The 60,948-nt window shown below is 46.1% G+C and overlaps 8 protein-coding genes, 1 long non-coding RNA gene and 2 other non-coding genes across 12 annotated transcripts; 3 read left to right on the top strand and 8 right to left on the bottom strand.

The window, feature by feature from the left end:
* Positions 1-7,164: 7,164 nt before the first annotated feature.
* On the top strand, positions 7,165-7,616 carry LOC101083005 (histone H2A type 1-E). Its single transcript, XM_011282066.4, has one exon. The coding sequence runs from the start codon at positions 7,186-7,188 to the stop codon at positions 7,576-7,578; it is 393 nt and encodes a 130-aa protein (XP_011280368.1). The 5' UTR covers positions 7,165-7,185; the 3' UTR covers positions 7,579-7,616.
* A 238-nt stretch (positions 7,617-7,854) lies between these two features.
* H1-5 (H1.5 linker histone, cluster member) lies at positions 7,855-8,873 on the bottom strand. The gene has a single exon (XM_003985684.3). The coding sequence runs from the start codon at positions 8,812-8,814 to the stop codon at positions 8,134-8,136; it is 681 nt and encodes a 226-aa protein (XP_003985733.1). The 5' UTR covers positions 8,815-8,873; the 3' UTR covers positions 7,855-8,133.
* A 3,150-nt stretch (positions 8,874-12,023) lies between these two features.
* LOC101080886 (histone H3.1) lies at positions 12,024-27,058 on the bottom strand. The gene is made up of 2 exons (XM_006931365.4): positions 27,038-27,058; positions 12,024-12,495 (listed from the first exon to the last, which is right to left on the bottom strand). The coding sequence occupies exon 2, from the start codon at positions 12,490-12,492 to the stop codon at positions 12,082-12,084; it is 411 nt and encodes a 136-aa protein (XP_006931427.1). The 5' UTR covers positions 12,493-12,495; positions 27,038-27,058; the 3' UTR covers positions 12,024-12,081.
* On the bottom strand, positions 13,186-13,567 carry LOC101082491 (histone H4). The gene has a single exon (XM_003985683.3). It carries the CDS (start codon positions 13,550-13,552, stop codon positions 13,241-13,243), a length of 312 nt encoding a protein of 103 aa, XP_003985732.1. The 5' UTR covers positions 13,553-13,567; the 3' UTR covers positions 13,186-13,240.
* Positions 18,522-27,058, bottom strand: LOC101080632 (histone H3.1). Of its 2 annotated transcripts, XM_011282064.4 has the most exons (3): positions 24,250-27,058; positions 21,563-21,734; positions 19,382-20,124 (listed from the first exon to the last, which is right to left on the bottom strand). In XM_011282064.4, the coding sequence occupies exon 1, from the start codon at positions 27,032-27,034 to the stop codon at positions 26,624-26,626; it is 411 nt and encodes a 136-aa protein (XP_011280366.1). In that variant the 5' UTR covers positions 27,035-27,058; the 3' UTR covers positions 19,382-20,124; positions 21,563-21,734; positions 24,250-26,623. The 2 variants fall into 2 exon arrangements, with proteins under 2 accessions (XP_044914393.1, XP_011280366.1); XM_045058458.1 differs by lacking the exons at positions 21,563-21,734; positions 24,250-27,058 and adding an exon at positions 20,725-21,554 and having other exon boundaries at positions 18,522-20,124.
* Positions 27,059-28,058: 1,000 nt separating this feature from the next.
* LOC105260536 (histone H2A type 1-E) lies at positions 28,059-28,540 on the bottom strand. Its single transcript, XM_011282063.3, has one exon. The coding sequence runs from the start codon at positions 28,504-28,506 to the stop codon at positions 28,114-28,116; it is 393 nt and encodes a 130-aa protein (XP_011280365.1). The 5' UTR covers positions 28,507-28,540; the 3' UTR covers positions 28,059-28,113.
* A 260-nt stretch (positions 28,541-28,800) lies between these two features.
* Positions 28,801-29,241, top strand: LOC101082235 (histone H2B type 1-C/E/F/G/I). Its single transcript, XM_003985682.6, has one exon. It carries the CDS (start codon positions 28,832-28,834, stop codon positions 29,210-29,212), a length of 381 nt encoding a protein of 126 aa, XP_003985731.1. The 5' UTR covers positions 28,801-28,831; the 3' UTR covers positions 29,213-29,241.
* A 4,680-nt stretch (positions 29,242-33,921) lies between these two features.
* TRNAM-CAU lies at positions 33,922-33,993 on the bottom strand. Its single transcript has one exon. It is a non-coding gene; the product is annotated as a tRNA-Met (tRNA).
* A 381-nt stretch (positions 33,994-34,374) lies between these two features.
* On the bottom strand, positions 34,375-34,445 carry TRNAG-GCC. Its single transcript has one exon. It is a non-coding gene; the product is annotated as a tRNA-Gly (tRNA).
* Positions 34,446-34,916: 471 nt separating this feature from the next.
* Positions 34,917-38,042, top strand: LOC109500267. Its single transcript, XR_002157943.2, has 4 exons — positions 34,917-35,043; positions 35,186-35,369; positions 37,149-37,513; positions 37,654-38,042. It is a non-coding gene; the product is annotated as an uncharacterized LOC109500267 (long non-coding RNA).
* A 6,444-nt stretch (positions 38,043-44,486) lies between these two features.
* LOC101081981 (olfactory receptor 2B2) lies at positions 44,487-45,428 on the bottom strand. The gene has a single exon (XM_003985681.2). The coding sequence runs from the start codon at positions 45,426-45,428 to the stop codon at positions 44,487-44,489; it is 942 nt and encodes a 313-aa protein (XP_003985730.2).
* Positions 45,429-60,948: the final 15,520 nt, after the last annotated feature.

The following is a 60,948-nucleotide window of genomic DNA, read 5'->3' as shown; positions in this document are numbered from 1 at the left end:
CACTCTTGATTTCAGCTCATGATCTCATGGTTTGTTAGTTTGAGCCCTGAGCTGGACTCTGTGCTGATTGATAGCACAGAGCTTGCTTGGGACTCTCTCTCTCCCTCTCTCTCTGCTCCTCCCCCATTTGTGCTCTCTCTCTCTCTCTCTCTCTCTCTGTCTCAAAATAAATTGCTGGAAGCCAAGCTAACCCGGCCTGAGTGGCAGGGCCCGGGCTGTGGACGGATTGGTGACTGCAGGGCGGCCCCACCGACAGTGAAGCTTCTTGTACTCCTGCTTTTAGGTAATTTGGCCTTAAAACTACCTGGGGTATTGTCTGTCGGGGAATTGCCCTCGGCAGGCCCCCCCCCCCCCCGGGAAAAGAACCATTAGGGAAGAAAATAAGGTTCCGCAAGAAATTGAGGGGCCTTATGTTTAGCCCTCGCCACTCCCTATGGAGACTGCTCTTCGTACAGGAAGGATAGCCTCATACGTTTGCCGGCAAAGAGGGCCTGTAAAGGAGAGACGTATGGATTTGAAAGCCTCACTCCGGCAACTAAGGAGTGTATCTCTGGGCACAGGTGACTTCAACCCCTAGGCCCACCTGGCCCCCCCGGAGGCATTCCAGATGATGACTGAACCTAGTCGGTTCATTGGCTCCTAGGTGCATTGTCTCTCTGAGAAATGTATGAGGCATGGGTTTCTAAGGCTTTTTCGGCCCCTTTCTGGCACCTCGGACCAAGGCAGACACATTGTTCTTCTGGCCTCATGTGGTTAGGAGGTCATGTCCCTGTCACTGTTCCACTTGAGGTGCTGAGAAATGGAGGGCCTTTCACGAGAACAGCAAAGCAAATGCTTTGTAGATTATAGATAAACGCAGATGCATAATGGAATAATGTAAGAAATTAATCTATACTCAAAGGGTATGCGGGAAAGTTAGGGGAAAATCACCATGTTATTTCTTAAAGGCCCTTTATACATAGGAACATTTTGAAAATTAGGTAATGTTAGAAAAACATAGTTGACGTATGCTACAAGGAAATCACTAGCAAACATAATGCCACGCTTGCTACAATAAATCGGCCAGTTCAACACACTGCTGTTGTCTGTGTCCATTTTTATTTTAGTTTTTTATTTTTATTTCTATTTTAGTTTTATTTTCACTTTTTCGCCGACGCCGTTCATCCTTCGGGAACCCCTGGACCTGCCGGAGCTGGACTCCGGCAAAAAAAGAAATAAAAACTTAAAAAGATAAAAGGCAAAGAGAACACCACCACACAGCAATTAGAAAGGTCAAAATCTGGAACGCCGAGAACACCAAATGCTGACAAGGACGTGGAGCAAGGTGAACCGTCGGTCGGTCGCTGCTGGCGGGAGTGCAAAATGGAAAAGGGTCTTCCATCCCGGAAGAGAGTTGGGTCAATTCTTACAAAACCATACAGACGCTTTCCACATAATCCTGCAATCGCCTTCTTTGGTATTTACCCAAAGGAGTCGAAAACACGTCACACAAAACCTGCCCTCAGGCGCATGCAGCAGCTTTCTTCAGAACTGGCAAAACTTGGAAGCCACCGAGACGTCCTTCGGTAAGTGACTGGATGCGCAAACTGGTGCAGCCAGACAACCTATCACTCAGCGCTAAAAGGAATTGAGCTGACGAGCCGGGAAAAGACGTGCAGGGACCTAAAATGCGTATTACGGAGTGAAAGAAGCCAATACGGCGTTACGGAAAAGGTAAAATTATAAAGATAGTAAAACGATCACTGGTTTCCAGGGGCTGAGGGGAGGGAAGGGATGAGTATGTGGAGGGCGCACAGAGGATTTTGAGGGCAGTGAAAACACTGTGTGCCATAATGGTGCATACATACCATTATCCACTGAGCGTGAACCTGATGGAAACTGTGGACTTTGAGGGGCACCTGGCTGACTCAGTCGGTTGAGTGTCCGACTTCGGCTCAGGTCACGATCTTGGGATTCGTGGGTTGCGGCCCCGCGTCGGACTCTGTGCCGACAGCTCAGAGCCCGGAGCCCGCTTGGGATTCTGTGTCGCCCTCTCTCTCTGCCTCTCCCCCGCTCATGCTGTCTCTCTTTGTCTCTCAAACATAAATGTGAAAAGAAAAACCTTTTTTTTAAATAATAAAACAATAAAAACAAAAGTCAAACATAAAGTAACATAGAAGTTGTGGACGTACTTCTTGTATATTTAGAAGCTTGTCACTCAAGGACAGAAAAAAAATACTATTCTGCCGATTGAGCACTTGAGGCAAAATTTCCCATCTGTTCAAATTGCCTATGAAAATATAGAGACAATTTAATATGATTAATTTGGAATATGCCAAGAAATAAATGACTGACCAGCCATGAGAAGTCTCTCAAAGGCGATAGCCTTGAGACGGGTGAAGAGAGAAGCTAGTCTGAATCTTTGCCTGAGACCTCACATTCAAAGTTGAATAGCTTCAGACATCTTTCTGGAAACCATATTATAATACCTTTGCTAGATGACTTATAATTTCAGATTTCTGAATTTTTATACTAGTGGTGACTTTAAAAGAAAAATTTTAATGCACTGGAACAAAACATAAGAGACAAAATAATTCCCAGAGATTTCCTGAGATGCTTAGAATGAAGAAAAATATCCACCAGTAAGTGTTTTTTGAGTGTGTTTTAATTTTTTTCAATGATTTTTGGGGTGCCTGCGTGGCTCAGTTGGTTAAATATCTGACTTGATTTGGGCTCAGATCATGATCTCACAGTTTGTGAGATGGGGCCCTGTGTAGGGCTCTGTGCTCAGCGTGGAACCTGCTTGAGATTCTCTTTCTCTCTCTGCCCCTCCCCGACTCATGCGTGCATGCTCTCTCAGAATAAACGTTAAAAAAAAATAAAACGACTTTATATCACATCTGCTTTAATTGTGAAAATAATACAGAACAAAAAATGGAGAATATAGGCATGGACTTTTCATGCAAATATTCGGGTGTTGCACAAAAATGTTCAATAATGGTAACTTTTGAAAGTTCCTGCACTTGTGTATGAAAAAAACAAATATGAAGTACACCCCAATTAACATTAGAAATATGTGCATATGATGTGAATATGGAGTTGTACCTAAAACATGTTCTAATCCAAACATACTAGTGTTTGTTACTAGTTGGTTCTTGTGAATGTATTTTGAGAACATGGAACTATAAAAAATTCTTGCACTCAAATTTGAGGGGTAGCATTGTATAAATGTAACACTGGATTTTTACAATTAATACTTGGGGCACCTGGGTGGCTCAGTTGGTTAAGAGTCCGACTTGGCTCAGGTCACCATCTCATTGTTCCTGAGTTCAAGACCCGCTTCGGGCTCTGCGCTGACGGCTCAGAGCCTGGAGCTTGCTTTGGATTCTGAGTCTCCCTGTCTCTCTGCCCCTCCCCTGCTCACACTCTGTCTCTCTCTTCATCTCAAAAATAAGTAAACATTAAACAAAATTAAAAAATAATTCTTGATATTAATGTGATTATTCTGTAGCTTTTTAATTTAATTCCACCACCACCATTTTAAACTCACATCTTGAAAATAAAGTAATCGAACGTCAAGGTATCCTGCAAGTGTTAATACATTTGTATTTGGCCAAATACAATTATTTATATTTGTCTCCAAGCAACTGAAACTTAATACTGCGTGCAACTAAAATAATTATACCATGAGTGTATGTATATGTATATATGTATTTGTTCATGTATGTCACATACATAAATGTATTATTTATACACACGCTAAAATAAATTCTATTTTAATTTCTCCAATGCTTTTACTCCAAGGGGATTCCAAAAAATTCAAAAGCATTGGCTATCTGGTTTTTGATTATTTCATGCTCCCAGCGCGGAACAGCAGTGAGATGGAAAATACAGATAGATGCAATCCTGACATCTTAGCTATATATTCTGTAAGCCCAAATACACTACACACATACATATATACGTACACACCCTAAAACAAAATTATACATAACACATTTTTATATTTTTTCATTTATATTGTATCTAATGGAATTAACGGAATAATCAGAAACTGGACAATTGCTGACCCCTTATTTTTTTAGTACTCTCTTGGGGTAAGAATGTTAGAAAAATTAAAACTTCGTATTCTTTTCAAAGAAGTGGCATGCAGCCGATAATGACTGGGAGAACCATTTGGGGCTACGTGTGCAAAGAGAGCACACGGACAGCATCCTCATATTTATTCTGTGAACTATATTAATTCTTTCAGAAGTTCAAGGTGGAATATTAAAATTACCAATTTATTATGAGTATTCTTTACAAAACTTTGTCTATGTTTATTTATTTTTGAGAGCCAGAGAGACAGAGCACGGGCAGGGGAGGGGCAGACAGAGAGGGAGACACGGAATCTGAAGCAGGCTCCAGGTTCTGAGCTGTCAGCACGGTGCTCGAACTCAGACCGTGAGATCATGACCTGAGTGAAAGTCCGATGCTCAACCATCTGAGCACCCGGGCGCCCCATGAGTATTTTAACACATACCTGGATAGGAGTCCATTGTGCCTTTTCTAAAATTTGTAATTATATTGTTTTTTGAAACTCTTTATTTAGATTGAGACCCCAAATATGGTAAATTAACCTTGATAAGGTGATGTCTTATATTGGCAGAGAAGAATGAAGCAATTAGCTCAGGAAGAAAAGTGAGTTAGAGTTAAAAAAAAAAAAAATTATTCTGGACCGAGATAAAGGACTGTCAGAGAAAAGTGTAATATGCACTTGGCCTTTGAAAACAGCATCTGCCACTGAAGTGTTCTTGAGGCTCTGGAGTCAGGCAGGCGCACCAGTGGTCACAGAGAACTAACTACCCAACGTAAGCCCTAGAGTGGAGATTTTGGTCTCTCTTTATTCACCAGAAGCCCTGGAAGAGGTAGTGATTACAAGTTTTGAGTTAATGCGTCCAAGACATTACTGACTGAAAGTAAGGCCGATCTTAGATGTCCGGACTAACAGTAACAGTAAAAAGAGAGGGGAGGCAAGAAAGTATGAAAGAATCATGTTTAAACCGTGCAAATTGGAGAATTAAAATTAAACAACCTGGCACCTGGCTCACTCAGGTGGTACAGCATGTGACTCAATCTCAGGGTCAGGAGTTCAAGCCCCGCATTGGGCGTGGAGCCTAGTTAAGAAAAAAATGAAAACGCTGTAGATCAAGGCTCAAAAAAGAGCTCCCTGCCTTTTTATTCACTGAAATTTCATTGCAGGAGAGCGGATTTCATTTTAATGACAGCCATCATTGGGCATGCAGACTGACTCACAAGGCCTTCTCAAATTATTCTGTGTCTCAGCTCCTGCCAAGGGTATCCCCAATGCTACCTACCGCCAACAGGATGGTTATGAAATAAACAAATGAAATGTCTTCTTGTCCTAAAGGCAGTGATTCTCAAAGTATGATCTGGGGACACATGGGGGTCTCTGAGACCCTTCGGGTGGGTGTGTGAGACTAAATTTATTTGTGTAATACTGAAACTTACTTAACTTTTCCACTCTCATTTTCATTTGCCAATCATATTGCAATAGATTGACTGCAGAAACAAATACTGTACATGAATCTAGCTGTCTTCTATTGAGCCAGAAATTAAAGATATTTCCAAAATGTAAACACAATTCCACTCTTCTTCCTGAATTTTGTTATTCTGGAAAACTAGAACTATTTCTCATAAAATATGTATGTTGCCGTAAAATGGGAGTTGCCTACGTGAAAATCACAACGAACAGATGCGGGTTCCAGAAAAGAGGGCATTACAATGTGAGATAAAGGAGGCAGGCTCAGTATGCACCTTCCTGGAACTTCACTAGGAAAAATGGGGTGGAGTGAGGTGTACCTTGGAAGGTATACCCAGGAAAACATGCAAAAAGTGACCCCTAGAAAAATTCAAGTCTGAAAGTAGTGCCTGGATTGGCAATCCTCATCCTTAAGGGGTGAATGGAGGTGATTTAGGTTCTCATTTGCCTCTCTGTCCCCATCTTTATCCCAACACCATTTAGGTTACTTGGTGGAAACGTAGGCCTACGATGAGAGGTAGCAGAAAGGTCCGTACTCAGCATTGACCGTAAAGAGTGTTAAAGGGGCTGTGACTTGGTAAGTTTCCTTTAAACCAATTTATGTGATTCAGAGCCTTCCAATGGGAAGGGGGAGGGGGGACAGGGGAGATACTGATAAACGGTGGTATTCCGTAAGGGGAGAGAAATAGATGTTCAGCCAGTTAAGATTTTCACTAGAAGCTGAAAGATATTTTCTTCTCGTCGTAATTTAAAATTTTCTCACTAATTAACCGAACGAGTGATTCTTGGTGTGAGAATTTAGATGTTAAGTGAAACACTCACAATAAAATTATTTTGGGGTGTCTGATGTTTGTGAGAATAACAAACAACAACAACAACAACAACAACAACAACTTTAGATCTTATTGGAAACACAAGGCCAACATGTAGCTTTTGCACAAATTAAGAAGCACGGACCAAAGCCTTCAGATTAAAAATTGCATTTGCCTACCTCTAAATCGGGATAAAATGGGCACTAGTGGTTTTGGAAAGCGTAGATGGCTGTGAAAGAAAGCCCGTGGGGGCGTCTGACCCCTACCTTGGAGGCACCTTGTACACGTACACGGGGCGGGGGCGGGGGGCGCGATCTCCCGGCGGCTGCGCTTGCGCCTCTTGCCGTCCTTCGGCGCCTCGGTCACCGCCTCCTTGGAGCCCTCCTTCGGGGCGGGAGCGGACTTGGCTGGCTCAGACAGGGCCGGGAGTAGTTGCTGAAGAGCTTGAGAATAAGAGAGAAAATGAGTAGGGGGCTCTACGTGCCTCTGTTCACAGCTTGTTAGCCTTGACTGGTCTTGTCACGGAGCACAGGAACCGCCCCCGCCCCCCAAGCCGAAAGACTGGAGAAAAACTGAGGGTCTCTAGGTTCTCTTTATGCACAGCTTCTCACGCGAAGAAAATTAAACAAACCGGGTGTCTAATTGGTGGTAAATTCTAGAGGGCATCATGTGGTTGTATCCAATCAAAGTAAGTGTATTTGAAAAGCCAGGATTCCATTGGCTTAAATAAGACTGGAATTTTAGCCAATGGGACAGCTTTATTTTGGCGCCGCGTGAGGACTATAAGTAGTGAAGCTGTGTCCGATCCTACCCACCCACGTTCTAGTCCTTGGTGACTTGCTTCGTGTCGTTATGTCCGGACGCGGGAAGCAGGGTGGCAAGGCTCGCGCCAAGGCCAAGACGCGCTCGTCGCGGGCCGGGCTGCAGTTCCCGGTGGGCCGCGTGCACCGCCTGCTCCGCAAGGGCAACTACGCCGAGCGGGTGGGGGCCGGCGCGCCGGTGTACCTGGCGGCCGTGCTGGAGTACCTGACGGCCGAGATCCTGGAGCTGGCGGGCAACGCGGCCCGCGACAACAAGAAGACGCGCATCATCCCGCGCCACCTGCAGCTGGCCATCCGCAACGACGAGGAGCTCAACAAGCTGCTGGGCCGCGTGACCATCGCGCAGGGCGGCGTCCTGCCCAACATCCAGGCCGTGCTGCTGCCCAAGAAGACCGAGAGCCACCACAAGGCCAAGGGCAAATAAGGTCTCCCTAGCAACTTGCAAACCAAAGGCTCTTTTCAGAGCCACTCACTATTTCTGGGAAAGAGCTGGGACAGTAGTTAGGGGTCTATCTAATGTGCCACTGAACTTTTTAAGCCCAGCCCATCTGCGCTCAGTACGTGTACCAATCAAGATGCTCCTGCCTTGCCTGTAAGGATAACCAGGAAAAGAACCAATTGGGGGGATGTTGCGCGGGCTTTTTAAAAAGGTAAAACTACTTTTCCTATTGTAACCCACATTTTTTAGACGCTGCAGTACACATCCCCCCTATGGGCGATCCATTAAGTCGTAAGTAATACACACAAGGGCTGAATGAAATTCAGTCCCCAACTCGTGTTCTTTGCAAGTGAAATCGAGAGAAAAACTGAAAAGGGGAAAGGGAGCAGCAGATGCAGGGTTTAACTTAACCCGCAGTGTTGGCTGACGCAATTGTTCAAGAATAAGGGTTCGACCTGAGCGTACAGCTGTTTTCAGAAATCTCTGGGTGGCTCTGAAAAGAGCCTTTGGGGTTTTGCTGCCTTCTCAAAGGCCAACTTCCTACTTCTTTTTCGGGGCCGCTTTCTTCGCCTTGGCAGCCTTGGGCTTCGCTGCCTTGGGCTTGGCGGCTTTGGGTTTGGCCGCCTTCGGCTTCACAGCCTTGGGCTTGGCTGGGCTCTTCGCCGCCTTCTTGGGCTTGGCGGCGGCCTTGGCCTTCTTGGGGCTCTTGGCCACCTTCTTGACCCCGGCAGCCGCGGGCTTCTTCGCCTTCTTCGGAGTTTTCTTCACCGCCTTCTTGGCTCCCGCAGCCTTCTTTGGCTTCTTGGGGGTGGCCCCGGAGGGCTTCTTGGCCTTCGCCGCGCCCGCCTTCTTGGCTTTAGGCTTGGCCTCCCCGGAGGCCGCCTTCTTGTTGAGCTTGAACGAGCCCGAGGCGCCGGTGCCCTTGGTCTGCACCAGGGTGCCCTTGCTCACCAGGCTCTTGAGGCCCAGTTTGATGCGGCTGTTGTTCTTCTCCACGTCGTAGCCGGCGGCCGCCAGCGCCTTCTTGAGCGCGGCCAGGGAGAGGCCGTTGCGCTCCTTGGAGGCGGCGACCGCCTTGGTGATCAGCTCTGACACCGGGGGGCCGGTGGCCTTGCGTTTCGCCGCGCCACCGCCCGCAGCTTTCTTGGTCGCCTTCTTCTTGGCAGGTGACTTCTCCACCGGCGCCGGGGCAGCCGTCTCGGCAGGCGCGGTTTCCGACATGGCCAGAGGCAGGAACTGCGAGAGGAAGAGAGACTCAAAATCCAAAGAGCAAGTCGTGCAATGCCGCCCGACTCCGGCCAGGCGCTTATATAAGCCGGTGGCGCTCTGTGATTGGTGGAGCGTCCAATCCACTGCCCTCAGGCAGCCGCCCTTCGCGGTTGGACTCCAGAACTGTGTTTGTTAGCCCCCCAAATTTGATTAAATGCTGAAAATAATTGTACAGAATTTGACGCTTTGAAGCTGTAAAGGAGGAAAGCAGCCTCCAGGTTCACATGCTGGCTTGTGTTTTCATGAGTCGTGCGCAACAGATGAAAGATATTTTTAAAAATCTTTTCAGCTTTTCACGTATATCCACTGGGTTTAAGGCATTGTGCTAGTTTGTTGCAAGTTGCAATAAGTTTCTACGAACTATCAAGTGGAGATTTTTTCAAAAGCTTCGTCCCTAGGTTCGGCCTTTGATTTTTTGCTAGAGGAAGACCCAGGTTTCCTTGGTTTGGACATAAACTTTGTTTCCAACTGTAGCAAGTAACACAGGGGCAGCGCAGACAGTTGCCTGCAGCCCCAAATTCACCACATACACCCCACACACCCCACTTTCAAAACCAGTTCTGCTTGCTAGGATTTTGCAGGTGACAATATCTCTAGAGAATGCCTTTTGCAGCTTGGAGATGTTCAGTAGCCAGAATGATGTCTACCTTGCAGCGGGAGGAAGAGGAATGACTTTGGCTTCAGGATCCAATGACCTGGATTCAAATTCAAACTTAAATTGAGTGTGTTTTTTTTTTAATCGAGATCCTTTCTCTCTTTAGTATTAGGCAAATCCATGATAATAAGTACAAAAATTGCCTTGCCCGGATAATGTGCTTTAGGAAAAACTCAAACCTGCTGAAAATATTCAAGGGGTTCCAGTAGTCCTCAAAAGTACAGACTGTGTAGATGACATGGGACTTTGTCCGGTTTCCAAGGTGCTGTTCTCAGTGCTCTCATTCAAACCCCATATCTCCATCAACATTTAATAAAGTACACTGTCAGGAATACCCTCTTCTGTAAGCAGCCAGGAGACATCAATGTGGGCATTTTTGTGTGTTTGAGCAAAGGCAAACCTGTATTTCAGAGAAATTGTTGACTATCAACTATGAGAAGGGTGGGAATTGAGGGACTGCAAGTTATAGAGGTTCAGAAGAATTCAGGAATACATTAGCATCCAAGAGAACTGAGGCAGTAACCTTGAGGTTGGAACGGAGGGAGGATATGTTTGCTTATTTGTTTGGGAGCAGGGTGAGGTGGGGAATGGATAGGATTTTGTGACTGGCCTGGATGAGAAGGGAGGTCTAATGATTAGAATCTCTACTGCAATCAACACTCACCTAGTTCTTCCCTGTGACAAACTTTAGGGAAGTTTAAAGTTGCCAACGTATTTCTCCCCAAAGAGCTCCTGGAGTTGAACCTGTAGCCAACTTAAGGCCAAATCGGGACAGTGTCATTTTCTGTTGCTCTCAAGTTAAGAGTGCTTTTTACATTTTTTAATTGTGTTAAGAAAAAAAAAAAAAAAAGCCGGAGACAATATTTGGCCTGAAAAGGCCAGAATATTTGCTATCTGGCCATTTTGCTATGCTTTGGACTCATCCACACAGACACAGATTATGGGATATTGCTACAAGCCTGCCTTTTTTCAGAACCATGCACATCAAGAACTAAAGAAGGGATATTAACAAAAATGTTTTAAGCAAGCATTTTCCACCACTTCAACCACAAAACTTTCAGAAGATCTAGGGTGGGGGAAACCCAAACCTCTATGCTTAAGAAAGGCATAATTAACAAGGGCTAACATTCACTGAGCATTCACTAAGTGCCAGGAAGTAATCTAAGATTGCTCTACAGTCTTATTTGCCACAGTTTACAGCTATACAGAGACCCAGGGCAAGGAGGAGTAACCTGCCAGAAGTTATATGGCTAGTTATGGGCAGTTTTAAGGTTTGAACCTGGACCACAAGCTCTGTAAGCAGTATATGTCCTCAGCTGTATTTTGATGGGAAAAATCCTAGAAAGGGTGAGGAGAAATCAATCTTTGAAGCTTGTAAGAGATAACATCAAGTAGTCTCTAAAACTAAGAGCCACTAAAGAATTGCTAAACTCCTCTATAAGAGGACTCTGGCCCGCAGGTCAGAATGGCCTTTTTCTTTTCTTTTCTTTTTTTTTTTTTTTTTTCAGAACGGTCTTTCTTGTCAATTCCCCGACATTCCAAAAAGTTTTAGGAGCCTGTAGCTGGGATGTCAGCCTCTCTGGAAGGGCAAACCCCAAATACGGGAAAGAATATAAGGCCCAGATGGCTGACCAGTCTGAGAACACTCGAGAAAAACTGCAACCTCATGGGAATTAGGATTTGTAATCAAAACAAGCAAATAAACAATTATAGTCCTATGTGAAAAGCACAAGGTTTTTCAAAAAAAAAAAAAGTAATTGGACAAATTTAATAGACACAACAAATTTATTAGGAAACCCATTATTTTTGTGGAAACTAGTAACAGCTTTAAAATCTTAGTTCCGTCTGATTCCTTTTGAAAAAAAAAAAAAAAAAAAAAAAACCAAAAATCCTCACAACCCAACTTCACACTGAGAAGCACAATTTTAAAACAAGGAAATACCTTATGCTTTTTAGAGCTCCTGAGAACTCAGAGGACAGCCTGCAGGTCAGAATATGTAGGTCATTGTCGGCCCATTTTCCACAATCACATACATGGATAAAACCGGAGACTATTCTTGTCAAACATCACGTTGAAACCTTTTTAAGCACGGAGGGTACTACTTGTTCTGTGCCTCCGAGTTAGAGAAGCAAATTGAGGCCCATTCCTTGATGTAAAAGCACTGGGGCCACTTGACAAAAGTAAATAAGCGGTTCTTGCCAACTGCACAATGCACAGAAAGCTGAACTCAACTTTAAAAACTTTCTTTCCTTCAATCACTTCACGTGGCCCAGAACAGCTCATTTTTAGCATGGCTGGTTCGTTTCAACATATTCAAACCGCTCCTTTGTGCTAAGTACCAGGAGGGGTCAGCGAGCGCGAAACCTCCGATTCACAGCACAGCCACCTCCTGCAGTCTTCGGGTGCACACGCCTGGTGTGGCACAGAACTATTGGAAACCGCCCCGTGTTGTTCCCGAGCCTACCGTATATTCCCTACAAGTTTAACAGCTCTTTTCTGGTGAGAATGGAGGGGCTCTGAAAAGAGCCTTTGGGGTAGGGTGTACGGAGAACGCTACAAAGCTTTATGCCCGCTCCCCACGGATGCGGCGCGCCAGCTGGATGTCCTTGGGCATGATGGTGACGCGCTTGGCGTGGATGGCGCACAGGTTGGTGTCCTCGAAGAGCCCCACCAGGTAGGCCTCGCACGCCTCCTGCAGCGCCATCACGGCCGAGCTCTGGAAGCGCAGGTCGGTCTTGAAGTCCTGCGCGATCTCGCGCACCAGCCGCTGGAACGGCAGCTTGCGGATCAGCAGCTCGGTGGACTTCTGGTAGCGGCGGATCTCGCGCAGGGCCACCGTGCCGGGCCGGTAGCGGTGCGGCTTCTTGACGCCGCCGGTGGCCGGCGCGCTCTTGCGGGCCGCCTTGGTGGCCAGCTGCTTGCGCGGGGCCTTGCCGCCCGTCGACTTGCGCGCCGTCTGCTTCGTGCGAGCCATGACCACTAGGGCTAGCTACTCAGCACTGCGGGATCAAGAACACGGGTCCCAGTACTTATAGCGACCCTCGAATCCTGATTGGACAGTAGGCGCCCGCCCCGCCCAGCCTCGCCCCGCCTCCAGAATTCACTTGGTTCAATCCATTGAGGACCGGAAGCGTCTTCCCGCCTCGCCCGCGGATCTCTGTGATGATGCACAAAGAAAATGTCGGACTTTTCAAAAAACTTCTAGGTTGCATGAGCATCCCTTACCATGCTGTATTGAGAATCCCGAAGTGCATTTCACGAATTTAAAAGGCGTCATGATTGCATTCCTGGTAAAAATGCATCCACTTTAAATGAAGTCAATTGGCGGGACTGACGTGGTTTGCACGTCCTGCCACTGCGTTCTAAGCCAGAACTCCCAGACGAAGAGAATCGCTGTTAACCACGATCGTCCAGTTGCCCCTCGGACGATGTATGGTAAATTAGTTCGGCTTTCAGTACAAACCTGCTTTTGACAGTAAAGACTCGGCATGACCGGACGTTTAGCCACTTTGTGATGGACACACCGGGGGCCGAGTGCAGAGACGCGCGGATATTTCAGGCATACTTTAGTTTCGAGTCTGATGGGTCCTGACCCACGCTAAGGGTACTCATGGCACGGCGCTCAGCTAAGTCAACAAAGGGGTCTACAGCTCCTTAACAGATTTCGTGGGTGGCCCTTAGAAGGGCCTTTTGGGCAATAGGTGCGACGATTTAAGGTCATCTTAGCCCCCGAAGCCGTAGAGGGTGCGGCCCTGGCGCTTGAGCGCGTACACCACGTCCATGGCCGTGACCGTCTTGCGCTTGGCGTGCTCCGTGTAGGTGACGGCGTCCCGGATCACGTTCTCCAGGAACACCTTGAGCACCCCGCGGGTCTCCTCGTAGATGAGGCCGGAGATGCGCTTGACGCCGCCGCGCCGGGCCAGCCGCCGGATGGCGGGCTTGGTGATGCCCTGGATGTTGTCGCGCAGCACCTTGCGGTGGCGCTTGGCGCCCCCCTTGCCTAGGCCCTTCCCACCCTTGCCGCGTCCAGACATGTTTCCGGAACAAACACAATTACTCGCCGAGGTAGGAGTTTATATACTCCTCTGTCGGACCTGTTTGGGAACACCGCCGACCCACAGTATCCGCCCGGTGAGGTCTCCGACCGAGCCCAGCCCGAGTTTTCAGCATCAATGCGAGGGGCGGTGCTTACAGTCCTTGGTTAAAAAAAGGCGCCTAATGGAAAGTTCCTGCGGTTCTCTGCGCTTGCCCGGGCCTCGGTGGCCGGGTGAAGTCTTGCTGTTGTTTCTGTCGCTCAGCACTGGTCGAGGTGGCGACTCGTGGCGGGGCAGCTGAGCTCGCGTGGAACTCTCCTGAGCTGCGATTGCAGGCATTTGGGGGCGTTTGTGAAACCTCGTCGGGCGCCGGGTCCTCTCTCCGTGACCCGTCGGGCGGCCCGCGTCAGCGCCTCCTGGCTACAGGTCAAGGTGCGGTTTTTACCTCCCCGTTTCCTTTCTTTACGTATTACTTATTGTCTTCTTTCCCTTCCCCTTCGCTGCCACATATTTTGGGGGAAGTGACTTATTCTCTTCATCTGGGTTGGAAACACTAGGTTTCTTAAGTTGTTGAGGAAGGTGACCTTTTACACATGCCTTGCAGGGCGCAGGAGCAGGCGGCAAAGCTTTTCCAAGCTCCCCCTCCCCCCCAAGTCCTTTGATGAACTGGGAAACCGACTGCACCCAGAAACCGTCTGCCTTTCATTTACAAACAAAAGGCAGAATGAAGAGACTAGGGAAGACTTTATTCCAGGGAAAAAACCTTGGAAAGGCGGCGCTGTGGTGGTTTCCCTGATCGGGCTGTATGGAACGGCCTCTCTCGGGCGCTGGCTTGTCTCCCAGATAATGAATCGTTTCTCCCTGGAAACCTGCTCGTCCACACCCACGCTTCTCTTTCCCCCAGCCTCTGTTAGGTTTACACTTCCTATTTCAAAAGTGTGTGATTATTTACTCCTTGAACAAATACCTAATTTTATTCCAGGAATCAGCCACTGGGTGTATCCTAAACTGTACTTCCCGTAAGTTAAAAACACTACTTGCCTGTGTTGTATTCGTGAACATTTCTTACTGAGCGTAGAGTCCCGCCTCTTCCTCCATCCCTGTTTAAAAATGGAATCTGCGTGCTTAACCTGGAGGAAGTAAAAGGTTATCTGCTGATGAATAAGGGCACTCTTTCCCCTGCACCTATAGAGAAACGGGCAGCATTCTGCTTCAATATATACCAGCTGTTCTTGGAAATATTATTTGGAGACCAGTCTTTTCAAGACAAGTCTTGCAGCACAGAAAAGTTATGAGTGTTCCTTAGGTGAAGGTAACATACCTTGAAAGGTGTGTAATTTGATTTGATTGCATTGCCAGTGCTCTGTCCTGAAACCTTCACGGTCTCTGTTTCCTGAAGGTGTAATTCCCTGTTAAATTCGAGACTCTTCATTCTCTTTTCCCCCTTGCATGCAGGGAGCAAACAGACGGGCCTGCAGATTTTTTAGCTACATCTGTTCCCTGCATGCAAGGGGGAGAAGAGAATTTAAAAAGTCCCCAATATTTTAAGAGCTTAAGGTTCTCATTTCGTTTCAATTAAATACTATTAAAATTCTATTTTGTGTCTCGGCATGTAATTATGCTAATTGACATGAGCTGTCCAATAATTTCTTGGTGAATAATTGGGATACATGCAGGGATTCCCGCCCCCCCCCCCACACACACATTAGGAGAGATAGTATTTTCCAAGAGAAATATTGACAATGTTTTAAGTTCTGTGAAACTTAATTAGGCCCTTGATTAGGTGAAATTAAGGCCCTTAAAAGGCCTAATTAAGGCCCTTGCCCCTTAATTAGGCGAAAGTTGTTTGCTGATCCACACCTCCTTGGTTGACAGTTTTTTAGTAGTATTAGTTACAAGTGTTTGGCTCAATCCTTTTCAATATTGTCATGTTTTCAATTTAATTTGCACATCCTTATTTCCTTGTCACCTGATTTTGTTTTGTTTGTCCTGGTTAAGGCTTTGGAAGTGGCTGGGAGATTGTTTTCCTTATCTTTGACTTTTTTGTTGCTGTTTCCACTCAAAGTTAGCTTCCCTACTAGTCATTACTCCCTCTCCCAAATCTCATTTCTCCTGTCCCCCACATGCTTGCACACTCACTTATACATGCACACAGACGTACCGGTCCAAAACGCCACTAACTTTTTGGAGTCTTTTCCACTCCATGAACTTAGGCTCTCAAGTCCCTTCTCCCACTTTGGTAGTATCTTACTTCCACACAGAGCAGCCTTTCACCAGCTCAGAACCTTAACTGTGAGACCCGGAAGCAAGAAGTTTCCTTTTCTTGCCCTCGCCTCAGAGCAGTCACCGCCGCTGCTGGCATCTGTAAAGCTTCCTTCAGCTTCTAACTCCTTCCATGTGCTGTTAAGACCAATGGAAGGGGGCGCCTAGTCTAGGTGGCTCAGCTGGTTAAACGCCAGACTTTGGTTCAGGTCACGATCTAACAGTTCGTGGGTTCCAGCCCCACGTCGGGCTCTGCTGACCCTGTGGAGCCTGCTTGGGATTCTCTCTCCCTCTCTCTCTGTCCCCCCACCCCCATCAGTAAATAAACCTAAAAAAAAGGGGGGAGGGTAATTGAAGCGGGATGCACTGCTCCCTACTTCGGCCTCTTCCTCTCTTCATCTTCCCCGTCCTCTTTCCTAGGGTCATTGTGTCATTTTCTCATCCATTAATGGCTAGAAAAGTGATTTTCAAAACTCACTAATCAGTGGCAACTCTTGCTTTGTTCTGAAACTCTAAAGACTCAAGTGTATTCTCCAACATAGGAGGCATTTCATGCCTGACATCGCCTCATTTTATCGAATGTCCTACCTTGTTTCTGCAATTTCTTACTATCACGTGATCCATGATGGTCTTAAGATTGTTTTCTAAGCTTCTCTTGATTTAGCTAATTTTCATGCCTGAAATCTATCCGACAACGTTGCCGGGAAATGCTGTTCATCTTACCTTACTAATATCTCCAGGCTTGGCTACTGAGAACATAAAAACCACAGTGAAGCTGAGGGCCCTGGTGTAGAGGCCCCCTTAGCCATCCTGGCTTCCAAAGAAGGGGGAAAGGCCAAGAACGCAGTTCCTAAGCTTCTACTCTTCGAAAATGAACTGGTTGCTGTAGACTGAATGTGTGTGTCCATTCAGAATTCATAACGTTGAAACCCGAACCCTAATGTGATGGGCCTTGGAAGTGGGGATACTGACAGGCGCTGAAGTCCTAAGTGCAGAGGCCTCCCGGATGCTGTTAGTGTCTCTGTAAGAGAGACCCCAGTGATCCACTGTGTCTCCCACGGTGTGAGGACCCAGTGACATGACCGTCTGTGAACCAGGAAGTAACTTCTCAGTACACACTGAATTTGACCAAAGCCTTTGTCTTTGACTTCCCAGCCTCCCGTACTCTGGGAAATAAATTTCTGTTGTTTGTAAGCCACGCAGCGTATGGTGTTCTGTCCTGGCAGCCGGAACAGACCAAGACACTGGTGTCCTGTAAATCAGGTTTAAAACGTCCTCAAGATTCAGATGAATGTAGGGGAAGGGAAGGAAACGTGAGATAAAAATAGAAGGAGGCAAACTGTGAGAGACTCTTAAATACCAAGAACAAGCTGGAGGGGAGGGGAGGGGAGGGGGTAGCTGGGGGATGGGCGTTGAGGAGGGCACTTGTGATGAGCCCTGGGTGTCATTGTAAGAGATGAATCACTGGGTTCTACTCCTGAAGCCGAGACTACACTGTATGTTAACTAACTAGAATTTAAATAAATAAAGAAGAAAGGGAAAAAAAAAAAAGACTCAGAATTGGTGTCTTTGGTTTTGGTGGTTATTCCAGGTCATTTGTGAGTAAACCCAGAAAATTCTGTTGGAGATCATGGCCCAAGAGTCCAGGTATGAACTGAATGAGGATGAGCAGGGATGAGCGTTTGGTTCAGCTTTTTGATATGCCCAAATTCGGGTGACCCCCCGGGAACAAACCACCAGAGTCCAGAGTCAAAGCCAAGTGGCAAGGGTCGTTTATTGCAGGTTCGAACCCGGACCTCCGAGCACTCGTTGCCGGTGAGCGAGGTCGTTGCCGGTAAGAGGCCCGAGCGAGGTTTTTACAGCAGTTTTATAGACAGGCCCAAACAAGTTAAGGGAAGTTAGAGGCTTTCCATGGTTACAGAGCTGTTATTGGTTGACATTTAAATTTGAACACAGAACTTGATTGGTCCCCACCTTTAGGTCAGACCACAACTGGGCATGCCTTGGCTAGTTCCAGGACCGGCGGGGGGGGGGGGGGGGGGGGGAAGGGGAGGTTCTTTTGTTTTGTGGTTATGGGTACACCTGGTATTTTTCTTTAGTCTCTCATTCCCCCATTTCTTTGGTGCCTCAAGAGCCAATCTTGGGTCTTATGTGTCTGATTCAAATGTTTCGGTAACGATAGGTTGGTATTGGGTCCTATGGACCATCAGTTGGACCGTGTTAACCCGGTCTTTGATAATGGCAACTAGTTTAATACTATAAGGCCCGAAGGTGAGGAGAAGGAGGAGTATAAGGGGCCCAGCTAGAGCTGAAAGCAGGGTGGCTAGCCATGGGGACTGATTGAACCAAGACTGAAATCAGCCTTGTTGTTCTCGCCCACGCCTCCGTTTGGCCAGGCCTTCTCTAACTTTAGCCATGGACTCTCGGACTACTCCGGTGTGGTCAGCATAAAAACAACATTCTTCTCTTAAGGCTGCACATAAACCTCCTTGTTGGAGGAAGACTAGATCTAGCCCCCTTCGGTTCTGTAGGACTACTTCAGAAAGGGAGGTCAGAGATTTTTCGAGGTGTGAGATTGAGTCCTCAACTCTGGCTGTATCTTCATCAATGGCTGCCCTTAGGCTGTTGAACCCCCGGTGCTGGATGGCTAGTGATGAGATCCCTGTTCCTGCCCCTATGGTACCGAGGCCAAATAAGGTGGACAAAGTTATGGCCGTAAAGGGTTCCCGTTTTGTTCTTATTGACGCTCTTGCTTCCGTCCCTTCTGTCCACAGGTCATATACGACATTTTCTTGGTGGTAAATAACCTTTGGAAACACTAATACCATGATACAATATTCTGTTGACGAATTAAAGACATTCCTGCTGACACATGGGGTGAGCCCTGTCTTAGAACAAACCCACCAACCGTCAAGAGCTGGAATTATCCATTTAGATTCATTTATAGAGTAATTAGTCGGGGCACAGAGCTGGATATGGCTAGAGGGGACCTTTCCTATACAAGTCCCATTGCCAGTGACCGCTTGCAGTGTGAGGCCGGGGCCCTTTCGATTCCACTTGCAAGCTGCTGGTGACTCTTCTCCTGATTGTGAAAAAGGGGCAGCTAGACCTACGGCTTCGTAGAAGGGGGGGTTTTATATCATAACATAACCAGCAGGCCCTTGTCGCCTCAGGGTCCGACCGGTTTAAGGCCTCATACGCTGCTGTTAGCCATTTCCATAGGGAGTCTATGCCTTCTGGGTTCTGATTTTCTCGGACAGCTTGTGCTTTTACTCCTGGGGTAAGGATGGGGGTCCCGCTGGAGGGAGTAGTGGAGATCTGCCCGGGGATAGGCTTATCTCTTTTTTTCCCCTAATACCTGATTTGGCCCCACTGGTTGTACAAGAGGGGAGACTTTTAATTTTATTTGAATGGCAGTCCCAAAGAGGGGATATTGATATAAGTAGAGTCCCCAAGTGAGTCCTGAGACCCACCGCCTGTCCTTTTTCCCCTCCTCTGTAAATCTTACACGAATAAGGTTACAGTTCTCATCATACCTGGTGTGGGTACATGGTTGGACATAGGACATTTCAATAAATTGGGGTTTTACTTCCCACTTCCATTCCCCATCATTGGAGGTGACACAACTCCAGGCTGCGCAGTAGAGGGTTTCGATCCCTCCACATGTCTGCTTCATCACCCCCGTCCTAAATCCCGGACATGCATAAAATCCATTTCTACTTATTGACACCCTCCTTTGCAGCTGCCTCCATTTACCTCCTTCCATTTCTTCTAGTGGACTAACTTTTTCTAAATCGAAATATAAATCTGGCCACCAGGTATTTAATGGGGCAGTTCCTAGGGTTTTGTCGTAGATTTCGTGAGTCTCTAAGTTAGTAATTTCCCAGGTCAAATTATAGGGGTTGCGGGGATTTGGATCTACAGACAGAATTTGCAGAACAATCAAGAGGAGGGCAAGTACCATAGTTACGGCTCAGTCCGTTGGCGGCGTAGGGTCAATTTTAAAGGATTGTCCTTAGTCCGGACAACAGTCCAGGTTGTCTTTGAGGGTCCGATGAGGTCTGAGAACGGGTCCACCGGTTTGGCGTGGGTGCAACGGATCCAGGTGGCGATTCCGTCTACTTTGATGGCAGTCGGCGTTGTCAGGATGACCTGGAAGGGTCCTTTCCACCTGGGTTCCAGAGTCCCCTGCCGATGACGTTTGACGAGGACCCAATCCCCGGGGTGGAATTGATGAGGAATAGGCGGGGGTCCAGTCTCATAAAGTTCTTTTAATTTGGGCCATACATCTTCATGGACCCTCTGCAAGGCTTGTAGGGAGAACAAGAGTTCAAGACCATTATCGTTCTCAGTTTTGACAAGGTTATCTTTTAGGTTAGGGATGATGGGGGGTGGTCTACCATGTATTATTTCATAGGGTGTGAGTCCCAGTTTGTATGGGGAATTACGCACCCTGAACAGAGCGTAGGGGAGAAGGACCACCCAATTAGCGCCAGTCTCCATGGTCAATTTGGTTAGGGTCTCCTTTAATGTTCTGTGCATTCTTTCTACCTGTCCTGAGCTTTGGGGTCGGTCTCTCTTCTGGGGCGTCCCTGTTGTAGACCCGTTGTGCTATACGGAGCAGATCCTGGATCTGTTTACCTTCTAAATCCTCTAGCCTTTGGAGTTTTTTCTTAATGTCAGGAGCTGCTTGATTTACAAAGGACATAACGACAGCAGCCTGGTTCTCAGGGACTTCTGCATCCGTGGGGGTAAACGGTCTAAAGGCTTCCATTAGTCTAAGTAAGCAGCTGGACTCTCTGTCTTTCCCTGTACGACCGAATATACCTTAGCCAAATTGGTGGGCTTGCGAGCTGCAGCCTGGAGACCCGCCATCAGAGTCTGGCGATAAATGAGTAGCCTTCCCCTACCTTCTGCCGTGTTGTAGTCCCATTCGTCCTGTGGAGGTCTGGTTAGGAAGAAAGCCGCATTAATGAGGTCAGGGTTAGATGTCGGCTGACCGTCGTCTCCGGGAACCAGCTTTCTTTTTTCTAATTGGATCCTCTCTCGCTCCTCTGTAGTGAACAGGATGCGGAGGAGCTGCTGACAGTCGTCCCAGGTGGGCTGGTGGGTGAACATGACACTGTCTAAAAGAGCTATTAGGTCTTTAGGGTTATCAGAGAATCGAGCGTTCTGTGTTTTCCAGTTGTAAAGGTCACTGGTGGAAAAGGGCCAATACTGGAGTCGGGGGTTGCCTGTTTCATCTGGGGGTCCTGTTTCCCGCAAGGGTAGGGCCACAGTGGAGTCGGGGAGGCGAGGGTTTGGCTCATGCTGGGTGCGCCCGCGGGTTCGGCCGGCTGGCCCCTCGCGGTCGGTTTCGTTTTCAATGGGGCCCGGCGCTGCTATAGCCTCCCGTCCTCCTGATTCCGGCGCAGCTGCCGCTTCCCGTCTTCCCGGTTCCCCTAGGGGGGCAACTAGCAGGGCGGCTGCTGCGGGCAGGGCCTGGGGTACGAGGGGAGGGGGATGATAGGGTGGAGGGTCTAGGGATAGTAGGTCCTGACTATTGGGCAATACGGGATACAAGGGCGCGGATGGCGTCTTTGGTTTTGGGGGATCTGCAGTCCGCATGGCAAGGACCTTACACGTTCCTGAAGACAGGAAGGGGGCCAACCAAGGGGGTGGATCTTCCACCAGATTTTGCCATACGAGAATGTAGGGACTCTGATCCGGGTGTCCCTCGCGACCCGGTAGAAAAATCTTTGACTTCACCTTAGCAATTATAGGGAGGCAGAAAGTTCCTTCGGTTGGTCATCCAACGCGGCAGAGGGTTAATTTTCCCCTCCGGATGTCTAGACTCAAATTCTGCCCTCTGGTTCTAACATCCCTGAAGTTAGCAACAAGGAGAGAAAGAGGAGTGCTTGGAGATTGGCCCATCTGTATCCTGGAGGTGGAGAAAAGGATTAAAAGGAGAAACAGTAAAGTTATGAGGATTTCTGGTTGCGCCAGGCCAGGTCACCTGTGAAAGAGAAGGGGTTCAACACTTAAAGGTTATAGAATAAAGAACACAACACTTAGATCGCTAGTGCGTTTCGGGTGTTCCTAACCCGGACAGAAGAATTCCGATGGGCCCAAAAAGGTGCTCCAGACGGGTGCCAGTGGACGTCTCCTACTGGACCCGACTGACTGCCCTATAGCGCGTCCGCCAGGGCTGTGTCAGTCACCGATACAGATCCCGCGCGGAGAGAGCCAGAAACGGACAGAGCCGGCTCACTTACCGATCGGTCTCAGGGACGACCCGTTGACTTGGGGTCTGGTGGGCTTGGGGGTATCCCGGAGGAGCCCCCAAATGATATGCCCAAATTCGGGTGACCCCCGAGAACAAACCACCAGAGTCCAGAGTCAAAGCCAAGCGGCAAGGGTTTATTGCAGGTTCGAACCCGGACCTCCGCGCACTCGTTGCCGGTGACGCTAAGAGGCCCGAGCGAGGTTTTTACAGCATTTTTATAGACAGGCCCCAACAAGTTAAGGGGAAGTTAGGGGCTTACCATGGTAAGAGCTATTATTGGTTGACATTTAAATTTGAACACTCAGCCGAACTTGATTGGTTCCCGCCTTTAGGTCGGACCACAACCGGGCATGCCTTGGCTAGTTCCGGAACGGGGTGGGGGGGGGGGGGGGTTCTTTTGTTTTGCGGTTATGGGTACACCTGGTATTTTTCTTTAGTCTCTCACTTTTGTTTTTGCCATTTACTTGTTTCTTGATCTTAGAAGAAAGAGCACTTCTTGGAATGCAGCCACTATATTTTCCTTATTCATGCCCTTAATTTATCTCTACCCTTTTGCTTTCACAAATAGCAGTTTGATGAATATTCGCGATATGTCCTTTTATGGGTCTGTAGGAGAATTTCCTTTGGGCATAGACCTGGGCATACCCAGTTCTACGAAGTAAATTAGATAATTGCTCAAAATGTATTGCGTAAAACCACCATCAGCAAAACCACCACAGGAAAGTAAGTTTCTCCACCTCGCATGCCACGTGTGATTTTTACCCAGTATTTCATTATTTTAACTTCCATTTATCTGATTACCTAGTGAAGTACAAAAATTCTTCATATAATTGTTAGCTATTCAACTGTCTCCATTTATTTAAAAAAAAAATTTTTTTTTTCAACGTTTATTTATTTTTGGGACAGAGAGAGACAGAGCATGAACGGGGGAGGGGCAGAGAGAGAGGGAGACACAGAATCGGAAACAGGCTCCAGGCTCTGAGCCATCAGCCCAGAGCCTGACGCGGGGCTCGAACTCACGGACCGCGAGATCGTGACCTGGCTGTAGTCGGACGCTTAACCGACTGCGCCACCCAGGCGCCCCTCAACTGTCTCCATTTAAAGTCAGATTTTTTTTTTTTTCTTTAAGATAGGCAATAAACTAATATACTCAAGGTGTATTTTCTTCCACAGAACTATCATTCCTCTAAACCCTGTTTCAGGCCATTTATGTAGGTGAAAAATTTTAAGTGCACTTGGTACCAGTTTCCATCTCAGAAATACATTATTTCTAATAACCAATGACAATAGTGACCGACTCCTGAATGTAATCTTATAAGAGGATTTGGGTTTATTTCCTCAATGTTACAAGAGACACACCACACTAGGAATTCTAGATGAAATTAGGTTTACTGGGTCTTACTGTGCACTTAACATCTCCTCGGGGGGGGGGGGTACTTTCCTACAGTCTCATATATTACCACATTTATCTTTAAAGCAATCTCTTGAAAGCAAGGATCCATTTCATCATTAAGGAAAACGCCATCTAAAATAACTTCTAATCTGAGCATCTGGGTGGCTCAGTTAAGTGTTCGACTTTGGCGCAGGTCATGATCTCCCGGTTCGTGGGTTCGAGCCCAGCATCGGGCTCTTTGCTGACAGCTCACAGCCCAGAGCCTGCTTCGGATTCTGTGTCTCCCTCTCTCTCTGCCCCTCTCCCACTCATGCTCTGTCTCTCTGTGTCTCTCTCGAAAATAAATAAAACATTAACAAAAAAATTGAAAATAACTTATAATCTACATGTTTGCTAGTCTATACTGGTGTGGGATCTGGGAAAAGGAGAGTCACAGAATAATGATTTGTAATGGTTTATTTAACAAGTATGTATATCTGACCATTAGAAATGGTACTTCTGGGGGCTCCTGGCTGGCTGAGTCTGTGGAGCGTGCAACTTCTGATCTCCGGGTCATGAGTTCAAGCTCCACATTGGGTGTAGAGATCACTTAAGTAAATAAGTAAATTTAAAAGAGAGAGAGTACCTTCAACAGGTAAATTTCCAAAAAGAGAGAGAGAAAGCGCTGCTGAGAGCGAGAAAGGACTCAGCTGTAGTCTCTAGCCCAGCCTGCACGAACACCACACTTCCCATGCCCTCTAAAGTCTGCAGCTGGAGGTGACCATACCAGGTACATACCTTCAAAGCAGCCCTACCTGAGGAACCAAAGACTTCATCTTCCTTCTGAATCTTTGGGGCACAAAGTCTCCAGCCTCTCTGGACAACAGCAAAAGAAAATCCTGCTGCCGGCCGGGTAGTGGCTATGGCGCAGAGCTGTGGGGTGTGGTCATCTCGTCTAGACTGATGGGGTCCATTGGGTGACCACTAACTTCTGTTTTTTTTTTCCCCCAATGCGTTGGTTACTCACTGTTGTGTAATGAATTACCCCAAAACTTAACAAAAAATGTATTATTTCACACAGTTTCTGGAGGTCAGAAAACGGTGGTTTAGCTGGGTGGTCTGGTTCAGGGTCTCTCAAGAAGAGTCAAGCTGTCCACAGGGGCCATGGTCACTTGAGGCTTGACTGGGGCCGGAGATGGCTGGGGCTCCCGTGGCTGTTGGGAGTTGTTCATGGAATGTTGGAGGAGGCGTCAGTTCCGTGGGCTGCCTGCATGTCCTCCCAACACGGCAGCCAGGGTCCCCCAGGGCAAGTGACGGGAGAGAGAGCAAGGAGGACAGGACCTGTGACCTCGTCTCCAAATAGCTCCCCATTACTTTGGCTTCATGCCTTTGCTTTATCCCATTCACTAGAAGCCAGTCCCTAACCAAATCCAGTCCAAACTCAAGGGGAGAGGAATTAGGCTCCATTTTTTGAAGGTAAGAGTATCAAAGAATTTTTGAACGTGTCCTAAAACCACCTTTTCTATGCCCAAACTTAGCCTTCCAACAGAATATTCCTCACTGTTCCATAGACACTCTTCCATAGACACCCCCCCCCTTCCGATCCCAGCAGGTGTCCTGTGGGAGGACCTGGAAGATATCAAAACAACCTGACTTCTGCCCTGAGCCGTTTTGCCTAAAGGAAAATAGGCTTTCCTGCCCCTAGCTTTGCTTTTCTTTTTAAAAAATTAATTCTTTATTTTCCTGCAGCCATTGGAGGCTTATCCAGATCTTCCATCCTAGGGTTTATTGAAAGACTCTTAGTCAGATCTACCAGCTTTGCCCCCTAATACTTGGGTACTTATGGAAAAGATAAACGTTTCTAGAGCTAGTGAAGCAGTAGTGAGAGGCCCTGTCCACACCCCAGCTACAGTCAGGTTCACATCCAAAAAGATATGCAAAGATACTTTGGACACTGTCAAGCTTTCTATAGTTGTCAGTATTTTCTCTACGCACCGTGGGAATCACAATAGTGGTGATTCCACGCAGGATGACAGGGGCAATGCCGGTGGCGGTGAGCACGGTAACCGCCTAGGGCTGAATGGAGCTATCTTGGGTGGAAAAGACCTCAAAATCAGCAATACATTCGTTCAACGAGGATTTAATTAGCACCTGCCGTGTATCAGGCTTTTACTATCCCAGGGATAGGACAGTAAACAGAAAAAACTCTGGCCTCATGACATGTATGTTTTATGGGGAGAGAAGAGTGGGGTGGTTGGCCTCCAGGCCTCCGGTGCCAGGCCCCCAGAAGCTGGCAGACGAGGACCAGAGGGCCAATGCGCTGAACTTAGAGTATCTTTTCTTAGCATGTGTGTGGAGGAGAGTAAACATTCCTGAGCTTTATCCTACAGTTACCAGATGTTAGTGCTAAGCAATGAGAAATGCCACGAGAATGGTCTGAACACGAAGCTCATTTGTTTGGCAAACAGAGCTACGGCCTCAGCCAAATTCCGGCTTTTTGCTTTTTTGGAGCTGTATAAAGGGAATGGAATATCGGTAAGAAAACGTGAGGCCTGCACGCCTGCTAGGTTCTAGGCAAAACACTAGCAGTGCCCGATTTTAACCTGGCGGCACCCGCCACGTCCTGGGAACCTGGACAACTCAAATCTTTCAACTCCATGGAAGAACTTCAACGTGCAAATAAGTTGTCCTCCCGCGTGCAGGGGATACACCGAATTGCACCGACCTCCACTCCCGGATTGTAGATGGGGCGGGAGGTACCGTATCTATGCTGAATCTTGCTTTAACTGGTGGCAAAGTTTCTTTCCTGAAGGTTTTCTATTTTTACATCTGGAGTACTTAAAGGATCAAACGGTAACTTGGTCTCTGCAGTCTTTTTAGATAAACCGTCTATTAAGGAACAGCTTTCTGAAGTATTAATAGAAGACGAACCCAGTACGCAAAGGCCTCCGCCACTAAACGTATTTAGCAGAAGGCGAAGCGACACTAGCTGCTGGAGAAACTGCGGTACGCCGAACCCACCTCCCTGCTCTCTTCCACGAAGTCTGTACTTTTAAGTCAGTAGCAGGCCGGAGTACACAGCTTCTCTCCGTGAAAACAGAAGTGGCTCTGAAAAGAGCCTTTGGGGGAGGGGGGAGGAAGCGAGGGCGGCCGGACCAGCTACGGGAGAAGTTTACGCCCGCTCCCCGCGGATGCGGCGCGCCAGCTGGATGTCCTTGGGCATGATGGTGACGCGCTTGGCGTGGATGGCGCACAGGTTGGTGTCCTCGAAGAGCCCCACCAGGTAGGCCTCGCACGCCTCCTGCAGCGCCATCACGGCCGAGCTCTGGAAGCGCAGGTCGGTCTTGAAGTCCTGCGCGATCTCGCGCACCAGCCGCTGGAACGGCAGCTTGCGGATCAGCAGCTCGGTGGACTTCTGGTAGCGGCGGATCTCGCGCAGGGCCACCGTGCCGGGCCGGTAGCGGTGCGGCTTCTTGACGCCGCCGGTGGCCGGCGCGCTCTTGCGGGCCGCCTTGGTGGCCAGCTGCTTGCGCGGGGCCTTGCCGCCCGTCGACTTGCGCGCCGTCTGCTTCGTGCGAGCCATGACAGTGAAGCTCGCGCTGCGAAAACCAGCGACTGAAGTCCGCGCCGGGACCAGGCTTTATACTGATGATACGATCCTGATTGGCCAGGACTGTCGCGGGAGTAACCTGATTGGTTTTTCCTTCAATCCTCATCTGAGTCCTAAAATCTCTGAAACCGTTTTGTTTTCCATGCTACTGATTTTATTTCCTATTACAGGAACAAAATCATTGCCGTACTCCATCCTAAGTTTACTGTTTTCAACCAAAACGTTAAGATTCCACCAGTGAAACAGAATCGGACCTGGAATTTGTGGAAGGCAGCGCCTAAATTATCTCTTTAAAAATGCATTTTTATTTCAGCTTCTTCCCCTTTTCAAATATGGCGGGGGGTGGGGGAGCGGGAATTACACCAGAATAATGTATTCGTTAGTCTCATTTTAAATAAGTTCCGCTTCGTGACTGCATCATTTATATCTGCTTTTAATGACAGTACCAAGACCTGGAATAAAGGTTTTACACTAAGACAGTGGCTCTTTGGAACAACCAAACTGCCCTATGTGGTGTGGGGAGGGGAGCTGGCTGTCAGTCCAGGTTATCAGTGTTAACTGACACCTTCACTAACCGATTTTGATGAAATCAAGTGCCTTTTTGGATTAACTCCTAAATTGTATGCTAAATTTAACCAGGGTGTGGAGTGGTGAGATTCAGCGGTCAACACTTAAGAGCTTTTTCAAATAGTTCTGAAAGTGTTAGGACGCTTTAATTGACCAGTGGACCATCATCAGGTTCTGCTAGTAACACTCGGGGTGGGGGCTGGAGGACAAAATAGGCTTAATATTTAGAGTAGTTGCTGGAAGAGAAACTGGTTTTTAATTACCCAGAACACTGTGCTCTTGGGGAGGTGACCAAGAGGTATTTTAATGGCTTTATTGAGCAAACCAGAGTCAAAAGGAACTTGGGCAAACCAAAGGAGACTTTTCACTTTGGGTCCCTCGAACTTACAGGGTTCAGAAAAACACGTGTTCAGTTCTTCCACAGAAACGGTGGGTGGCTCTGAAAAGAGCCTTTGATCTCAAACTGAAATGTGGGAATTCAAACTTTATTTCCCCTTGGCCTTGTGGTGGCTCTCGGTCTTCTTGGGCAGCAACACGGCCTGGATGTTGGGCAGGACGCCGCCCTGCGCGATGGTGACGCGGCCCAGCAGCTTGTTGAGCTCCTCGTCGTTGCGGATGGCCAGCTGCAGGTGGCGCGGGATGATGCGCGTCTTCTTGTTGTCGCGGGCCGCGTTGCCCGCCAGCTCCAGGATCTCGGCCGTCAGGTACTCCAGCACGGCCGCCAGGTACACCGGCGCGCCGGCCCCCACCCGCTCGGCGTAGTTGCCCTTGCGGAGCAGGCGGTGCACGCGGCCCACCGGGAACTGCAGCCCGGCCCGCGACGAGCGCGTCTTGGCCTTGGCGCGAGCCTTGCCGCCCTGCTTCCCACGTCCAGACATGACCACCTAAACACCCTAGAGGCACTTGGCAAAACGAGGGCCAAACCAGCACTTTTTATAGCCCTGATTGGGCGCGAAAAAGAAGGCTTTGCATTGGCTAAACTTGTGGCTTTATTTTCTCCAACGAGAATACAGCTTTGGGAGTCTTGCGTTGTGATTGGACAGAGCTAACTAGTGACGTCATGTTGACTAGTCACCAATCAGGCCCAGGACTGTAACTTACACCTTATTTGCATAAAGGCTTCTATATAAAAAGGACAAGGGGGATTACTGCCTACAGTGCATTTTTCTTTTTGTCCTGATTGCCTTAGGAGTCCTCCCGGCCATGCCTGAGCCAGCCAAGTCCGCTCCCGCCCCGAAGAAGGGCTCGAAGAAGGCGGTGACCAAGGCGCAGAAGAAGGACGGCAAGAAGCGCAAGCGCAGCCGCAAGGAGAGCTACTCGGTGTACGTGTACAAGGTGCTGAAGCAGGTGCACCCCGACACCGGCATCTCGTCCAAGGCCATGGGCATCATGAACTCGTTCGTCAACGACATCTTCGAGCGCATCGCGGGCGAGGCGTCGCGCCTGGCGCATTACAACAAGCGCTCGACCATCACGTCCCGGGAGATCCAGACGGCCGTGCGCCTGCTGCTGCCCGGGGAGCTGGCCAAGCACGCCGTGTCCGAGGGCACCAAGGCCGTCACCAAGTACACCAGCTCCAAGTGAGTGCTGGGAGACACGATCCAACCCAAAGGCTCTTTTCAGAGCCACCTACATTTTCCGAGAAAGCAGCTGGCCTATTTTGTCTTGGTTCCTTTAGAAGTGTTTGGGGCTGGGTTCGGACTGGGAAAGGGTGGGGAAGAGCGGTAGGAGGCTAAGCCCCCCGCAAGAGCGGTTGGGTAAGCATTTAAGCTCATTGTCCTTCAACTTTAGTGTGGCTTCTTAGGCGCCCTTTGGAAGGTGGCCTTGTCCTCTGCTCCGGCAGCCGAAATTTCGCCTTTAGTTATTTTATCCGTGGAGCCCCCGGCATTAATCCTTGGTTGCCTGCAGAGCCCGCCGATAAGCTACGCTACTTCCTGGGGAGGAGCTCCCTAATTTTACCACGTTCCTGAACTCGTGGGCATCATTTTCATCTCCTCCTTTTTTTTCTTTGCTCTTTCCGAGACTGGTTTTTTGTCTCCATCCTTGGAGGCCTTAGGGTGGCGCGTTAGGCTTCCTTGTCCTCTTCTGCCATCTTGTGGCAAAAAAGCGGAGGCACGGATCTAAGGCTTCCCGAGGACAACCAATTTGGAGGGTAGGTAGAGTTACTGTTTGTCTCTTTACCCGCTGGATTTGACGAGTTTCCTTGACAAGTCACTCGTGCGCATGATAGAAAGTCGTGGAGAGTATTGCCATCTGGTTAAAGCTGTCAAAAGAAAAAAACAACAACAAAAAGCAAAATACTCTGCACCCTAAAATAAGTTTTAAAGAAATAAGAGTTGTAGGGTCCTGCGCTCTCTATTTCTGGTCCTCAAAGTAACAAGCGCTTTGTTTCCTGTGAACCTAAACACCGGACAGAACCCTCAAACCCCTGATTTTGCCGGCTGCTCTTTGAAGGCATGTCAGGATTTAGGAATATGATTACATGTAAGTAAGTTGCACTTTTTCCACCATGAAGGGGCCGGTATAGACTTGGTAACCCCAATTTTGCAGGTCCCTCCGTGCTTTTAAGTATGTTTCCCCCGAAGTCTGACTCTTCCCCTCTTTGCAGGTAGACCTTTTCTTTCTAGATATTTCTGTCTCGTGCTCCTCCATCGATACTTCTACTGCCTAATTAAGTCCCAACATTCTACTAAAATGCTTGCAACAGTCTTCTGGTGTGGCCACAACAAAATACCATTTATTGTGTGGTTTAAGCAACATATATTTATTTTCTCACGGTTCTGGAGGCTATGAGTCCAAGATCAAGGTGTGAGCAGGGTTAGCTTCCCTCTGCTTACACCTGTGTCCTCGTGTGGGCTTTTTTCTGTGTTTGCACACCTCTGGTGTCTCTCCTTCCTGTAAGAACCTCAGTCCTATTGGATCAGGACCTTCCTTATGACTTCATCTAACCTTAATTACCTCTTAAAGGCTGTGTGTCCAAATACAGTCACACTGGGGTTTGAGAGAATGCAATTTAATCCATAACAGCACAAAAAGCCATTTTCCATGCTTTGCTGTCAACCTTCCAGTCCAAATTGTCTTTCATAAAACATCTACACTTAGCTTACAGTGCCGCTAACAAGACAGCTGTGCTGTTCCCTACGCCGGGGGTTTCAAATTAGATGCTCACAAAGGCCCAGCCCGTAAGAGCCAAACTGGCTGGATATTAGAAACCACGCCTCATCTGCACAAAAAAACAGTCTTCGCTCTTTTTCTTCTTTTTTAAATGTTTATTTATTTTCGAGACAGAGAGAGACAGAGCATGAACAGGGGAGGAGCAGAGAGAGAGGGGGAGACACAGAATCCAAAGCAGGCTCCAGGCTCTGAGCTGTCGGCACAGAGCCCGACGCGGGGCTCGAACTCACAGACCATGAGATCGTGACCTGAGCCGAAGTTGGAGGCTTAACCGACTGAGCTGCCCAGGGGCCCCTCTTTGCTCTTTTTCTTGAAGCACATGGACCTTCCATACCAAATGTCATTTTCCCGGTTTTAATGGCACATTTCGCTGTTCTCTTGTGGATGCTATAATGCCAGCTAGCATCTGCCCATGAAGGGGACCAGCGGGAACTTCAGAGACCTGAAGAACGTGAGGCCTATGCGGTAGATTTCAACTACTTGTTGCCCTGCAGGGGCTGCGAGCCCTGGACAGTGAGTCTCTCCAAATTTCAAGAGGATATGAGATGCATTTGAATATGGAATATTCTAAAATTTCAATACGGGCAACTAATAAAAAATGCCTAACATGGTGTGCGTGAAACAAAAAAAACGTCTTAAAGCTCACAACCCTTAAGCTCACAGTTGGAGATCTCTGGGCATTAGCAGAGATTCCTGTGCCCATGACAAGCTGTCCCTTATACATCCCCTGCCACCAAAGCCCAGATCCAGTTCCCAGATCTCCCCAGCTTCCTACATCCTCCACAGAAAAGAATCCATTCCTCACCTGGAAGGTGTGGGCAGAGCCCAGGGTCTTGCACACTGCAGGCTTTCAACAGCTGCTCTCTGCCGATTAAATAAATGGATAAAAAGCTAACAGATTTTTTAATTCTTTAAGCTTGCTACCAGCAATGAAATAAAAGCGGTGAAAGGTGGAGTTATTTATTGCGGATTTGATAGTTACCTGGTTAAATAAACCCATTCATATCGGATTATGTTATGTTTGTCTTATCGTGATATATTGTCCTGTATCTACTTTTCTTTGGTCCAGTCTTTTCTTTAGTGACTGGCCCCGCCTCTCCTGTCTTATGAGGAATGAAAGGGAAGGACCGAAGGCGCCACCGGGAATCCGAACCGGAGCTCCACCTCTCCCCTTCCTAGAGTGAATCCCTTCCATAAAGGGCCCACCCTTGTTCCCCTGAACCCAGCTCGTCTTTCTCGTTTAGTCCCTTACTTCCTGCTGTCCACTGAAGTGAGACACAGACTCTCACATTCCGTTTAATTCAACTATCTAGTGAGTCACTGCTTTTACTTCATGTTTTTATTTTACTTTACCTTCATGCCTATGGGAGAAATAAGAACCAAACTGTCTTCTGATCAAAGAAATATCACAAAGGGAAAGGTCTTGGGGCGACAAGGAGATTCGATCTAGCATCTTATTACCGGGGCAGCACATCGTTAAAAAGACAATTATTGGCAGACTTAGAATTTAAATGTTACTTTCACAGGTCATAGGAACGATCTGAAGTCCACGTCTTTGAAAACCTTTCATCAGAAACGTTGGTGGCCAGGTCCATTGATGAAGCCTTACAGGATCCATCCCTCTCTGTAGCAAAGAAGGGGCTTTGTCTCTCCCGCACCAAAAAGGGTATCTTTCTTAAAGTCTAGGTGCTCGTATTCCACTAATTGGTACCTCCTGATAAAAGCAGGCCTGCGAATGAAATGTTGACGTGGAGAAGTAAAAAGGGAAAGGGGAATATTAATAAAATTATTATGAGCTGTCAGAATAAATTACCAGCTACCTGGAAGTGGATGAAGGGGACACCAGGGTGGCCTTTCAGTGGCGCACTGTGGCAGCCTCCAGGTCATGTGGCCGCTGGAGGGTGCATCTTCGATTGCCTTTGAATGATTAGGCTATTTAACGACTTGATAGAGATAGACTGTCAGTTGTAGACATTAATAAAATGCACATGATTCCGGGTGATGAACGTGGAAAGGAAGGTGGGAAAAAGTGAGCTGGTCCCAGTCTCTTGTCTTCCCCCAAAGCTCATCAAATGGACACTCAGGTCCACAAGAAGAATCTGGCTCCACACAAGGAAATTCCGCAGTTTGGAAATCTCTGTAATCTGCCTTAAAAGCCATCCAGTGAAGACGACGATTGAAGACCAGCACTTTGAGGAATCAGAAGGCTTGAGTCCCATCCACCATTCATCCCAGCAGCAACAGCCACATCTTTCTGGGTATTTTACCAGATTGATCTTTTAAAATAAGCATTGTGCTATTTAAATAAAAGCCTTCATATGAGTCGCTCCCAGACTCTTTGCAAATAAAGATTATTTATTTTTAAAAAATGGGAGAGATGCACATCACATTCATGTAGCCTTGCCCAGAGTAAGAGGATGGTAGGATTGAGGTGAAGTTAGAGTGCTTCAGTTTTGTGTGGGCTTCCCCCCCTCCCCTTAAATATAAAAGAGATTTCTAGTGAACATACCACAATGTTAAATAATAGATCGATTTTGTGTGGTCATTTTCGTATTCCATAATTTTTTAAAAGGTAAGAGAAGGTGAAGAAAAAGGTCACATATTGGTGTTTGGTGTATTAGAAATTGTAGCTTTTCACATATTTACCAAATCACCAAAACAGACAAAAATCTCCATTCTTGTGCACTTAGATCCCAGGAGGGAGAAAACATATACTATAAAATACACGGCATGCCACGTGCTAAGGAGGAAAACAGTGGGGGAGAGATTGTTGGGACAGTTGTCATTTTAAATACCCCAAACTGTCCTTAACTAAATCTCCAAAACTGAAAATAGCTCTTTACGGTTCTTTTGAAATCGAAACCTAAAGTCTTGTGGTCTTCCCACATGGTAGTCGGTAGATATGCGACCTTACAGAGATGATGGTTAAAATGAATTCTCTCCTCTCTGACCTGGGGCACCTGACATTGCTTAATTAGAAACTTTTTGATTTGTAGATTATTTTCGTCTCCAAAATTATTCCCCTACCAAAACCTGCCAAAGCTTTCATTAGAGATGGTGGGGAATTATGTTCTCTGCTTTTTGTGGGTTTTGTTTTGTTTTTAATAAAAAAAAGCAGCTAGCAGAGGATGGTTTCGATCCATCGACCTCTGGGTTATGGGCCCAGCACGCTTCCGCTGCGCCACTCTGCTCGGCACGGCGCAAGAAGCTTTAGGAAGGTCTTTTATTATATTTTCCTCCAAAGGCTGCCACCAGCTTTTGTATTTTGAGATAATTGTGTTTTTTCCTTTAAAGCTCGCTCATTATGCATGCTTCCGAAAGGACAATGAGCCCAGGGTGCACTGACCCCAAATATTCTGAATGCAAAACATTTCATGATTCCGCCGGGAAAACAGTCGCGCCCCGCCTGCCGCGCTGATCTGAGCGGGAGCGAGTCTGCACGTCACAGTCCCACCCTGTACGAGTAGCCCCCCAAAATCCAGCGTGGGAGGCATCCTACGTTTGCACGCACGGGAGCGATTTAAAAATAATTAGAAAGGATCCAAGAGATAAAAACAACCCCCAGGGCTCCTTGCATTGGCCGGGAATCGAACCCGGGCCTCCCGCGTGGCAGGCGAGAATTCTACCACTGAACCACCAATGCCCGATGACAGGGAGTGAACGCCAGCACTAGAAATGGCCGCGGCGCCGCAACACCGACAACTGTGTATTTCTTTCCCTTGATTCGTGCTCTGTTCTTATTGACTAGAACCCGGTGATGCCCCTTCTTCCCCTCTTTTCAGGAAAACCTCAGTTTCGTTGCAAGTTCCGCGACCGGGAGGCCGGCCGGGCGGGGGCGGAGCGGTGGGACCTCCGGCCACTGGGTGGGACCCTCGGGACGCGGTGGGGGCAGCGAGGTCGCGCCCCCGGCAGGCGGTGCGGGCAGCGCGGTGGGCCTCTCGGAAGGCGGTGGGGATGGCCCGGTGGTGCCCTCTGCTGGCCGCCACGGAGAAAAGCAACGCGTCCTTCGGTTGCCATAGAAACCCCTTCAGTGTCTAGGGCACAGAGGTGTCAATGAAACGTAATTTCCAAAAACCAAAAAACAAACAAAAAGGCCAGGTGAAATCATAACTGTCATACGAATATAAAATTTTTGAAAGGTTTTTTTTTGTTTTTTAAGATTTCATTTAGCTCCTTCCTGAGATAACTGATGAGGGGTTACTACCCGTTCAGAGAAGTCAAAGAAGGGATGCCATTTACAGGTGAGGAAGAGTGACCCGAATGTGACCCGAATGTGTCGGCGGGGTCAAAACCGGCTTTTCGGCGGTGGGAGTGGGCAGGGGGAGCGGACTGGGGAGAAGGAAAATGTCCCGTCACCAGACAGAATCCATCCCGTGTCCACAGACGCGACTTGTTTTCTACTGCTACCAGTCATCGACAGTTAGAGAGTTGAAAAATAGGATCAGAATCACGTGACACAGACGGGTGTGCCGAAGTTCTCCTCTGAAGCAGATTTTCCTGCAGCTTTTTTCTTTTTCTGGGAGATTCGGCCAACTCCGAGTACGAACTTAAGGGCCCAACTCGCAAGGTAAACACACCTTTGTGTTAAGGGCCCTGGGTTACTGTTCCTGACCATCTTTCCTTACAGTCTACAGTCACAGACCCCTGTAGGAACGCCGTGAAACATGTGAACGTTCTCCCTGGAGGCCTGTGCATACTCACATGCACTTGCGATTGAGTTCAGGTATTGGGCCTAGGATGAGCTCTCTTTTACCTGGAAGGGGGTCCTTCTTTGGGAACATACTGCTCAGGCATTCATTTCCACCCCTACCCTCTCCAGGTTTCTGCTCAGGGCCTCAGCTTGGACTGGGGGCAGGGGGCAAAGAGATATTTGTAACCGGGTATAGATAAACCTGAATTCCTTAAAATCAAGCAAGAGACCCACGGGGGCAGGAAGAGCGGCCCTGGGATTTTGCCCTTGATGAGGGAGCGCGGGGCCACCTGAGGGCAGAGTGCAGCCTCAGGGCACCCCCACCCTCAAGGTGGGATCTGTGTGATAGTCCCCGGACACTCCAGGCTACCCCAAAACAGATAAGGACAAAAAACCAAACGGTTGAACGGATAAGAGTCTCCACCAGTTTACGAGAAAAAGGCAACCCCACCAATAGCCTGAAGTCCGGGAAGTCCCTACTGTCTTATGTCAATGCTTTGCCAGAGGGAGAAACAACCTTAGCTTGACCGTAGCTGGGCCTCCAGTAAGTCTTGAGCTTGTGAAAGTCTCTTTGGAAACTCCCTCTGGACTCTTCCCCCGGCTCCATAAAGGGGTCACCCCCCTACCACTCCAGTGCAGCCCTCCCTGTCTGCAGGTCCTGTCCCCGCGCTGTAATCAAATCACCTCTTTGCACCAAAGAGGTCTTCAAGAATTCTTTCTCGGCCATCGGCTCTGGACACCACGAACCCCCCATCACCCCAAAACTTCATCACCCTCAGCTTGCCTCATGCTCCCTCATCACCCCTGGCTATACTGTCTTTGGTCCAAATGGGCACATATTCATGTTGACCTGGTCACCTTGAAAGCAAGAACTTCCACTGAAGTGAAAGAGGGTTCCTGTGTCTCCTACCAGCACGAGCCAGGATGCAGGTGTAGGTGGGGGTACGTTTCCCTCCTTACCTCACCGGCTCTTTAGCTGGCCTCAAAATTAGATTGACATAAGACATGCACCGAAGGCAAAAAAGTTAATTTTATACATAAAATTGTAAGATAAATTAAATATATAAAATATAAGACCATAAAGATATAAGACTCAAATAAGTGACCAAAGCAGGCAGCTTTTATGCCTTTCAGGCAAAGAAACAATAAATTTGTGAATCACTGACAAGACAAAGTTAGCAAGCATGTCACATTATTAATTATTGTATTAATTATATTATATATCAGCATATAATATTTATTAATAATAATTGTATTAATTACTAATTATTACGTATTCATCTTCCCTATTGATGAAGACTGTGTAGGGGTCTTTCCTCTGTAGGGAAAAATAACCTTCCCTCTACCCTTCATTGCTCGTGGCTGAGGACCAGCCCCCACATAAAAGAGATGAACAAGAGAAGAACAAACACGTTTCACAACAGGTGTGCCTTATGCATACGTGGGAGAGACCCTCCCGGGAAAACTCCCCGGAATGGCCCGGGGCCACCCCCTTAAACACCACCTTCCCCTAAAAACAAAGATGTGGGCGTGAGGGTGGGAGAGGGGCATTTACAGGAGGGGACTAGGCAACCCACGGGAAGGTGGTTGTCCAGATTTAATCTGGTGCCTTCCCCACCGAGTTTCCGGTGACTTAGTGTCACCTTTCTCTTCCAGGTGCAGACAGGGAGTCGCCCTTATGAGGACTCGTATGGACGATGAGTCCCCCTTACGACGAATCTCCAAATGGAGATTTCTGTTATAAATGTAAATTGCCTCAACAAAAGGATATCTTCTCTGCTTTTAGAGCTTCTGGGTCTGCTTTTTCTCAAAAAAAAAAAAAAATCATTTTACTTTGGGATGGATTATTCTGCTATCCTTCAACCGTGGTTTTCTTACAGCCCTAAATTCCGTTTCTGGTGATAAGGATGCCTTCCGCGCTTCTGGTACAGGGATGGCACCTGTCACATGGGGAACTTGTCTCCTGTTTCCAGGGAGAGAGGCAGATCCAGAGAGACCTTTGTGTACTACCTGGTCCTCAGGTACCTTTAATTTAAAAATATCAGTGTGTCAAAGTGGCATATTTTGACGTGGCCCATTCTGTTCCCCCTCCCCGCGACTCCCACGGACGTGAGAAAAGGGTATCTGGAAACGAATGATGTGTCACTCCTCTCTCTTACAGGCCGTGTCGAATCTATCAGTAAACAGTATCAGCTCTCTTCAAAGTATCCTGTTAAAATGGAAAAACAATCTCACCCAGTCAGTCAGGAATTTTCTGGAGAGCACCGGTGAGGTCATCTCCATCACCAGCCTGCAAAGCAAAAGGAGGTAATTTGTAAAGGACAAAGTAAAAGGACAGGACCCTCTGCCTTGCCCCCTAAGAGAAAGTGACCTTGCCAGAAACGATCTTTTCTTTTGTCAATAACTTACTTGCCCCACCCCTCCTTCCTGTAAAAGCCTCCCATTTTGTCCACCTCCTCAGAGCCCCCTCTACTTGCTGGTAACATGCTGTCCAATTTATGAATCACTTAATATAAGAGCCAATTACATTGTTTGAAAAACCACCACCACCACGAGGCATCATTTAGTTTTTTGAGGTTTTTGGTTTTTTTGGCATCACTTATTTTAAAGCCCCGAGTCAGGAGACCAAGATTTAATAATCCCTAACCTAAGCGCAAGTTTCACTCCCCAAGAATATAATCTTTGACCAGTCAACATGGAATTTTCTGGTCAGAACTAGGGAATTTACTGAGAGACCACTCCCCCTTAGGAGGGCAACCTTGCTTAAACAACGCGTTCTTTGCTAATCAATACCTTTCTTTCTTTCTTTTTGTTTTATGCCCTCTCTCTGCCTTTAAAAACTTGTATTGGGCACTTGGGTGGCTCTGTCGGTAGAGCCTCCGGTTTCAAGTCATGAGCTCCCGGTTGGTGAGTTCGAGCCCCATGTCGGGTCACTGCTGTCAGCCCGTCGGTGCAGAGCCCGTTATGGTTCCTTTGCCCCTCCCCTGCTTGCTCTCTCCCCAGAATAAATAAATATTGAAAAAACAAACAAAAAAACTTTCATTTAGCTCAGTGGAGCTCCCCTGTACCTGCTAGCTGGGATGCTACCCAATTCATGAATCATTTAATAAAACTAATTAGATCTTTTAATTTATTCAGCTGAAATTTGATCGCTGAACACCCAGAATCTCACCACTGCTCACCACCTCTGTCCTTACACTCTGGTCCCTGCTACCAACATCTCTTCCCTAAGTCATTGCCAATGCTACTAACTGCTCTCCCTGCTTCTGTCTTGTTTGTATTATAGTCGATTTTGTCCCTCCTCCATTCAAACCCTCTCACCCACCATAAAAGACAAACCCTACAGTGACCCATCCTTCCTTAGGGGAGGACAAAACTTTTCCTCTACCCTTTTAGGTTCAGTAGCTGGGATGTGCCAATTAAATTGACAAGAGACATTAACAGGTGAAAAGTCATACAGGTTTTACTTTCAACTTTATGTGAGTGGGGGTTCCACAGAAAAGGAACGAAAATGCCAAGGAAGCAGTTCGGCTCGGCAGCTGATATTCCGTTGTAACAAAGGGTGAAAAATTGTAGAGAAGTGACCTGACCGAGGGAAGAGGGGTTTGGCTTCTAGGAGAGGTAAATTGCAGGAAGGAAATACATGGGGAAATTGATATTAGATAAGGGTTATTTTAGTAAAGTTCGTTTTATGCGCACTCATCTGGGTGCTGACCTTCCTTCTTCCTCATGGCTGTCAAATTCCCCCGGAGAAGGGATTTCCGATGGTCCTCATTTCTCAGAATTTTCTGCGTTTAGTCAGAGCAGGGAGCTCCACGAAGGTTTCTTTCTGCCTCTGTCAAGTCTCAATTGCCTTCAGCTCAAAATAATCCATATGCTAATCTGGCAAACTTTGGGGTGACATGCGCTGATCCCCCCCACACCTCTACTTGCAATCTGTCTCCCACCCCTCTCTCCCTCACCCACTTCACCTCACCCCTTTCGGTCACAGGTGTAGCAGAGGAAAAATACGTTTTCCCCTGTTAACCTTAAAAATAAAACTGCCAGTTGTTTTGCCGCCAAAAATGGGTTCACGTGGCAATAGCCAGAGACTTGCAATCTGGGACAATCAAGGCCGAGAGCAAGTCTAGAGAGCAAAGGAGAACACAGTTTTCTAGAAGACAGGGGGGACTTGGGAAGGTTGTTATAAACGAAGCGTCCATTGGAGCAAAGTGAGGTCCGAAAGCGTACAGGCTCTTCATTGGCTGGGTTGTGACGGTCCCCTCGGCCGGGCTGCTGGGGGTGGGGGGAGGGGAAGGGTTTTTTCCTCTTGCTGGGGTCCCAAAGCAGGATCCAACCTCCAGATCGGTGTCTTCCCGTTTTGGCTGCAGTTGGCCGCGGGCTGGGCGCGCTCCCTCTGCTGGCCTCTGTCTCCATTCAAAACAGATCTTTCATTAATTTTCACAGCCTCTGTCTTCCTAGGCTCTTGGTGGAGACGTCCGCATAATAAAAAGATTAGCCGGAGAAAAACGAACAATAATGTGTGTACCGCCTGTATCTTGGGAGACACCCAGGAAAACGGACTAACTCCCCAAATGGCTCAAGCCACCACCTTAAATACCTGTCCACCTGGGGCCCTAAGCCATGTTGGGGATGCGGAGGGAGGCCAGTGAGGGCAGATTTTTCAGGCCAAGTACAGTAAGCAAGGGCATGGTTATGGGGCAGACTGCAGTCGGTACCTTCCCCACTGATGTTTCTAGAGATTTAGGCATCCGGCTCTTCAAGGTACGAGAGGGAGACATACTTAAAAATGCAGGTGTCCCTTCTGAATGTGAACGTCTCTTACAAAAGGGTAACTTTTACTCAGTTTTCAGAGCTTCTCCTGTGGCTGCACTTTCTTAAAAATCACTAACTCGCGGGCCGCCTGGATGGCTCAGTTGGTTAAGCCTCTGACTCTTGATCTCAGCTCAGGTCATGATCTCACGGTTTCGTGGGATCAAGCCCCGCAGCATTGGGCTCTGCGCGGACGCCCAGGAACCTGCTTGGGATCCTCTCTCTCTCTGACCCCCTCTCCCCCACTTGTGCTGTCTCTCTCAAAATAGATACACTTCAAAGAGAAAAAAATTGTTTTCTTCAAAAACCCAGCTCAGTATAATCCTTACGCCTGAGAGGCATGTTTTGGGGCGGCAAATACCGCTCCCCTCTGACACCAAACACACCCTAGCTTCGGGCATCTACAGTCCGGACCAACCCCCTCCCTCCCCCACCCCCCACCCACCATCCGCCCCGGGCCTCATGGCCCCAGGTCTCGGCTGAAATGTCCCATTCTCAGGAATGCCGGAAAAGTGCGCCACCTCCCTACGCTTTTTCCTGTTTGTTTGTTTTTTTTTTCTTTAACCTATCACACACTTACCTTGTTTATTTTTGTCTCTCTCCCCTTTCCAAATTACACATACAAATCTTACCTCCCCGAGGTTTTTGGTTTCTCTTGGCTGTGTGAGGGAGCAAAATTTGCCACCCTCAAAAGTGTCTCTTTGGCATGTGGATTATTTTAGACTGGTTATTTTTAAATTTTAAACAAATTTTTGTTAATGTTTTTATTTATTTTTGAGACACAGAGAGACAGAGCATGAGCAGGGGTAGGGGCAGAGAGGGAGGGAGACACAGAATCCGAAGCAGGTTCCAAGCTCGGAGCTGGCAGCACAGAGCCCCACGCAGGGCTCGAACTCACAGACTGTGAGATCATGACCTGAGCTGAAGTTGGAAGCTTAACCGACTGAGCCACCCAGGTGCCCCATAGACTGATTATTTTTGAGAAACAGAAGGTTCAGGAAGAATCTTTCACCTTCCTTTCGTTGCCTAAAACGATTGAGATAGAGCAACTGTTGCAGGAAGGAGCTCTCACCTCCCCCCCACCCCAAGCTGACCCAGCTGAATGCAAACAGGCTGGTGACACGACCCACCCTGAAAGGGCCACAGGCCCCAGCTAACCAATGGGCTGGTTAGACCAGGCAGTTACCAAAAAAGGGAAAACCCCCACATCCCCCAAGCTCCCTGACTGTGGCCCCTCACCAACGCCTCCGGGCACACAGCCTCTGCTCTGCTGTCCTGCCCACCGCTCCCCCGCAGGGTACTCAGTAAGCTTCTGTGTCTTTTCTTCTGCCTCAGGAGCATCCTTTCACTGCCCCGGCCACGCCCCCATCCAGCCGGTCACCCCACAGACAACCCGGTCACCCCACGGACAATCCCGTCACCCCACGGACAACCCGGTCACCCCACGGACAATCCCGTCACCCCAAGGACGATCCCATCACCCCACGGGCAATCCCGTCACCCCACGGACAACCCGGTCACCCCACGGACGATCCCGTCACCCCAAGGACGATCCCGTCACCTCACGGACAACCCGGTCACCCCACGGACAATCCCGTCACCCCACGGACAACCCGGTCACCCCACGGACAACCCGGTCACCCCACGGACGATCCCGTCACCCCAAGGACAATCCCGTCACCCCACGGACAACCTGGTCACCCCACGGACAATCCCATCACCCCACGGACAGTCCCGTCACCCCACGGACAACCCGGTCATCCCACAGACAACCCGGTCACCCCACGGACGATCCTGTCACCCCACGGACAATCCAGTCACTCCAAGGACAATCCCATCACCGCACGGACAGTCCCGTCACACCACGGACAATCCGGTCACCCCACGGACAACCCGGTCATCCCACAGACAAGAGCAGATAGAATTGCTTTACCACCTTGGTCATCACTGCTCCATATTATGCAATACTGTGGGAAGTGTGCACATTCTACTCAGAAATCGAGATCGGTGGCACACATCTAACAATCCCTAACAAAAGATACAGGTAGTCTAGTATTTGCTATGCTAAATAAATCCAGAATGGATTCTACTTATTTATAATATATATTTTAAGTCATACACTAAATACATTAAAAAATATACCAAATACATTGAATAGTATATTACATTAAAAATAATATACTACATAAGATAATATATTAAATAATCAAAATAAGTATACCATACATTAACAAGTAATAATATTAATAATTATTTATATAGTATATACTTTTATTAACATGTCATATATTTATCATATATTTATATTAATATGTATTTAATATATAATATATACTTTTTAAATAATCACAAAAACGATAGTGAAATATTTGTAGAATTTTGTTATAAATCACTTTAAAACCATTATATCACGTATTGAATCAATCACTGGCTCAGTTTTAAAAATGTGAAATACCTCAATTTCCATCCCTGGTTTCACTGCTATTTCCTGATCATTCTTCAAGGTTACTGACACTGACTTTGGGATCATATCAAAATTAATCTCTGGTAGTCCAGTATATTATTTATTTGGACTTCAAAATATGAATGCGTTGCACTGGGGAATGTCTTCTCATACTTCAATCTATTCTCTTAGTGTTTTGCTTCCATTTGCCCTTTTAATTATAGTTCTCACTGATGGAGATAAAAGATAGGAACTCAGCAAAACATCTTCACTTTAGATATTAGCCCAGCAGTCTCTAAAGTGTGGTCCCCTGGTAGTCCTTACCTAGGCAATCATTAGACATGCAAATTTCCAGGCCCCGCTCTCCCCCGGACCTTAGAAAATCTGGCAGCTGGGTGTGTCCCCCCACCAGGGGGATTTTAAAGCCCTCCAGGCGGTGCTGATACTTGTGGAAGCTTTAAGAACCATCGTGTTGTGTTGGAATGACACTGAGACAGAAATGGATGCTGTTATTGGGAGCTCTTAAGAAATGTGCTAATTGTGTTTCTTGGTTGTCTTTTCTCTTTGTATGGTATACCTAGTGGAAGAAAAAAATTGGAAAAGAAGGATAGTGAGGAAGCAGTTCAAATGACGACAGTATGACAATCATGAGATTGTGACGCTGTATTATAACCAAATAACCACCTCACAGGGTCTAAGTATTTTCCTCAACACTGTGGTGATCTCTGAGGGCCATACGGAATTAGCACAGATTACAGCCACCTCAAGGGAACTAACATGGAATTCATAAGCTTTGCTTCTTGCTTGAGGAAAAGTGCATCAAATAAGTCATGAATGTTATTACATGCTGTGCTCATATTTTCATGATTTAGATTAAGTGCCTCAGGGTTTAAAAAGAGAAAGATCATATAGGTAGTAGGATGATCATGAAAAAACTTTTCATCAAAAAACATTTGCTTCAGGTGTAAAATGTAGCTACAGTTGACAGAATAGAGTAGGACACTTCAGAAGGGGTGAGTGTAGAAGCGGGGGAATAGAAGGTGCAGTAAAACTGGAAGGAATACCATCGAGCATTTTAGGATTATGTTGATGTGGGAAGAGTGTTAATAATTTAAGCCAGGGCTATGAACCTTATATCTACAGTCAAGAGGAGGGGGCTTTGAATGGTTTTATGGACTTCTGTTAAATTTCCTGTGAAGCATGGGTTGAGTGTGGGTGGGTGTATTCGGGCTGAGTGTGGGTTGAGTGTGGGAGCTGAGTGTGTATGAAGGTATTTGCATGTGTATAAAAATGTTTTGTTTACTAAGCTTTTATTCTAGTCTCACAGAAGTCTAATTCTTCCCCAAGCATACAAACCAGGGGTATCAAGCTTAGGATGCTAAATATTTTAAGGTTATGCTATTTTAGGGGATCATAACAGACCAGTTAGTGGCACTTGTACAGTGAGTATATATATAGAAAGTACAACATAAATGCAATTTTCTATCTATGGCATTGTATTTGAGGGAGAGCACCATAATAGTTCTAAGAGTAGTGAGAATAAAGCAATTTAGAGACAATTAAATTATTAAAACACATAAACCTCAAGTCTTTAAGAAGGCCTACCATTTGAGGGGCACCCGGGTGGCTCAGTTGGTTAAGCATCTGACTCTTGATCTCAGCGCGGGTCATGATCTTGGCGTCATGAGTTCAAGCCCCGCGTTGAGAACAATCCAGGAAGGCTTATCATTCGGGCATTCCTATTTCTTGATTAAGAAGACCCACCCAATCACCCTCTTAAATGCTCCCTTTACATCTTTATTCCTAAGTGTGTATATAAGGGGGTTCAGCATGGGTGCGATGATCCCATAGAAGAGGGACACCATCTTGCCCCGGTCCTTGGAGTTGGGGGATGGTGGTTGCAGGTACATGGAGATAGCAGTGCCATAGAAGAGTGACACCACAATTAGATGGGAGCCACACGTCCCAAATGCCTTTCGTCTACCTTCCGCAGACTGGATTCTCAACACTGCTCGGGCAATAAAAGCATACGATACGAGGATGAGGGTCAGGGGTAGTAAAAGAAATAGCACACTGATAAAGAATAGTTCAGCCTCGTTTGCTGTTGTGTCCACACAGGACAACTTGAGCAGAGCAGGGACTTCACAGAAGAAGTGATCCACTTCTTTACGGCCACAGAGCGGCAGCTGAAGGGTCAAGGTGGACTGCAACACTGAGTTGCCAAAGCCGCTAATCCAGGACGCGGCCGCCAGCTGGAGGCACAGCCTCTGGTGCATGATGACTGAGTAATGGAGAGGCCGACAGATAGCGACAAACCTATCCAAGGACATGACGGCCAGGAGAAGGCATTCAGTGGAACCCAAGGCCAGGAAAATGAAAAGCTGGGCCACACAGCCGCCATAACTAATTACCTTCCTGGTGCTGCATATGTTGACCAGCATTTGTGGAACTGTGCTTGTGGTGTAGCAAAGGTCCAGGAGTGACAGATTGGTAAGGAAAAAGTACATGGGGGTGTGGAGTTTGGGGTCCAGATGAGACACGGCAATTATCGCCAGATTGCCAAAGATAGTCAAGACATAGGAAACCAGGAACACCACAAAGAGTGGGAGCTCCAGCCATGGTCGGTCTGAGAAACCCAAGAGGATGAACTCCCGGGGGGCGCTCGCGTTTACCCCCTTCATGATCGGTGGCTCAGCTCTTGGTTCCCTGCAATAGAAACAGTCATGAAGGTAATAATTACACACTTATTTGCTGTCGATTGGTCATCATTACTTTGCTAATAATCTGCCTACGTTACAGACTGATAGCATCCATAATGTGAAAAAGTACTGATAAAAATATAAATATCTTCCCAAGTATTTCAAAAGTGTTTCTATATTTGTAACAGCCTATTAGCAGAATGAATTTCAAGACTTTTTATAGCATATCATCAGTTTCCATGTTTGCAGAGTTTATCCTTCGACCTTTTATCAGTTTGCAAGTTCATTATTCTCAGTTCTTTCTGCCTAGGTACCTACTAGTAGGTAGAACTTGGCATAGTTTCTGCCACTGGAATGTATTCTAATTTCTCCTTAATGCCACGACATTCCCTGTTAGTACGAAGTAGTCAAAATTGTTTAAATCTCATCCCTCCTACCCTAAAAAAAAAAAAAAATAGACCGTACCTAGCAACTTATCGGACTCAATTTAAGGAATTATATCTTTTTACTTTTAGAAGGTCAGAATTCGTATAGGAGTTTTTAATAATGAGGAACTTGAAGTCCAACAGGTGTGGTGGGATCATACCTTGTCCAGTCACATTACCCTGGGAATGCTTCTCATCCTCTGATCTTCAGTCTCTTCGTGTCTACAGTGAAAATAAGAATGCTTGTCTAGGTTGTCTCGATGTGAGACATAGCTGCACACGACTGTCTCAACACCGGCCCCAGAAACAGAGCAGTGCGGATGAAGGGAGCTTTCGCGACTCAAGGTCTCCGAGGTGCTCAGAGAGGAATTCCATATGATTTGCCCAAACTTCCTTGGGTTGCCAATGAGAAATGGCTCTGTCCATTGAAAAGTCACCTTCCCATTTCCTCCTTAACTCCCAAAACATCAGCCTGAGACACAGGGGTCATTGTAACCATCGGCTACGAAGTAACGTGTCACTTTTAGTGTCAGCTGCCTGGCGCATGTCTGGTCCACCCAAACACAGCCACCACGTTCAGGAGAGGGTGACGGTGACACAGGAAGCCCGAGGTGCTCTAGGCAGAAGCTCCATAGAGCCCTGCGTGACCTATAGGTGTGACCAAGCCCGTTCTACCTGCCAAAAATCTCAACAGAACACGCGAAATTATTTCGCTACTTTAGCAATACCAGAATGTAAACTTTTCATTGTTATTCTTGTTCATCAAAATGTTAGCAATGTGTATTTTAACTTTGCTTTATGTATTTTATAGACGATTAACCCGCCCCAAAATATCCCCTCTCTTGCTCTCGTCTGCTAAATCGAGATGCATTGGCACAGATATAGATGTGAAATTATGTTCAGATGTATCTTTAAGTGACAAAAAGTTGATTATTGAACATTTGTGGAGCAGGATCCCATCGATTTAAAAAAGAAATAGTAGATAGACATAGGGACACCTGGGTGGTTCAGTTGGTTGAATGCCTGGCTCTCGATTTCGGCTCAGGTCATGGTCCCAGGGTTGTGGAATCAGGCCCCACATCGGGTTCTGTGATGAGCATGAATCCTGCTTAAGTTTCTCTCTCTCTCTCCGTTGGCCCCTTTCCCCCAACTCACGCTTTCTCTCTCTCTAAAAAATAAATGAATGAATGAACGAATGAATGAAGAAAACAAATAAGTAAATCAATCAGTCAGTAAATAAAATTTACTCTCTGTCTTTTACTCTCAGACTGACCTTCCTTTCATTGAAGACTTTGATCCCCCTGAGGGCACAGCTGGTTCGTTCTCAAAAAAGACAGGTGTATCATGTCGCGGCAACCAGATGCGGCCGACAGCGGGTGTCAGGATAAATTACTTGTCAGTTGTTATTATTGCTTTGGATTTTCAGATTTCTATTTCTATTCTATTATTTCATGTTTGCTTTTAGTAGCCCTTTCGGATTTCATCCACGTGAGACTCTGAGAAGCACAGTGAATCAGTGGACTTTCTTCCAGGCCGGCTCTGTTCAACCCCAACCCAAGCTGTGGAAGTTCCATCAGTATGTCTGGGGAAGGAAAATGTATGCAGTTGTTTGCCTCATGTCAAACAGCTTCAGTAGCCAATGTGATTTTCCTTTTAAGTCTTACCATCCTTCTTCCCTTATGGGTTCTAGATAAACAGTTTTAAAGGATACTAAAGCATCAAGAACACAAAACAGACATGAGCTGAGTGACTAGTGTGGAAAGTTTAGAAAGCAGCACGGGGGAGGGGGAGCTCTTCAGAGCTTGCTCCCCCTCCCCCCCCCCAGAGCTGCCCAGAGCACAGATCTATTCCCTCACCAAGTGCTGCAGCTGGTGCCTCCTTCTTCCTCTTCTTCAATGTGGAACACACTTTCAGATGTATTTAGAATTTTCAAAAAACTATGTGTTTGTTTCTTTGTTTTTTTTCTGTAAGCACACCCAGTGAAGGGGCCCAAGGTGGGGAGGGAGGGAGGGGTGCTTGAACTTCAGACCGGGAAATCAAGACCTGGGCTGAGATCAAGAGTTAGATGCTTCACCCACTGAGCGCCCCAGGAACCCCTCCAAGGACTGTTTTGGATGGTGGTGCTGCATCGTTTGTTTTTGGCTGTCATAATCAAAGCCCATTATCTTGCAATTAATGGTATTTTAGAATTAGGAAAAGACGATAAGTATGCATGTGATTTTTGGGTTTCTTGCCTGAAACCTTTTGACTCCCAGGCATCAACTTTGCCCATGGAAACATTCTACTTTGTTTCTAAAGGTATGGGAAACAATGGTGAACTCCAGTTTAACTAAAAGATTCTTCTTTAGGGGCGCCTGGGTGTCTCCGTGGGATAAGCCTCAGGGCTTCGGTTCAGGTCGTGGTCTCACATTTTGTGAGTTTCCAGCCAAGTCAGGCTCTGTGTTGACAGCTCAGAGCCTGGAGGCTGAAAGGTATTCTGTGTCTCCCTGTCTCTGCCCCTCTTCCACCCCCTCTCACTCTCTCTTAAAAAAAAAAAAAAGTTAAAAAATGTTTAAAAGATTTTTCTTGAAAAACATTTGTGAATGACGTTGTAAAGAGACAAAGAAGAATGTTATTTCCGGGATTATTCTCTTGGGTTATTTCGTAAAGTGAGGGCCTTTTGAGTAAAATAAAAGAACTTCAGTTTACCTTTGCTTTTTACATATTTCCCACTACATAGAATCGAACTGTATAAAAGTTCACTGCACGGTCTCAGGAGTGCTTCTGATGAAATTAGCTGATACAGGCACAACCTGAAAGCTCAGAGCTGGACACAGAGTTGGCTGGCTAGTTATCCTTCAACTGCAATGTCTTTAAATACGTGAGTCGTTTGTAAATGCCCAGTGTTTTCTTTGCTACAGTCCCATGTCAACATTCCATTAACGAGTCTTATTACCTTGGTTTAGATATTTAGTGAGAAAGACTCAAGTCAATCCTTACGGTAGCAAAAGGTGGATTCCTTTAGGGAGGAATTACTTAAAAATATATAACTATAATATATTTCATGTTGGATCAGCAAATTTATTTTTGGACACTTGGACTGTGATGTGAGGGGCCGGTGTGTGTGACAGGAGAGAGCCGGTGAGCGAGCTCTGGGGTATTAGCGTTTTCCCCATCAATAGAAGCCGTAAAGAGCAAACATACAATTCCAAGCTGAACCTCATGAACTGAATCAAACTTTTGCAGTAGGAGACGTTCAGCCACAGGAAATCAGTGCGGGGAGTGTGTCAACAACAAACAAGAAAACTGGCCCGAAATAGCACAACTTGTAGCAAGTATATACTTTCTGAAGTGCTTGGGTAATTAAATGAAAACGAAAGTCGTGCTGTGCATGAAGCTTGTCCAGCTTTCAAAAAATGGAAGGATGCAGAGCAAAAGTACAATTCTGCCCCTGGCTTTGAGCGTGCACGTTATAAGCTGTACTAGCCCATCCACGTCGTAAAGCTGAACGTAAATTTTAACTCACGGGATTTTCACTTAATGCCGTGTTTTTATTGCTTGTTTTTTTTTAAAGTTAATATGAAGTCTTATGGCATACCTGCTAAAATTTTAGAATGTCTTCATTCTTAAAAAATGTCTTTTGCCCTCCTTTGCTCTAATGTAGATCACACCTTAGGAAACCTGGTAGCTATGTGTCAAGGCTACTGTGTATTTGACTTATAATATACTTTTATCGTCTCAAAATCCATCCATTAGTTTTCTGCCCACACATCCCCAACTTCAATCTCACAGACTTTCCCCCCACATGCAGCAATCTCCTTGGTGCTGCTGTACCCAAATTTCCCCCAGAAACACCCCCTTCTCTCAAATGTCACCTCCATCTGACCTCGGCTGACTATTCTTCCCAGAGGCTTTCCGTGATTCCAATTCCGCTTCATGTTCTAAGTGTTAGGATCGCACTATTTGCCAACAAGTAGAACAGACAGACAAAAACCTAGGAAGTTCTTATCTGCATTTCTGCAATTGTATCAGATTTGCTCCCGATTGTTGACACACAGGCCAGGAGCTTGTGGTTGTGGCTGGTACCTTAAAGGCCACTGGGCAGATTCCCCTGGTCTGGAGTGAAGCTGCATGGACAGCATCTCAAGCTAATGTTATTCTCCCTGTGAGTAACAAGCATTCAACAGGGCAGCAAAGTAAAGTATTTTGATGATGCGAGCTACCAAGGGGATCAGAAAAGAGCACATCTGCGTTGAAGCAGAAGTTAATGGAAGGAGAATTTTAGAAGCTGCTGAGGGGATGTTGGCAAACTTTATCTGTGATCCTCTTAGAATGCCTGAACCCGGAGTCCGGAACACTTGCCCAGATGAATACGCATGATCATCTCTTTGTAAACCTGTACATTGGTTGACCTCATATTGGTCATCTCACTGTGGAATTCCCTCCTCCCGTATCTGAGCTCAAACACTCAAAAAGATAAGGTTTGACAGAGTCTTGGAAGCGTCTCTACGAGCTACAGAATGGGCAGAGGATCAAGACAAGAGAGGTAACAAGAGTTTTCCTCCCCAATCTGCCAGTAAGTCGTCCTACAGTTGGGGAAGTGAGTTAATTGCTTCAGATGTTAGTTTTATCCTTTGTAACATTGTGGGGTCGGTATTTCCTTCGGGCATAAAAGCTGTTTACTTTTAAGGTTTCTCAAATCATCTCATGTGCCTAAGAGATAGGCTTCCAAATATCACACAGATTCCATCTTCTTGCTGGAGTGTAAGGATGAACACCGGGATTAATTTTCACACAGCTAATGCATTATAGTTTGGCTTAGCATAATTGACAAAGAAGTTTGCTAAATTTTTCTCCTGTTTAGGAAAGATTACTTTTGCAGGCAGAAAATGAACTTAGATGCTCAGAGATGTTCCTTGCCCAAGGTCTTAGAGCTAGCAAGCAGCAAACTGAAGATTAGAGCCAGGATTGACGTGCTCTCAAGTTCTTATTTCCCATAGAGATTACAAATGTATTCAAAATAACATCCTATATAAACATTCATAGAAGCTGAAGCAGAATGAATTCTATTCTTCCTAGCACATCGTTTGGTCTCAGCTGAGATGTGAAATGTAAGCAGTCCATGAAATGGGTGCTTAGAACACTCACATTTTACCAAGTATAAGTAATATGATACTCAGTGTGTAAGGATATGATAGTATTACAACATAGTAAGCGTGTGTATATTACGAAGTAATACTCCGTGAGCTTAGGAATTTTTTGATCTGTATTCTACTTACCTCCATTTTAAGCATTGGAGACAGAGCAATCTATTTTTGTGACCAAGACGGCTTGAATCCAAGTAGAATTCAAGTTCACAGGTGTGTTACTGAGCTGTGTAGCCGATTCGATGAAATTCATTCAACTTCTTTTAGTTACGCTCCGTGTAGGTCATGAGGTTTCCGTTCAGAATGAGCTGGAAGATGAGGACTCACAGATGACCAGAATGTGGTGTTCTGGCATCACACCATTTGGAATTAGGCCATCAACTGGTATTTTCAGAGCGTTTTTTTCTAACCGGTTTTGCAAGAAACAGAAGTATGGCCGTACTTCCTCTCTCAATATTGGTGCTTGTTTTGGTCTCTGGTAGAAATCTCAAACACTGAATTGCAAACTCTTCCCCCACAGTTTATAGTATTTAACCGCATACCCAATGGGAAGAGAGAGAGAGGAGATCTCTGTGCTCTTGATTTGCTCAGCAAACTTCCTCTAGGGACAAAATCCTCAACTTTTTCTAAGACAGAAGTAATGACAATGGGGACTAAAGTTTGTTATCAAAGTTTGATGTTGTGCTGTGGAACTAAGATTTCTTTTCTTTTGTTAACTCTTCATGAGTTCTCTAAAGGCATGCAGAAAGGAATTCTTTATTCCCCATGTAAATTCTCTAAATGGACCTCTATTTGTCTTAAGAACACTGCTTTATTAACTTCTTTTGTAATACATTTTACATAAAGTAGTTTTAAAAATTAACACAGAGTCAATGAACATAGAGTCAATATATCCCTTATCTTTCATGGATTTGAAATTTTCTAGGCTTAATTACTAAGCTCTTCTTTGACTCAAGATTGCATAGATGTTCTTGTAAGATTTAATTTTTTTAAATTGCAGTATTTACTCTAGCCAGAATATATATTTACAGAATATATATTTTACTTTTGAGAAGAGCTGGAAGATAATATGTAGGCTCATGTCAATTTCCTTTCCAGATGAATAGATTTGACAAACATATATTTATAATTCTGAAAAAAATATTCGGATCTATTAAGTAGAAAAAAACCATAAGCTTTTAACAAATTTGAGGACCCACCCCATAGCTCAGTAGGAAAAGGACAAATTATAGGAATTAACAGTATAGAGACTAAGCAAATCCAAATGACCAATATAAGAAAATATGACCAAATTCTCAAATAGAGAAGTATATATTAAAACAGCGATGATAAAACTCTTCATACTCATCAGACTGCAAGCAAACGGAGAATTGAAGGCTACTGCTGATGGAAAAGAAGGAAAAAGGTTACTCACAGATTACTGGAGGAAATGCAAAGTGTTACAGTCTTTCTGGGGGAAAATATGGCAACGACCTCTAAATACTACAAATTCTCAACCTTGCACTGCCCGTCCTTGGAATCTCTCTCATAGAAATCTAACGGGGCACCTGGGTGGCTCAGTCGGTTAAGTGTCTGCCTCTTGATTTGGGCTCAGGTCATGATCTCACGGTTTGTGAGTTTAAGTGCTGCATCGGGGGTCCTCGCTGACAGCATGGAGCCTTCTTGGGATTCTCTCTCCCTCTTTCCCTGCCCCTCCCTTGTGTTCTCTCTCTCTCTTTCAAAATAAATAAATAAACTTCTAAAAAAAAAAAAAAAGGAGAGAAATCTAATTGTATATAAGGACAAATGGAAAATAATGCTTGATGTAGAAATATTTTAATGGCCGGAGATGGAGAAAAATACAGAGTATTTTACAATAGTAAACTCACTAAATAATTAATATAGTCACAGAATGGGAAATATTCATCCATCTAGAATAAGCAATGATGGCTCTAACAAATGGTTTGGAGATGTTTTCCTGAGATATTGCTGAATGAGCAAACAAAATGCAGAAAAATGCACATAACCTGGTCATAATTTTGTAAAATAATGATTTAAAACACCCCGAACATGATTTTTTTTTAATGTATTGTTGGTATGAGAGTTGATGAGAAAATATGTTTGTTTTTCTCTGGAATAATAGCAAAGGCTACTTCTTAGGTAATTAACATGAACACCCTGGAGATAGAGGACAATAGCCACAGAGAGAAAAGGAGGAAAGGTATGAAGAAAAACTGGAAAAGAAAAGAAAAGAAGATTTTGTGTACATTGAAACATTTTTTGAAATTAATAGCAGTGATTGCTTCTGGACAGAATAGAAGCAAGGATGGGGATGGTCAGGGCAAAATTGTACTACTGCATGCATTTTTTTTTTTTACAATGTTTTTTTAACAGGCTATAACTTATTTATCTTCAACAGGTTGTAATTTAAATGAACGAAATTACAGTTTAAAAGAAAGTAAGCGAGGACTAAAGAAAATATAAATAAAAATAAATATTTATTCTGCAGAATCGATCAAGTGTAGATAAACTGAAATTGTTTCACAAGTCCTGAAACATAGAAATTACCAAGCAATGCCCACTTCTCTCGTCCTGAAATGGGGAAGAGTCTGCTGAATTTATTATCCAGACAGATGCCCTGCTGTCCTTTGAAAGGATTATTTCCTCAATAATCCCGTGATTATCTCTATTGCCCTATGAGAGCGAGCCATTATCTCCACAGATATGTAGCTAGTGAACCGGGCTTGGAGAGGTTCAAACAGAATGTGTTAGGAAACTGGCTGATTCATATGGATGTCCTACCCTCGTCCATGTTTGTTTTATTTTTCCTCTGTTACCCAGAGTCATGAGTCTCCCTTCTTACCACAAGGACTCATTTTCTAGAAATCTACTTATTAGCATAGTTCTAATGCTAATGCTAGTAGCATTAGAAGATGTATTATTGTACAGTTGATCTGGGAACAATGCTGGAGGTTAGGGGTGCCGGCATGTGCAGTCAAAAATTCACCCATAACTTTTGACTCCTCTGAAATTTTACTAATAGCCTATAAAATGTGAAATAGTATATGGATAAGGTTTCCTCCCGCTGGAAGCCTTATTGATAACATAAAGAATCCATTCACATTTTTTATTTTATGTGTTATATATATTATACACTGTATTCTTTTTTTTTTTAATGTTTTAAACATTTATTTATTTTTGAGAGACAGGGCATGAGTGGGGGAGGGGCAGAGAGAGAGGGAGACACAGAATCCCAAGCAGGCTCCAGGCCCGGAGCGGTCAGCACGGAACCCGATGCGGGACTCGAACTCGGGAACCGTAAGATCATGACCTGAGCCAAAGTCAAACACTTAACTGACTGAGCCACCAAGGTGCCCCTTTATTCCATGGACTATTACACTGAACATGTATTTTTTGTGTTTGTTCCTTCGGTAGCTCTCTGATATTTTACACAAATGATTTGTTGTATTTCTTGTGGCTTTTCTAGCTCTTGACTCCTGAAAACTATTCTGTCTTGCCTGGAATCAGAAATCTTGAATCAGATTTGAGCTGAATTTGTCATAAACAGCACATTTTTTGCTGGTGTGGGTGGCTTCAGGGGAACATCAGAGGTGGATTTACCATGAAACTAATCATTCTTAATCCTCATATCCATCACTGACACACGGGCACCTTCAAAGACCCTGGGAAGGGGACACCTGGGTGGCTCAGTCAGCTGAGCATCCGACTTCAGCTCAGGTCATGATCTCAAAGCTTGTGAGTTCAGGCCCCGCGTCGGGCTCTGTGCTGACAGCTCCGAGCCTGGAGCCTGCTTCTGATTCTGTCTCCCTCTCTCTCTGTTCCTCCCCTGTTCACTCTCTCTCTCTCAAAAGTGAATAAACATTAAAAAAAAAAATTTTTTTTAAAAGACCCTGGGAGGGATCCCAGCAATGTGTACACATGAACATATGTTTTTGTAAAATTTCCAAAAAATAATTTATCCACAATTAGTTAAGGCCACACTCTCTTTCCCACTCTCCTAGGGAGACAAGCTGACCAAAGTAAAGCCATTTTAGTTTTATGCTGATCCTTAACGTAAAAGTCAACAGGTCATATAAAGAGTCCCCAGGTCCGACTCAGGGAGAAGCTCGAGACCCCACTCCCTCAGGCAGTAAAAGCCACAAAGGCTGGACATTCTTGCAACTGCTCTTGTGGGTCACTCCACAACTGTGAGACAATAGAAAAACTAACCGCCCCATTGAAGTGATAACCGGAGTTAAAGACTAAGCCCCTCCCTATACTTTGCTAATTAAAGAAATCTCAAGAAACCCTTTGCTGGAGGCAAGGGGGGGGGGGTCTTCTTCCCCATCTGGGAGGAAAGATCGCTGCCTACTTCTATACTTAAATCGTTGTCCCTTTCTCTACGTGGCTTGTTCTTGAATTCTTTCTCGCACAAAACCAAGAACTCTCTGGGCCGTGCGCCTGAGTGAGGCCTGTCCTCTTGGGGCCTCCACTGGCCTGACATACTCTGCCATAAGTCTCATGTCAGTTGGTAATGATGCAACTGAGGGAATTCCTGTCACCCGGCTGAGAGTTGTTTTAGGGACATAGCTGTTCCCATATATAGGAATGGCCTCCTGGTGTAGAGACGGCTTCTGGCCCTGCTGCCTGCCTCACCCGTGTCGTGATGTCCGCGTGGAGCAGGGCAGGATGTGAAGACGCCCGACGATGCCAGAACCCGCGGCGTGTGCAGAGAGGAGCCGTGACCCAGCTGCTCAAGCCTCGGAACACGAGCTCGTGATCACTGGCAGGACCCCAGTTGATGAAGGGTCGTATTTTCAGAGACATAAAAGAATCTCAACAAAAGCTAATAGAACTGAACTCTACTTTGGAAAGGTGTTTCGCACTGGTCAAGAAAAACAAGTGAGAAGTCATAGATCTCTGATGTGCATCAACACAGAGTATCATCCATTGTCATCATTGAATTTGTTGATTAGAAAACAATTACAGAAAATCCGTCAGGCAAATTAATTTAATGACATCTGAGGGAAAAAAAGCAGAGTGCGTGAATCATTGAAACTGTACTTTCTTCAGATAAAATCTGAATAGAAATATGAACAGGATCTTGGATTTGTTTTTAATATTCCAATTAACAAAGAGGCGTGAATCAAAGAGCATCTTTGAAAGTGATTTGCATTCTTAATATCTGAAGAAAATATTAACGTCAATGAAGGTAACAGAAAAGTAGTAAAATGTCACGCTAATATTTGCGTGAAGCATCAATGAGAAAATGATCAATGAAGTGCTATTATGTCATTAACTGTTTCACAAGAAAACTTGCAATCCCTCCCCCCCCCCCCAATTCTTACACAACATGTAAAAATGGAAATGACCACAGGTTTTCCCCAAATATGAAACAACAGTAAGGATTTACAAGCCTTCTTGATAATGAGTTGTGAAGGCAACAGGAAACTTCTAAACTATTTCTGTTAACTTATAACAAGTAAAATTTGATCAGCCACGCCACACTAAAGCAGAGATTCAATTATCTTTCTATTCTGTCTATAGAAACTTGCAACCTGAAATTACTTTTACGTTAAAAAAATGGAAAATTAACTAAGGAGTTTCCATCCATAAAACAGAGAGCATAGACGAGTATCAGGCGGTTACTTTTAAAATGATATATTATTTTTTAGATTCTGTGATGTCACGGAGGAAAATATTTTCCTCTACCCTCTTATGTTCCGTAATTGAGGGGATATAAATTAAAATAACAAAAGACAGATTAACGGGAGAAAAGGCATACAATTTTTATTAATATTTTAGTGCATAGGAGTTCACAGAAAAGAGGTGAAACTCTAGGAAGCAGCTAGACCCAGGGGCTTATATATTATTTTAACAAAGGAAAGGGAGTTTGGGCTTCAAGGGATAATAAACTGTGGAGATGTGACTAGGAAGTAAATAGAGGAAACTGATGGAAACTAAGGGCTGTTTTAATAAAAAGATTGGTTTATGTAGACTCCTCTCAAGGCTCTGTCTGTCCCTGGTGATAAGAGCCCTCCCTCTTCCTGGTATGGAAGAGGGGATACCTTTCACCAAGGGAAATTTATGTCCTGATTTTAGGCAGAAGAGGGGAGGGCAGAGGACTCTGCATCTGCTGAATCTCATTTGTCTTCAGCTAAAAATAATCCTTGGGCCAAACTGACACATTTTAGAGTGGCTTATCCTGACCACCTTCAGTGGTGATAAGGGTGTTTGTCTCCTTTCAGAAATAGGTAATTTGTGTGATTTCTTTTCTAATGCTAAGTACATATTGATTATTATATCTACTTTTTATTTATTATTCTGTATTTATTTTACTAAAGTGAACCTCCAGGATTGTGTAAGCTCCAGGCTTCCCCAAGCCTGGATCGGCTCCTCCATAGTACAGACTCGGGACTGGAAGTCAGAGCGGTTTTCCAATTACAGTAGAGGGAAATGATTCTAGAATTTTCTAGTTGCTTTGGCACCAGTTCCCTGGCCCCAGACTCTTTCTGACTCAGGCGAGGCAGGGTGAGGGAGCACAGACAGATCCCTTGCCGGTTCAGTTCTGCATCATGGTTCTGGGAGTTGTTTCTGGAAGCTCAACATAAAGCACACTCATGAGCTTGTGAAATTCCCGGTACTTCCCGAGAACTCCTTTATTTAAGCAAACCAAGAGGAATTATTTTGTTAGCAATTGGGAAGCCTTCTAGATATGGAACTGGTACCAGTAATGAAGTTTTGGAGTGATGGTGGGTGGTCCAGAGCTGAGGGACAAGAAAGAATTCTTGAAGACATCTTTGGTGCAAAAAGATGATCCTATTAAAACACGGAGACGGGACCCGCGGGCAGGAAGAGCTGCATGGGGTAGCTCATTATATATCCTCAGGTTGGGAGGGGGTCAGGGATTGAGTAAGTCTCTAAGGAATTTTGGAAGCAAGGTTTTTCCGGGACCTTGAGGGGCTAGCTGTTGCTGCAGAAACACCATTTATCACCGTTTAGTAAAACCTCAGTCGTGAGACCCTTCAGATATGTATCAGGGGCCATAAGCTTAGAGTATGATTGCCAGCATATACTTGGGGCAGTTGAGATCAAGGAAGCTTCCAAAGGAATTTTTATTTTATTTATTTATTTTTATTTTTTTTTTTATAAGGATCTCCATTTAAATTTTTTTTTCAACGTTTTTATTTGTTTTTGGGACAGAGAGAGACAGAGCATGAACGGGGGAGGGGCAGAGAGAGAGGGAGACACAGAATCGGAAACAGGCTCCAGGCTCCGAGCCATCAGCCCAGAGCCTGACGCGGGGCTCGAACTCACGGACGGCGAGATCGTGACCTGGCTGAAGTCGGACGCTTAACCGACTGCACCACCCAGGTGCCCCCAAAGGAATTTTTATATGTTAAAGTAGACTTACAGGATCCTGGGGGTTGGGATAATGTTAAGCTAAGGCTCTCTTTTGTCCCCAACAAAGTGCCATCATCGAGGCAGCTGAGCTCCTAGAGGGAGTTTTCTCTGCCGGTTTCAAGGACTTGTCCATGGCTGTAGTCAGTAAGGGAATTTAATTTTTCCTTTTCCTTAGTTTCCCACATCACGGTGGCCGGCACTTAAACCTCTTTCATTATTGGGCGGCCAGGAGTGTCTGAGGAATATCACACATGTCCCACCTGGGGGGGACGGTGCTGTAACCTGTACTTTGCCCTCAGCTTGCCCCAGCTCTCCCATCATTAAATTACCTCCTGTGGTATCTGGAATGAAGCTCTGCATTCAAGGCTTGTCGCTATAGATCTCCAGGGCCGGCACAAGGGCACGAAGCCTGGAGTTGGGGAAGGCTGCTTGAAGTGTGTGGGACAGCTTGAAGAAATAGTACTACAAACTCGAGCCTTCAAATTATCAGCTCAAATCAGGATCAGAGGACCAGGATTTTTTTTTTTTTTTTAATAAAAGATTGTCCTCAGCCAGTCTTTTATTTCTTGTCGTTGTCGGGCTAAATATAAAAAAATAAGTTGGAGAGAATGATCCTGTGGGTTTCTGAATCAAATTCTAAATCAGATTCATAGCCCTGTGATATATTGTACTATAAGAAATGGGTATTTAATCTTAGTCCCTGGTTCCTGGTATAAAAACTCCTAAAACCCTAGGAATTTCCTGAGTGATGGGAATGAAGAGTCTTTTGTTATTCATAATAAACTCCTTTCCATCGCCCCCGGTTTATTATGCTAACGAGGGGACTCTGGCTGGGGCCCAGGAGCTTCCAGAAGGGTGCTGGTTGCCGGAGGAAGTGGCCACGGGATTCGGGGGTCGGAAGTCTCAGCTGCACGTCCTGACTGTCTGGAGAGATTGAGCTGGTCACCAGCGGCTCGTGATCTAGTCAACCACGCCTAAATGACCGAGGTTTGGAGAGCTTCTGGGTTGGTGAGCACACGGACCAGCAGGCAGGAGGCCCACCCAGGGACCTCGCCCTCTGGATTTCCTCCAGCTGGCTGTTCCTGAGCTGTGTCTTTTACGCGAAGCCAGTAATAGTAGCTTAGCTGCTTTTCTGAATTCTGTGAGCCATTCTAGCAAATGATCAAACCTGAGGGGGTTGTGGGAGCCCCTGAATTGATCCTCTTCCTGTCCTCTTCCTGTCCTTCCTGTCCTCCGGTCCTCTTCCTGTCGGAGTTGAAGCGGAAACCCCTATGCACTCGCTGTCAGAAGCTCCGAGAGTAAAAGTGGTTCCGACGTGGTTCGAGTAAAAACAGCTCCGAACCCTGCGTGATTTATTTTTGATGAAACGTTGGACGCTATTTGGAAAGAATGGGACCCCAGGGATTGGAACAGGGACCTTTGGTGGTTTTAGACGATCCTGTGTATCTAAACCCTTAACGTCCACGGGGATTTCCAAGACAGAGCGAGACTCCTTTTCTCTAGTGAAGCGGTCAGCTGAGCGGATCTTGACCAAAGCAGTTCCTTCGCAAGAGGACAATTCTCGTCAGTCCCTACTCCTAAGCGGAGCATCCGATCAACGTGTGCCCTGGGGACGCAGTTATAAGTGAAACCTTGGAGGGAACTGCTTTCACACTACAAGAACCGCAGGCATTTGCTTGAGTTTTTGTCACCAGAAACTCGGTGAATATGTGTGGGAATGGTTTCTGGGGGTGACACCAGGGAGGGAGAATGTTTCACATTGAGATGTTTTATCAACCTGGAATTACCAACAGATTTGGAATTAATGTCTGAGTTTGAACCGCTGCTAATGTTTTCATGTCTGGCTGTTTTACAATTTGGGCTAAATGATGGGCTGCGGTGAGTGCAGTTGATTTGCTAGAAGTTCATTAGAATATAAATGGATTTTTCTCTTTGCAGCTGGATCACTCAGGTCCTGGACGTGAGATGGCCCAGAGGACGTTACGTTTATCATGGAATTAACAGTTGGCATGGAGAAGAACACGGGTGAGGGTGCCAGCATCCTGAAAAAGTGTCCTGTAAGACCACAGATCCTTACTGTTAGCATTTCGCCTATATTTCTCCAGTGGTGCCTCCAGCCATTTATCTGAGTAATTGGGTACTTGGGAAAGGAATTCCTTTCTGGGATTATTGGACCTTAGCTCTCAGCTGATCTTTTCCCCCCTGGAGACTCTGACTACTTAGTCAACCATTAAGTATTGAGATTTGCAGCAGTTAAAGGACATTTACTGTTTTCATTCAGGCTTACCTTATGGAGGTCCAGAGGACCCACAAATCCAATTTGTAGTCATTTTCCCTGATTCTGTGTGTATGGACCACACCCGTACTCAACAACTGAGCAAACTCCACGTTGATTCTTTGACCCGCAGAGCAATTGGCATTATGACTGGAGAGCAAAGTGGAAGTTCTGAAAATGGTTGATTACTGAAAATAATAGTTACCCCAAATCTGTACCACTTCCTGGGAGGACTGCAGAGAATAATACTTCCACAAAACACCTGGGGGGCTCAGTTGGTTAAGTGTCCAACT

This window comes from Felis catus, chromosome B2 (assembly GCF_018350175.1).
Source record: "Felis catus isolate Fca126 chromosome B2, F.catus_Fca126_mat1.0, whole genome shotgun sequence".
NCBI lineage: Eukaryota > Metazoa > Chordata > Mammalia > Carnivora > Felidae > Felis > Felis catus.
This window is presented reverse-complemented; position numbering and strand designations above follow the sequence as displayed.

What these genes read in the sequence shown, in the direction of transcription:
- LOC101083005 (XM_011282066.4), top strand. Translation starts at nt 7,186, where the DNA reads ATGTCCGGACGCGGGAAGCAGGGTGGCAAGGCTCGCGCCAAGGCCAAG.
- H1-5 (XM_003985684.3), bottom strand. Translation starts at nt 8,814, where the DNA reads ATGTCGGAAACCGCGCCTGCCGAGACGGCTGCCCCGGCGCCGGTGGAG.
- LOC101080886 (XM_006931365.4), bottom strand. Translation starts at nt 12,492, where the DNA reads ATGGCTCGCACGAAGCAGACGGCGCGCAAGTCGACGGGCGGCAAGGCC.
- LOC101082491 (XM_003985683.3), bottom strand. Translation starts at nt 13,552, where the DNA reads ATGTCTGGACGCGGCAAGGGTGGGAAGGGCCTAGGCAAGGGGGGCGCC.
- LOC101080632 (XM_045058458.1), bottom strand. Translation starts at nt 21,421, where the DNA reads ATGCGGACTGCAGATCCCCCAAAACCAAAGACGCCATCCGCGCCCTTG. An exon ending in GGACTACAACACGGCAGAAG is followed by an intron (nt 20,125 to 20,724) that starts GTAGGGGAAGGC and finishes TCTCCCTACAAG; the next exon opens with CCTTGCAGAGGGTCCATGAA.
- LOC105260536 (XM_011282063.3), bottom strand. Translation starts at nt 28,506, where the DNA reads ATGTCTGGACGTGGGAAGCAGGGCGGCAAGGCTCGCGCCAAGGCCAAG.
- LOC101082235 (XM_003985682.6), top strand. Translation starts at nt 28,832, where the DNA reads ATGCCTGAGCCAGCCAAGTCCGCTCCCGCCCCGAAGAAGGGCTCGAAG.
- LOC101081981 (XM_003985681.2), bottom strand. Translation starts at nt 45,428, where the DNA reads ATGAAGGGGGTAAACGCGAGCGCCCCCCGGGAGTTCATCCTCTTGGGT.